The sequence below is a fragment of the Nyctereutes procyonoides genome, unplaced genomic scaffold, assembly GCF_905146905.1.
Source record: "Nyctereutes procyonoides isolate TBG_1078 unplaced genomic scaffold, NYPRO_anot_genome, whole genome shotgun sequence".
NCBI lineage: Eukaryota > Metazoa > Chordata > Mammalia > Carnivora > Canidae > Nyctereutes > Nyctereutes procyonoides.
Window position 1 is genome coordinate 8,380,525 of NW_026575028.1, and position 72,089 is coordinate 8,452,613.

Consider the following 72,089-nt stretch of genomic DNA (forward strand, 5'->3'; position numbering starts at 1 on the left):
AGGTCGAATTTGTAAAGTGTTCAGAATGTTTTGAAAGTTATCTAGGTAAGTTGGTGAGGCCAGGTGAGTTGAGGACCCCTACTCTTCCACCATCTTGCTAGTTTTTTTGAGGATTTTTGCATCTATCATTCATTCATTTTGCATTCATCAGATATTGGCCTGTAGTTGTGTGTGTGTGTGTGTGTGTGTGTGATTTCTTTACATGGCTTTGATGTCAGAATACTGCTAGCCTCAAAGAATGATTTTGGAAATTTTTCCTTTATCCTATATTTTTTGGAAAAGTTTTAGAAGGATAGGTATTAATTCTTCTTTAAACATTTGGTAAAATTCACCTGTGAAAGTATATGGCCCTGGACTTTTGTTTGTTGGGAGTTTTTTGATTACTGATTCAGTGTAATTGCTGGCAATTGGTCTGTTCAAATTTTTTATTTCTTCTTGATTAGTTTTGGGAGGTTATATGTTTTTAGGAATTGGTCCATTTCTTCTAAGTTGTGCAGTTGGTTGGAATATAATTTTTCATAATCTCATAATATTTTGTATTTCTGTGGCATCAGTCATTATTTCTTCCCTTTCAGTTCTGATTTTATTGAGTCCTCTGTGTGTGTGTGTGTGTGTGTGTGTGTGTGTGTGTGTGTGTGTAAGGATGAGTCTGGCTAAAAGTTTATCAATTTTGTTGATTTTTTCAAAGAACCAGGTTTCATTGATCTGTTCCATTTTTTTTTAAGATTTTTCATTTATTTATTCAGAGAGAGAGAGGCAGAGACACAGGCAGAGGGAGAAGCAAGCTCTATGCAGGGAGCCCCACGTGGGACTCAATCCCAGGGTCTCCGGGATCAGGAGTGGCACTAAACCACTGCACCACCGGGGCTGCCCCTGTTCCATTCTTTTTTATTTTTTAAAGTTTCCATTTCATTCTTTCCGCTCTGATCTTTATTTTTTCTTTCTTCTACTGGTTAGTCCTTTTTCTAGCTCAGTTAAGTATAAAGTTAGGTTTTTTATTTGAGATTTTTCTTGCTTCTTGAAGTAAGGTTGTACTGCCATAAATTTTCCTTTTCAAACAGCTTTTGCTATGCCCCAAAGATTTTAAACTGTTGTATTTTCATTTTTATTTATCTCCATGTACTTTTTAAATTTTCCTCTTTGATTTCTTGGTTTATCCACTCTTTGTTTAATGGCATGTTGTAAACCTCCATGTATTTGTGTTCTTTTTCAGATTTTTTTTCTTGTGGTTGATTACTAGTTCCATGCATGGCATTGTGGCCAGAAAAGATGCATAATATGACTTCAACTTTTTGAACTTGTTGAGACATGTTTTGTGGCCTAATACTTGATCTATTCTAGAGAATGTTCCATGTACACTTGAAAAGAATATTATTCTGCTGTTTTGGGGATAAAATGTTGTGAAGATAACTGTTAGATCCATTTGGTCCAATGTGTTATTCAAAGCCACTGTTTACTTGTTGATTTTCTGTTTGGATGATCTACTCATTAACAGACATTTTCATTAACAAAATCCCCTACTATTATTGAATTACTATCAATTACTTCCTCTGTGCTTGTTATTAGCTGCTTTATTATTTCAGTGCTCTCATGTCGAGCATAAATATTTACAATTGTTATATCTTCCTGTCCCTCTTTGTCTCTTGTTAAGTGTTTTAAAGACTGTTTTGTTCAATATAAGTATTCCTACCCCAGCTTTCTTTTCACTTCCATTTGCATGATAAATGCTTTTCCATCATGTCACTTTCAGTCTGCCTGTGTTTTTAGGTCTTTAGATCTGAAATGAGTCTCGTGTAGGCAGGATATAGATTTTTTTTTAAATCCATTTCATCACTCTACGTCTTTTGATTGGAGCATTTTGTCCATTGTATTCAAACTAATTATTGATAGGTATGTACTTACTGTCATTTGTTACTTGTTTTGTGGTTGTTTTTGTAGTTCTCTGTTTCTCCTGCTCTCTTCTCTCATGGTTTGCTAGTTTTCTTTAGTGATAGATTTGGATTCCTTTCTCTTTATTCTTTGCATATCTATTACTTGCTTTTTTAAAGATTTTATTTATTTATTCATGAAAGACACAGAGAGCGGGGCGGGGGGGCGGGGGTCAGAGACACAGGCAGAGGGAGAAGCAGGCTCCATGCAGGGACTCCATCCTGGGACTCCAGGATCATGCCCTGGGCCAAAGGTAGATGCTACACCACTGAGCCACCCAGGGACTCCCCTATTACTGGTTTTGATTTGTGGTTACCATCCAGTTTGTATATAACATCTTCTGCATCATGCAGTCTATGTTTAGTTGAGGGTCATTTTTACTCCTCTCCCCACCATGTTTCAGGTATTTGATGCCATACTTTTTACATCGTTTTATTTTGTGAATCTCTTCACTGACTTTTATAGGTATACTTAAATTTTTTTTACTACTTTTGTGCTTCCTGATTTTCTTCCTACTACTTGTGGTCTTTCTTTACCACCTAAAGGATCCCCTTGAACATTTCTTGTAGGGCTAGATTAGTGGTGATGAATTCCTTTAGCTTTTGTTTGTCTGGGAAACTCTTTATCTCTCCTTCTATTGTGAATGATAACCTCGCTGGATGTGGTATTTTTAGCTATAGATGTTTTCCTTTCAGTACTTTGAATATAACATGCCACTCCTTTCTGGCCTGCAAAGTTTGTGCTGAAAATCAGCTGATAGACTTATGGGGTTTCTGTTTTATATAATTGCTTTCTTTTCTCTTGCTGCTTTTAAAATTCAGAGAACATTATTTTTTAACCACGTGATTTAAGTGGCCAAGTAATACTGACATGAAAAATGAGAGCATTTGAGCATCTTGAGAAAGTTAGACTTGGAACAGAGAAACATAGGCAAAAGATGAAAGGACAATTTTGCTAATACAGATTTGGTCCTTTTTTCTGTGGTTGTGGCCCATACTCTAATCTTGGCCTATTTCATCAGAGCAAACAGGTTCTCTACAAATAGTAACAGCATCACAAATTACACTTGAATGGGTATAAAAGAATGAAGTTTGGAAATGTCTTCACCCCATGAAAACTGAATTTCACTTCAAAAGTTGGCATATACCATACCATGGTTAAGAACATGGCCTCTAGAACCAGAGTATCCAGCCTCAGATTTCAGCGTTGTCACTTACTAGTTGCATGTTTTTAGGCAAGTTATTTAACTACTGTGTCCTTCAGTTTTTCCAAATCTAAAATGGGTATTAAACTCACAAATTACTGTGAGGATTTAGTTGTAAACTCATGTAAATCATTTAAAGTAGTTTCTGGTGTTAACACACGTTAACTATTATTACATGGAGTAGAATTTCACCATCCAGGGGACATGTTGAGCAACAGAAAGGGGAGGGTGCATTACTATTAATTTATGCATATAATAATTTCTCTCAAAAAATTGTGAAAATTCTGGAACTACCATCATAATTTTCATTTACCCCCCCATTTGTGTATTAATAACAAAGTGTTTTAACAATTAATGTCTCATACATAATTTTGGTAAAATAAATCTAAATATAGGTAGAAATTCTATTCATATTATATATTATTGTAAAGTATGCACATAAATATTTATGTTAATTATTACATAGGTGGGTTTCCTATAAGTGTATCCTATAATTTGATACCTATTATATATAATTATTTATTGTTGTAAATTCCAGACATATATTTGATGTAAATATATTAAATCATTTAATCATTCATGCTTTTTTTATTTTTTTTAAATTTTTTTTTAATTTTCATTTATTTATGATAGTCACACACACAGAGAGAGAGAGAAAGGCAGAGGGAGAAGCAGGCTCCATGCACCGGGAGCCCGACGTGGGATTCGATCCGGGGTCTCCAGGATCACGCCCTGGGCCAAAGGCAGGCGCCAAACCGCTGCGCCACCCAGGGATCCCTAATCATTCATGCTTTTATTCAACAACACTTACTAATAAGCACCTACTATTTGTCAGGTATTGCACATTAAATACTCAATTATATGTCATAAACTATTCCCCTAATTACAAGTCAGGTAATATATATTTGTGAGTAAATACATATATATATTAATATATTATTGAAAAGAGGAAGGAAATAAATGGCAAGTGAGCCAAATTTGATGGTTCCACAATATAGTAGCTTTGAAGTCCTGAGTGCCAGGAAAGAGTGTAGGCAATATCAGAATACTGAGTAAAGGCTACCAATCAATTTGCATCTAACACTGGGATATTTAACAAAAGACTCTGAGCTTAATGTTGAATTGGTATGTCTTTCTTTAAATATTATCTTCTGGGAAGGTTGGATGGCTCAGTCAGTTGAGTGCCTGCTTTTGGCTCAGGTCATGATCCAGAAGTCTCTGGATAAAGCCCCGTGTCAGTCTCCCGTTAGGGAAATCTGCTTTATCCTCTCCCCGTCCTCCCTCTCTCTCTTGCTCTCTCTCTCTCTCTCTCAAATAAATAAATAAATAAATAATTTTTAAAAAGTTATCTTCTATGCTAATATGTAATATGGATATATGATTTTTAGTAAAACATGAATTTTCATTATAACTTACATTTATATAGAAAAGACATAATTTACACATTCATTTCAGTTTTAGTTACAATGTCCTAAGGAACAAGGAAGTGACTCATTGAAGTCTTTGTACCTTTACCAGGTGTTGCTGTGCATATTTTGTTAGTGACCAGAATTACAATAACAAAAAACAATTAAGAACCAATGAGATTCATGCCTTGTAGAGGTAACAAATATTATTAACCTTCCAATAATCATTAACTGTCACTTTCTTAAAAAAACTAAGGAAAAACAAATTTGTTTTGATTTGGTAATAAGAAGAAAATTATTGCTTAAACCAAAATAGAAAACATATATTATATGCAGATGGAAACACTGTCAAATGAAAAGGCATCATGTTATATTTATGAAAGCCTTAAAAAAGTCAGAAAACCTACTCAGAGATTCATAAATCAAGAGCAAAATGTTGGGGCAGCCCGGGTGACTCAGCGGTTTAGGGCGCCGTCAGCCCAGGGTGTGATCCGGGAAACCAGGTATCAAGTCCCACGTCAGGCTCCCTGCATGGAGCCTGCTTCTCCCTCTGCCGGTGTCTCTGCCTCTCTGCCTCTCTGTCTCTCTGTCTCTCTGTCTCTCTCTCTGTGTCTCTGTGAATAAATAAATCTTAAAAAATAAAAAGAGCAAGATGTTAAGACAAATTCAAATCAGCAATATTCCTTTTTATTTAATCCCCTTGAAAGTCTTATAAACAACTTTTAATAGTCACATTCACCAATTTAATTTTCATAAATTCAGCAGCAGTCTTTGGGATACTGGGAGACAAAGGATTGTATTGTAATCTTCAGTGAACGAGTGAGTGGATTCTTGCTCCATTCCGTAGTTCGGGTTTTCATCAAGGGATCTTAAAGGCTGAAGAGAAACCATAAATAGAAAAACTGTTATTTTCTTCTTTACACATACTTGCACAGAAGAATTACATTGTAATATAATATGTTATATTACAACACACACACACACACACACACTCACATGTATTATAAAGCATACTACGTCCCTGAACAGAAAACTTAAATGCAATGCTTTGCAAACTTCAGCATGCATGAGTTATTTCTATTTCATAGAACTATGTTGACAGCTCAAAGTGCCATTTTTAAAAAGTATCCCCATGTGATTCTGAAGCAGTGATTCAGCAGTGATTTCTCTTTAAGGAAAACGTAGTTTAATCCTTATTCATTATAGAATAATATTCATATGTTCAAGGTTATAAATCAAAAGTCATTTGTAGTCCTAATCTAACAAAGCTGTTCAATTTTTTTTAGCTGTTCAATTTTTAATGTTCCTATATACATATATACACATATAATCTTATAGGTGTAAACATTTAATTATATTTGATATAATGGAATATAATGGAATGATACTGCATTTTTGTGGATTGTTTTTCCTTCTTCAGTTGGCCATACCATAATTTTTTAGTCACTGCCATTCATGCTGTTTCCAGCCTTTTGCCATTATTAACAATGCTATAAAAAGAAATCATTATATATAAGTTCTTACATACTAGTGGCTTAATCTGTACGGAAGAAACTCTCAGGGGTAGAATTTTGCATGAAAGGATCTGCGGAGCATTTTAAAAATGTTTCATAGTCGTTTCCAGATTGCTTTCTGCAAAGGCTACCACACCTCCCACTTCCAATTAGCAATGTTTCAAATTACGATTTTCTCTGTATTTCTACCAGCAATAAATATTGGTGCTGTTTTAAATTTTTGGTGCTCTGATTTACATAAAGTGACATCTCAGTGTTAATTGTAATTTGAATCGCCTGAACATTCTGGTGAATTTGAGCATTTATAAATATCTATTTGTCATTTGAAATTTATTCTGTGTGGACTGTCTTTTCATAGCTTTGCCCAGTGATGATCCATTAGAGGCTATTTTTTAACAATTGTTAAGATATATAGAGATATCTATATATATATATAGATAGATGCATATATATGTATGTTAAGATACATATATATTTATCATTTTCATGCTATATAGAATTTATTACCTTATATGTGTGTATGTGTATATATATGATTTAATACTTTACATTTATATACTTTTAAGAGTCCCAGCTTTAATCCTGTGTCTCAATTTGTATTTCCTATTTCCACAAAAAAAAAAAACATACTTTGGTAAATATCATTTCTAACTATACAGTCCTCCCAAATTGTTTCTTTTTTAAATAGAAACTATATCCACTACCTCATTTCACCATCTTTTCTTTTTGATGTATAACTTAACAGATTTCTTATCTATTCACTATTTTCTTCTGTTTTACTTTCTGCATGAGAGCAAATTATGAAATGTAAATCTGATTGTGTCCTGCCCCAGCTTAATTTTTCAAAGCCCATTGCCTCCCTCCCTAACAGTCCCTAAAATAAAATATGAATGTGAATATATAGCAGACAAGGCCATTCATTATAAGGCTCTATGCAGCTTGCCTTTCCAGCTTAGATTCTCACCACTTCCTTTCTTTGAGATTTACATTAAACAATCATGTCTTTGTCAATAGTATCTTTTATTTATGAACCTTCGGTGCTCAGAACACCACTTGTCACCATAAATATGTTCAATACATATTTTTAAAGATTTTTATTTTTAACTAATATCTATCTACACCCAGTGTGGGGCCCAAATTTACAACCTTGAGAGCAAAACCTGCATGCTCTACCAACTGAGGCAGCCAGGCACAGCAGCTCAATGCATATTTTTGAATTAAAAACTCCTTACTATTTCCCAACGATGTGGTTCTTTTCTATGCCTCCATACTTTGTACATGCTATGTCCTTGCACTAAAATTGTCTACCTTTCAATCATTTGATGTTTATTTACCTTGAATATCACATCTTCAGAATCTCCTCCAATTTCTTAGGAAAACTTTCTATCTTGTACTACCTTTACCATAACATGAATTATACAAGTGTTGATATGTCTTTTCTTTTTCCCAAAATGACCATTATAATATCTTGAAAAGATTTATTCATGTTAATGTACCCAGTTTCTCCTTAACTCCATGATGTACCATTGTTATTTCTTAGAATATATAAATAAGAGTTGAGGTGCCTGGATGGCACAGTTGGTTGTGCATCTGACTCTTGATTTCAGCTCAGGTCATGATCTCAGGGTTGTGGGATTGAGCCCTGAGTCAGGCTCCATGCTCAGCCGGGAATCTGCTTGGGATTCTCTCCCCCTCTCTCCCTCTGCCTCTCCCCTCACTCTCTCTCTCTGTCTCAAGTGAATAAATCTTTAAAAATAATAATATATAACTAAGAGTTGGATAACAGTCACATTTATAAAGAACTGTTATCTATTCTGAATATGCATATACATACATACATAAATATATATACAAATGTATGAAAGTATGTGTATACACATTCTTTTTGTTCTAATACCAAAGGAGTTCTCAATTTTCAAAAAAAAATGTACCTGTTTTGAACAACATAAATAAATTCTCCTCACTCACCTCCCTGGGTTAGAATTCTCATCTTCCTTTTCAGTGTACCTCAGAATGGTCTTCTTTTCATCCAGAAATAGGAAGAGATTTAGATACAGAAATTAGCCCAGCATCATTAAAATCATCTGACTCATTGGGATTTTCTGAAAGGAAGAAAATAATTACTGGGAAATAAATCAGACCTCCCCTCAAGGGCCTTAGAACCTCTTTGAACATTGAAATGCATTGCCCACAATTAAGAAGGCAAACAAGTGTGATTTATGGGGCATAGGAAGCCTTTTCCATGCCTTAAATATGTTTTCCTGACATAGTTGCAGCAAATAGCAAGCCTCTGGGATTGAAGAAGTGAGGCAGGCATTTTTAGAAGGTAAGGAATACTGAGAAAGTGTTGAGCCTTCATGAAGCAAGTGGGTATTGGACTATTTCTTTCAACTCAGCAGAATTAGTCTACACAGAGGCAGAATCAGCGCATTGGTGCTAAACAGAAATTGAAGCACAAAGAAAGCAGAATGACATAATGGGAAATAGTGACGGCTTCTATGGGATAAACATATAGGAAGGTTAAACTTTTAGATTTTTAGAGGAAAATATTCATAAATATCAAGTTAGAGAAAGGAAAGTAGCAGGACATAAGAATGGAAGGAATTGGGAAAGAGATGTGAAAAAGTGAAACCTTTTAGATTAATTTGTTTCAGTAAAATGAGGTCTAAGTCATAATATTCTACGTCCATGGTTCTTGTACCTCCACCAGTAATAATCACAAACCTGTAGGCCAGATTGTACGACTGCAGTTTTTATGTTCTCTAAGAGTCACTTGTAATTCATTCCTGCCTTTCTTCCCTATATGCAGCATGTTTCCAATTACATGTTTGAGATTTCTTTCCACTGCTAAAATAGAATGCCTCAGCTGCAACTGTAGCTGCCGGTCTGAACCCTAGGGCTGTAAGACCCTCAAAGAACCCACAGACCTGAGGAAGTCAGCACGTCCAGATCATCTGCTTTCAGGGAAGAATTCATTTCCCGGTATTGAATTTGGTGGACAGAATTCTCTCCTCTCAAGGAAACTGACAACAGAGGTCTTAGGTTAGGGATCAGCAGATCATAATAAAACTTATCCTCCCTCCTAGTGCTTTTACCCAGCAATGCAAACATACTCCATCTTGATTCACGCCCTCGTCTTGTTTCCATCCTTTCTACTACCAAGCTTTTTCCTTATAATGCCACAAACTCAAGTGCAGTAGGGAAAGGTGAAACCTCCCCTATTGCCATCATATTACACCCTAGTTTCACCCCCTGAGCAAGTGGCAGTCTTCTCTAATTCTTGGAGCTTTAAAAAATAAATCTCTCTGAAATCTATCCATTCTCTCTTCTCCATGCTCATTATCAAGTCCTTTCCATTTTTCATGTCAACTATTTCAAAATTCTACCTTGCCAATAATGTGGTCTTCCTTCAACCCTTCACAATCCTGTCATCAAATAGAACTTTCAAAAAAACAGCTTGACTATTTTACCCACCCCCAACATAATACTCTTTGACTATTAATCTTACTATGGGGTATGTGACTTCATACTTTTCTCCCCCCTCCTTCTGCAACCTTATAAGTAGCTTCTCTCCTTGAACTCAACTTTTACTTCCGCTCAAAATGACACATGCACCATCCTTGAAGCTTCGCTAGACTTGTACATGTTTTTCTCTTTCCCTGTAATGCACCTAATCGAGTTTTTTGAACTTGATTTTCAAAATGTCTCAAAAGCCTCCTAAAAGCCTCCAATTCTCCCTCCGCTCCCCCATTAATTACTGCCTTCTCTATGCCACTTTTGCTCCTTATACACATTAACATGCAATACTACATGACACTTTATTTGTTTGCATATATATCTCTTCCACTAGAAATTCCACAAAGACTGAAACATTTGACTATCAATGTCTGTATCTTTAGCCCAGTACATCGTTTAACAGAACAGTTAAATGAGTACTAAGTATATAGTAGGATCAAATAAATATTTGGGCAATAAAGGATTCCTCCTAAACCATATAAGCATATTCATTCTAAACTACCAATTCTATGATGTCCCAAGTAATACACAGATAGAATACAAGAATCCTCAACCAACCCAAACCCCTTTCTCCTCTGAAATCTTGTTTCCTCTTTTGGAGAAACTGTTTAAACCTCTTCTAGGTCCCATCCTTTTGGCTGTTTGATTATTGAGTCTAATATATGTACATTTGTGTTTTATATGTTTTATATGTTTTATATGTGTATACCAAGAACCTTCTTATCCCATAGAGACATTAGATAGACCATAACTTGGCTCAGACCTGTAAGCCGCTGTTGCTGTCTTCGCCTTTGAGTCCACAAGAGGAGAGCGATGAGAAAGGCCAGCAGAATGACACCAAAGATCCCCAGTGCAACAAGGGATGAGTGACCTAAGTGCAAGTAAGTATCACAGGAGATGATGTCTTAGCTAACAGACTGAGGTCCCTGGTCCCACCCTTCTCTTTGATATAGGATGGCTGAAGTAAGTTTCCCAATCCTCAGAATGACCTCTAACCCAAAGTCTCTTAACAAAAAGGATTGTAAATAATACAGACAATTGGACCCGTGGTCATAAATCGCATGATATACCTCTAGGATTTGATGATCTTTGGGCCATTGCAATTTCTGTAGGAGAAAAGAGAAGGAGACTCAATTTGGGGAGTAATGTGTAGAACAAATATTTCTATTTTTTTATATGAGCCTTTGGTGCCTCTCAACCAGGTCAACTACTCCTTCCCACCTAAAATGAGGATCCCCTTGTCTTTATGCCTTCTGTTTGGACATGCATAGAAGTTATGTGCTTTCCCTTGGTGAAGGCCAAGGTGTAACAACAGATGTTCTCATTGTTGTTCTCATTTCCAATTCCTTCGGATTGGAAAATCATCATTCTCTCCCCTCCACATCCCTGTGCACATGTGTCCAGTCTTTACACATTGCATGTCACTTCCCACCCCTTTTTTGCTGCCAGAGATGCCAGCTCACTCCAGGCTCCCAGCACTCACCTGAGCACCTCACAGCAGCATCTTCCTTGTGGCCACAGTCACTGTGCCCCCAGGGTCTAGCAGGACAATCCCACAAGGAAGACTCATTCCCTTTGCACTTCACGTCATTGAGCCATATAGGCCCAGTCCCCTGACCAAATGCTGCCTCTTTTAGTGCTTCTAATGCTGGGCCACAGCCCAGCTGTTGACACACCACTTGCGCATCTTCAAGGTCCCAGGAGTCATCGCACACTGTCCCCCAGGAACCTCCGTGCCAGAGCTCCACACGTCCAGAACAATTAGAGGTTCCTTCTTGAAGTCTTATCTTGTCTGAAAAAATCACAGACACCTAGATCATTTCTGAAGAATAAAAACTTCTAAAAGGTCACAGAGGGAATGAGAGATTGGAATTATATATCTCTTGCTCCTCATTTGTTCTCAGAGAAAACAATTGAATAAAACGTTCAAGAAGGCCATGGAGAGTGCAATGCTTCTTGGACAACTAATCCGTGATCGTGAATATCTATAAGCCAAATTAAATGAAACTAATTACACCATCTGGGTAGAATAGGTGGCAGAGTTTATTCATTCTTACTTAATGAGATCAGAAGATGATAGTGGAATTACAACATGGAATTCTCATACAGGCCACCAGATACTCACTGGCACATGTGATCCAGGTCTCCTCTGAAGAACTGGCCATTCTCTGTTTCCATGGAGAAGATGGGCACTGCCATAAGGTGTCAGGTCCTTTTGGACACTGGACATTGTCCACCCACATGTGCCTGGACATGGGCTTGTCTGAAGATGCAGGGTTGATGCTCCCCTTGTCTGCACAACCCAGTTGCCTGCATACCACCTCCACAGTGGTTGCAGACATATTACTCTTGCCAACGCTGCCCCAAGCTCCATTGTAAAAAACTTCAAGACGCCCTGCACAGATGTCTCTGCTGGTTTCATCAATCAGTCTCAGAGACATGAACTCTGGGGTGAAATACAGAGTTAGTAGTTTCACATCTTCTCTCTGAAGATTCACAGGACTCCCTCCCTTTATTCTATGATAATGGTTTTAAAAATAGGCACAATATGTCAATTGCTAGTAACTCTTTGGTAACTTTTGGATGATTTTCTACACTAAATATGGTAGAGTTCTGTAAATAGCTTACGGTTTTCTAGTATTGCGTTTTGTGCTTAGGGACCCATTTAGAAGGCCACCAATGATTCTAAATTGATTTCTAAATCTTAATCGAGCACTCAGAGCCTTTTACATCAAGTGCATAGTTTAGGTTTGTCTCACTAAATTACTGCAATTTTAGCCTCAAGAAACTTATCTCATTAATTTTCTTTGCAGCTTTCTTGACAGTTAAAACTTAGTAAGATACTCAGACACTAAAACCAACGAGGTGTATATTACCTTAAAACGAAATTTTTCCTTTTCTGACTCTTCACAGTTGTCTGCGTATGTCCTCCACCAGTTTATGTCATTAAATGTACATGATATCAAATTACTTCTGGCAGATAGAATTTTTCACTTCCCTAAGTAACCGAGTCATACTTCTGTTTTCCCCAGTCTGTTACCACTGAATATAGTTTTCTACTTCACAATAGTTTCCAAAGCTTGTCATGTATACAGAACAAAAGCAGTCACCTCTTAGCCTCTTATGATCATTTTTGCTCCTACAAAAAGTAAGTTTCATTTGCCTGTCATAAAAAAATTACTTGGGTATGGCAATTATCTTTTGCTTTGTAGAATGTAGTGCTGGATTTTTTTCTTCTTGTCCCTTTTCATTTACTTCTTTATACAGTGATATCAAGTGGTGCACTGAATGTAGCTCCATATATATTTATAAAAGATTTCTCTATCTTAGTTTTGTTGTCATGTTCATGATATGCAAGCCGATGTCTGTATTTTTCTCTCTCTGATTTTACCCTACCTTGCACATGGGATAGCATTAATCAATCAAATCCACACTTCCGGACCCTGACTCTAACAATAGTTCCCTCTAAACCTGCTTTCCAGGGAATTTTCTCAGGTTAATATCTTTCACTTCCTGGAGCCCCTTCTCAGTCCTTCTTGGGTAATTGTGACCAGAGATTATGTGCAGAACTCACCTGAGCAGATAACTCCTGCATCCTCCTTATGTCTGCAGTTGTGTTGCCCCCAGCCGTGTGAGCGGCATTGCCAAATATGAGATTCCTTTCCATTACAGTTCACCTCATCCAGCCAGATGGGCCCTGTTCCTTCCCCAAAATGAGCAGAGTCAGTGGCATTAATGGCCACTCCACAGCCCAGCTGTCTGCACACTACATGGGCATCACTCAGGCCCCAGCTGTCATCACAGATGGTGCCCCAGGATCCCTCATGGTAGACCTCTATTCTCCCAGCACAGCGACCACCTCCATTTACCAGGCGAAGTTGCCCACTCGCTGGAAAGAGAAAATAAAATATTAATATTGCAATATTAATAAAATGCACTCTTAAGGATTAAGATCATTTTTATAGATTGGCCACTGATTCTCACCAATACAAGCAACAGCACTTTCTTCCGAAGTGGTAGATCTCGTTGGGTCCAGAGATGTTGAATTGCATGGGGATAGCGTCTGGCTCTGATTTCCTGCAAACACCAAATTGCTCAGTCATACAAGATACAGCAAAGTTAGGGTGAGGAAGGGAGAACCAATACAGCGTCAGACAGATGAGTTGAGAACAAACAGCTTCAGAGGGAGGGGAAGATGGTGGGTCAACCCGGCTAGGAATAAATCAGGTGCTTTGAGAAGGGCCAGTACATGGTAAGCACCAGGTAGGTAATTATGAGGTTTGTGAAAATTAAGTTTACTTTCCTTCTAAAAAGACACGTGAGGTTGATATCCTAGCATGCTCATGATCCCTTAAAATAGATCATGCCCTTTGGCTTCTGTCCTTCATCCCTATAGATACACCTGCTCTAAAGGCATGCCACCATGAGAAAGGCTCATCATTGGCTGTCCTTCAGCCGCTTACCTGAGCAGATTACAGAGGCCACTTGCCCAGCAGAACACAGCGTCGCGCCCAGAGCAGTTACAGGGCAATCTCCCATGTGCTGCTCAGTCCCAGTGCAGTGAAACATGTGCCTCCAGATCTGACCACTTCCTTTCCCAAAATGTGCTCCTCCCGGGATAGAAAGGGCAACTCCACATTTGAGCTGCTGACAGAAAACGTGGGCATCTTCCATGTCCCAGTGAGAGTTGCAGAGGGATCCCCAGTTCCCAAGTATCTTGAGCTCCACTCTTCCCTCACACGGGGACTGGCCATTCACCAAGCGGATTTCCGTGTATCCTGGAAGGAGATGGGGCTTTTAAAAAGATGTCTGTGATTACCTAACCCCACCCTCCTCGTCGTATGGGAACAAATTGAACAAGTTCTCTGGGTCTCACTTGAGCAGACGACTCCAACATCCCTGCTGTGGCTACAGGTCCCATCTGGGCGAGAGGCTACTGAACAGAGTGAAAGATGGGACTCCTGCCCCTCACACTGGAATTCTTCAGCCCAGATCTGTCCATTTCCTTCTCCAAAGTGAGCTCCCCCTAGGATGGAGATGACTGTGCCACACTGTAACTCTCTGCACAGCACACTGGCAGCTTCCAAAGAGAAGTCAGAATCACAGACGGTGCCCCATGTGTCGCCATGTTTCACTTCAACACGACCAGAGCAGGGAATATCTCCTCCAACTAGTCTGGGTTCCCTGTGGGCTTTTTTGAAAAAATAATAATATTTCAGTGAGAAATGCCATGATTCCCAGACTTACCTTCGTGATGGGACTGGAAAGGGGAGGCCGGGATGTCTGATGATTTTCCATACTTGTTCCCCTTGGCTTTTCTGCTTAGAGTTGGGCATAGCAAATTCTAGATCTCCCCATTCCTTACTGGACCAATTCATCTGAGAGAATTTTAGAACCTTGCTTCTTGGCATCAACCATTCCCAGAAGCATGATAACTCTTTCCTTTTAATATTTGTGTACATTATTCCTAAAACCATAAATTATATCTTCTCTTTTTAGCTCTATATTCCACTCTGTACCCATCGCAGTCTGGTGTTGGCCCCAGCCTTTCTGAATGGTTTTATATAAAGTGTTGCAATATACTTCCTGTTTTCAAATTGAACCTGGGATTTCTTCTTCCTTTTGATATATGTTACACTTGATACATGAGATACTCCTGTTTTCTCCTCCTTCCTGTCTAAACCTGCTTTACCAGAACCTTTCGTGTATTTCCTGACCAAAATTCTATCCTCAACTCCCTCACCTTCTCTTAACTGCCAATAAATATGTTTTCATATATATGTTTTAAATTTCATAAACATACCTACTTGGACATCAGAACATAAGGTGTTCAAAATTGAAGGAATTATTTTACTGACATGGCCACATCTTCTTTACTCAATTAATGATATCCAGACCAAATTAGAATCACTTAAAATTGAACCACTTCTTTATCTCACTTCTTTATCTCATAATTAATGGTAATGATAATGACAGTAGTGAACATTAAATGAGCACTTATTTTATCTATGGCACTTTATTAAATGTCAAACAAACATAATTTCACTTAATCTTTACAATCTCCTCAGGGGATAATTATTAACATCATTCCAATTTTACAGACAAGGAAACTGAAACAGAGAGGTGTAGTAATTTGCTTTGATCATATAGAGAGTTACAAAAGGAGCAGAATTTAAAGGTCTACAGTATGTTCCAGAGCCTAGAATCCTGACCCTCACAATACACTGCTCATGTCAAAAATCACCAAGGTTGTCAGTCCTCCAGGATATTTCTCCTCCTTATTTGTTGCTACTATTTTTTTTTAAATTTTTTTTATTTATTTATGATAGTCACAGAGAGAGAGAGAGGCAGAGACACAGGCAGAGGGAGAAGCAGGCTCCAGCACCGGGAGCCCGACATGGGATTCGATCCCGGTTCTCCAGGATCGCGCCCTGGGCCAAAGGCAGGCGCCAAACCGCTGCGCCACCCAGGGATCCCTGTTGCTACTATTTTTTAAGACATTTATTTATTTGAGAGACAGAGAGAGAAGAGAGTGAGCGGAGGAGGAGCAGAGGGATAATGAGAGAGAGAATCTCAAGCTGACTCCCCACTGAGTGTGGAGCCGGACTTGGGGCTCCATCTCATCACCCTGAGATCAAAATCTGAGCCAAAACCAAGAGTAAGATGCTTAAATGACTGAGCCACCCAGGAACCCCTGTTGCTACTGCTTTAATGTAATTTGTCATCATATGTCTTGTAAACCTTTGCAAGTCTAAGTAATCTTATTTCTAAGCCCTCTTTCTAATATATCTTTGGCATGACCACAGATATGTTATTACATTTCAAGTATTTTCACATGATTTCTTTGTGTTTGGGGCAGACTATTCAATGCTTCTTTGCTATTTATGCAATAATTTATCCTTTCAGCAAATAGTTTTAAGGACCTACAATATTAGGTGGGCTAAAAAGTATGTCACATTTCAGTCCATCAGTGAAAATAGATACTATTTCTACTACTAATAATAATTGTAACCATAGCAGTTAACAGGTATTGGTCACTTGCTGTGTAATTCCTGTGAAGCAGGCATTATTATACTACCATTTTTCTTTTGAGGAAATTGAAGCACAGAGAGCTTTGGTAGATTCTCCAATGTCACCCATCTATTAAAATTAAAGAGATATGATAAATACTAAATCTTAACATTCTTTAAAATACTTTATGATGTCACCTTTAAAGCTTTCATGTCTATTACTTTATCAATTGTACCTGATGCTCCAGCCTTAAAGAATCCTGGTCATGCTATTCTTCAGTGCTTCTGCAGAAACTTACTCTCCATTTATAATGTTTTTCCCAACCTATGTACCTGGGGGGAAAGCTACTTCTTTTCAAGGCTGCTCAATTTCTTATTGATCACCCTTGCCCTCAAGAACACAGGGGAGCATAAGACATACATGTTCAAATAATGATGAGCCCAGGGGCACCTGGGTGGCTCAATTGGTTAAGTGTCTGCTTTCGGCTCAGGTCATGATCTCAGGGCCATAAGACAGCCCTATGATGGGCTCTGGGTGTATAGCCTACTAAGATTGTCTCTCTCCTTCTGCCCCTCCCTTGCTCTCCCTCTTTAAAAAAGAAATAAAATTAAATTAAAATAAAGGATATAGTCATGAAATAGCATGGTGTAATTGAGGAATTATAAATAATTTAGTATGGATGGGATTTAAAACGTAAAGACACCAGAAATAAAGCTAAAGAAATGGAGCTCAGATTTTAAGACACTCTGTCAAATTGAGGAATACAATCATCAAGGTAAGTAAGAGTTTCTTTTAACATACTCAGAGATAATTCAAATTATTTGGGAACTACAAACTATTTCCTTTAATTTTTTAAAGAAAGAAAGTGCATTTGAAGGACCTTCTAAAGGGCATCCATCTTTTAGAAATGCCTACTGTCAAACATCACTAATTCCCTTGACATTACTCTCAGCATGACACAGATATCCTATCAGTACTTGCCACTTTCCAAAATTGTTTCAGATCTGACTATATTCTGTATTGTAGCAGTATAAAATACCCCAGCATGTCAAAATTTCACCACTTACCCATTTAATATGTAAAAGCAAGTTTCTATCCAAAAGTGAGTTGAAGAACATACTTTCTAAACACAGCTCCAAGTTTAAAGCATATAATGCCCCTACCCCACAAATAATGAAAAATTCTTGAGTTGAGTCCTTAATTTCTTCTTGTTATATCATTATTTAAGCATGAAATTCCTCTAAGATATCATTAGCTAGTATTGATCTGATCCGATTCCACTTTGGGAGAGATTTAAATTTTTTATTTTAAATAAAGGCAGTTTCTTAGACTGAGCCCAAGTCACCTTTCTTGTAACTTCTTGCTCTCTCATCTGGATCAAAATAAAACACAGCCTGTGTGAAAACAAACCAAAAAATTAAACCAAACTAAATAATTTTCTCTCTCATGGTGAAAATGTGTTAAGCACTTGAAAACAGGTCCTACTATAAAGATCCTCTTGCTTCCTTTTTCCTAAAATGTTTGAATCCTGGGCAAAGGGAAATTCTTCCATGGAGAAATGACTTTAAGATTCCATTCTAGCTTTTTTTTCTTCATAAATCTGTTAGTAATACATTAATCTACACCATGAGTTGACTTCTTTATATCATTTACTCTGTGTACATCATTAGAATATTCAAAATTTACTCCTTTAAGAGATTTCTTTCCTGCTAAACCTGTGACTGCATTTTTATTATAAAAGCCATTAATTTGATTTTTGTACCTGTATTTAGCTTCTTTGATCAATAACTTAAACTTCCCCCTGGCATAAGTAACTGAATTTGTATTTCCTTCTTTCTCTAGAATTAAATAAATGAAGACATGAAGACAAACATGAGAAAGAATTCATTAGAATTACTTCCTTTTGTTTAGTAATAGATAAAATACACAGTATGATTTAAATAAGCATTAACACATTTTTATCATTTATTCCTTTCTAGACTATGAAGAAGTCTAAATCATTTTAGTATCAAAATAATTTCTCAAACCTTAGTAAATACAGCACAACTCATATGAACTGTTTAAGTTCTGATGGTCTCTATGACCCATGCACAGCCATCACAAACAAAATGTCTGGGATTCAAAGTAATTTTGTAGCAAATTTCCTTAGCCTGTTTGTGGCTGTTTGTAGAAACTGCACATCAGAGATAAAATGTTGCTTTATCCTTCTAGGCTTCCTGCTTTATTGAGTTTTTGGTCCTTTTCAGCCCTAAAGCCCTGTGCTCCACAAAACTAAGAACTTTAAGAATCTAAACAGATAATGGAATTTGTAGTTTGAACTTCACAGGCACAGAGATAGTATTCCATGATTTCCCCCACTGGAAATCTTCTGAAAGAATCAAGAAATAAAATTATAGGTGGGGGCTGGGTGGCTCAGTTAAATGACCAACTCTTGTTTTTTTGGCTCGGGTCATGATCTCATGGGTCATGGGATGGAGTTCCACCTCCTGCTCCCCACTCAGTGGGAAGTCTGCTTGGGATTCTCTCCCCCGGCCCCTCCCCCATCCTCTCTCATAAATTAAATCTTTAAAAAAAGAAACAAAATTACACATTCTATTTCTAGCAAAACAAGAAGAGTGCTAAAACCTATGTACCCATGTAAGTAGAAGAGCTTCTAAAAACTACACAAATATACAAAATATATACACAATACACAATATAACAAAATAGTTTACAAAAGAAGGCAAAGAGTACACATGGCACTTAGCAAAAAAAATATATATGTGTGTGTATACACACACACACACACATATAGTTCTGTAAACAAAAGGGCTCCCCTATAGCTGCAAATTTACACTACTTGGGATTTTTATTATATGTAGTAGAATAAAATCTTAAATAATTCAGAATATGTTACCAAAACTAAAGTGCTCAAGTAATAAAACCTAAATTTTAGATGTGGTTGAATGGAATGGATGGATAAAATATATAATAACTCAGATATTATAGTCTGGAAAGCTAATGCCTTGTTATTCATGGTAAGATATTGGACAAATGTCACCTTGAAAAGAAAACCATGTACTCATTGAAGTTGAAAAATCAGGGAACATAATCACAGAAGAAAAAATTGAAAAAAAAAATCAGAATGTTAGCATGACATAAATCCTCCTTGCCATTTCAGCACTTCTAAGAGAGATGAACTCAGATTTGAAGTAGCCACACTGCAAGAAAAAAATGGAAGGAAAAATACCAATTTCATAAGGGAAGTATGCTCTGCCAGCAGCTGCTATACATAACTAATTGAGAGACCTATAATTTGGAACTTGCAGAATTGAAAAAAAAATAGAACCCTAAGTATACCATCCCCCAAACTGAGGTGGTAATAAAACTGTAGGCTTAGCAGAAAATAGAATTCACACTCCACATACAAAGAATGAGCCTCCCAGCAAAGACAGGAGTCAGGTCTTGTTTTTCCTCCCAAACCCCTGGTTGCAAATGACCTTAGGGAGTGGCCAATAAATTAAGAGGAAACTGGTCACAGCATAGGTCAACACTTATACATATATTCCTTGATTGTGGTTATTTTCAGATGGCATTAGATGAAAGAAAATCAACTAGAAGTGGGCTGTTTGGAGAGAACTGTTTCACTACTTTGAGGACAGCTGACAGCAGCCAATGGTAACTCAACCTGTAAAGCAATCCAGGGGTCCCTGAACCAATGTCAGCAGAGAGTGAGCTGTGAAAGGTGTGCAGCCCCCAAATTGCACTCAGCTATGGCTCTGGAGAGCATGCAATAGAAGGAACTGGCCTGAGAATAGCATCTGGGCCTATGAAGGACAAGGAACAGAGGACAGCTTCTCAGACAGCAGAACCTGGTCTACCAGATGGGCTCACCAGGAAACTCACTCAGTTTTAGGACAACTTATAATTCCTGACCAATAGGATTTGCTAATTGCCACAGAAAAACAATTCTAGGTACTTCTTGGTGACCATAGAACCACCCAAACAGCCTTAAACTGCTTACCTATTTCATTTGTTTTAGTGAGAAAGGAGTAAACTTTTTCTTTATCCACTCTTATTTGGATTTCTTTTGGATGCTGCTGGACTCAATACTAACTAATATAAAATACAATTAATAGGAAAATAATTAGAAAAAATGATCAGACATACAATTATGCTTACGCATGCCCAAACACAAGTGAAGTCCCCCCAAAAAGTTGTGTAGAGAAATATAGTTCATAGTTAGTTGTAGCATAATACATGGGTTCTTTTTAAAATAAATCTGAATTCTATGATGAATACAAGTGATGCACCTAGAACAAATGATTCATAAAGGTTGAAAATAAGAGAATAGAAAGTAAATGAAGCAAAAATTGTGATATTAATATCAGATGAGTTTGATTCAGAACAAAAATCATTCAACCATAGAAAAAGGGGAAACTTTATAATACCAAAAAAGAACAATTCACAATGACCACATAACAACTGTAGGTAGATCTATGTCCCAGATTCACAGAGCATCAGTTCATCAATTATATGATAGAGTCACTGGTATACCCAGTAGAAAACCTGTAATGTATTTATATTAATAACTAGGAAAGAATCAACATTAACTAGGCACTGAACTCAAGAAGTTAAATCAGTAGGAAATCAGAAAGGAATTAATAGATAGAGAAACAAATTTTAATGAATTAGGAAATGAAAACAGCATTAATCTTAAAAAATCCAAATGTTGGTTCATTTAAAAAAAAAAAGCAAAGCAAAGCTAATTTTACCTAATGAAAGAAATTAAAAATATAAATAAAGTCACAGTAATAAATGATAAGAAGAGAAATGTATAGATAGAGCAGTCATTTCAGAAAGGTCTTTAAATATTGATATGAAATTATGGTTAGGATATTTTACTAAGTAGATACTAAGGTACAGAACAGTTAGAGCACTTGGGTGGCTCAGTGGTGAGTGTCTGCCTTGGCTCAGGTTGTGATCCTGGGGTGCTGGGATCCATTTCCCACAGGGAGCCTGCTTCTCCCTCTGTCTAAGCCTCTGTCTCTCTCTGTGTCTCTCATGAATAAAAAAATAAAATCTTTAAAAATTAAAGAACAGTTTACATAATATGCCACGATTTGAGCAACAAAATGAACTGAAACTTATATATAGATTTGTTTGTATTTAAATAAAGTATCTCATAAAGAACATATGAATACCCCAGCCATGTAAGTTGTCTGTGAAGAGTAGAATCAGACGCTGGGGATATCTCTCAGGAAGAGCTTCTTACACTTTCAGAGTGTGAACCATAAAACAACAACAAGAACAAGAACAAAATGGACACATGACAACACACAAACACAAAAAACCCTCAGAATGTGAATATACTGCTTAATCAAGAAATCTCTTTTAAAAAAGAAAGAAAAGGGACGCCTGGGTGGCTCAGTTGTTGAGCGCCTGCCTTTGGATCAGGGTGTGATCCTGGAGACGTGGGATCGAGTCCCGCGTTGGGCTCCCTGCATGGAGCCTGCTTCTCTCTCTGCCTCTCTTTCTCTGTGTCTCTTGTGAATGAATGAATGAATGAATGAATAAATAAATAAATACAAATAAAAAAGGAAAGAAGAATGGTTGAAAAGCAGATACGTATATTCTAATTTGTATCTTAAAAGATTATCTTTTTCCAGTCAGAGGATCATTTCTACGTAACTAGAAGAGACATAATTTATAACAACAGAGAAAGCACCTAGGAGCACATCTAAGGTTAGAATGTATCTAGGGTAAAGCCATTGGTTAGTGGACATACAGCATCATAGGACTACATCTCTACATGTTTAATGGTTTTACTTATATGTTGCTTTCCCTAAAGTCTTTCTTTTACCATATTAATAATAGTTATGTCAATATGTTACCTTACAATTGTTGAAAAGGCATCACTTTTCAACAACATTAGCATTTGTATAAATGTGATTAGCATAAAATACAAGAGATTATCTGTAAACTGGGCCAACTCACAGCTCACCTTGGAACTTCTAAAAGAGGTTGCAGTGAAATACACAAAAACATTCAGAAAGAAGAAATTCTTACATAAAAAGCCTAAGGTTCAGTCATGCCAGTTTATCCAACATACTTTTAAAATCTTTCGGTAACATTCCCATGGAAGACATATTTAAGTTCTACCTTCAAAATTTTAATCCTTCTTTAACCTTTCATACTTCCATGGATTTAAGAATGACTCAACTGTTTTGTTTTGTTTCTTAACAAACCAGCATAGGGAAAAGAAGAGAGAGAAAGGTAAACCAAGAAACAGATTCTGAACTACAGAGAACAAACTAATGGTTACCAGAGAGGGGGATGGGGCAGATGGGATTAAAGAGGGCACTTGTGAAGAGCACTGGGTATTGAATGTAAGTGTTAAATAGTTAATTGTACATCAGAAATTAATAATACACGGTTATGTTAACTAACTTTTAAAAAAACATATTTTATTTAAATTCAATTTGCCAACATATAGTATAACACCCAGTGCTCATCCCATCAAGTGCCCTCCTTAGTGCCCGTCACCCAGCCACCCCACCCTCCCACTCCCTCCCCCTCCACACTAACTTACTTTTTAAAAAGATTTTATTTATTTATTTAGAGAGACCATGCAAGCAAGCTGGGGGAGAGGCAAAGAAAGAGGGAGAGAGAATCCCAAGCAGACTCCACCCCAAGCACAACGCAGGGCCTGTCTCATGAACCTGAGATCATGACCTAAGCTGAAATCAAGAGTTGGATCCTCAGCCAATTAAGTCATCCAGGCGCTCCCTTAACTGTTATTTAAATAAAAAACAAAAACAAGGGCAGGGCACCTGGGTAATGCAGTCAGTGAAGCATCCAACTCAGTTTCAGCTCAGGTCATGATCTCAGGGTCATGGGATTGAGCTCCATGCTCCAGGGGGAGTCTGATTGGGATTGTCTCTCCCTCTCCCTCTGCCCCTCCCTCCACATGCTCTGTCTCTCTCAAATAAATATATAATCTTTAAAAGAAAAAAAAAACACAAAAGCTAAAGTGAACAAAAACAAAACAAGTCAGACCTGTGACCAAGGCACAAAATGAATTATAATTCGACATAAACTCCCATGATGGAATAGGTATTTTCTGATTTCTCAAGTGAGATCTAGTCATAAGGACCAATGTTTCTTACCAGTTTCAAGGATCTTACTGGAAACTTATATTCTTGGAATTCAGTTTCTTAACATGTTCATTGAAAGTCTTACCTGAGGGGAGCCTGGATGGCACAGTGGCTGAGCATCTGCCTTCAGCTCAGGTCATGATCCCAGGTCCTGGGGTCAAGTCCCACATGGGGCTCCCCACAAGGAGCTGCTTCTCCCTCTGCCTATGTCTCTGCCTCTCTCTCTGTGTCTCTCATGAATAAAGACATAAAATCTTAAAAAAGAAAATAAAGTCTTACCTGAGCAGGTAACTTTAGCTTCTTCATAGTGATCACAGCTCAGTCCACCCCACTGCCAGTTCTTGCAGTCCCAAAGGGAAGTTTCATTGCCACTACAGTGGCTTAAAAACAGCCATGTGTTTGTTGCCTTAACTTTGGAATAACGCTGATAGGACGTTTTGAGAGCAGATCCACATCCCAACTGCTTGCAAACCACATCGGCTTCTTTCAGTCCCCAGCCTCTATCACACACTTTCCCTAGCAGTTTCTGAATTTCAACCTCCACTGTCCCAGCACAGCGGCTGCCTCCACCGACAAGTCTCAGCTCCAGGTCTGATCCATCTGCAAATGAAACATAAACTTAGTTTACAGATGCATCTGGAAGTTAGCTCCCAAAGGATGTATTTTTTATCTTGCTCCTTCCCAGATACTGAGGCATTGGAAATCATGGCTTATCCATCTCCTGGCTTTTTAAACAGCCACTATGGGCCATGAATTTGGTCAGAAACAGGATTATAGTTTCAAGGGTTAATAAAAATTGTCAATGGCAGAGAAATATGAGCAAGACAGAGATTTCTCTAAAAAGACATAACATTTTGTGTCTCAGAGCTCCAGGTAGACTTAGAATCTGAAATGTGGTTCCTAACAGCAGCCTGAATAATTACTGCAGGAAATAGACAACCCTCCAAACTAGTCAAATAAAGAATGAGGATGCTGGATGGTTCGGTTCCTCAAGTGTCCAACTCTTGGTTTTGGTTCAGGTTGTGTTCTTGGAGTCCTGATCTCAAGGTTGTGAGATCAAGCTCCATGTTGGTTTCTGTGCTCAGTGTAGTCTGCTTGAGGATTCTCCTTCCCCCTCCCCACCAACACCTGTGCTCAATCTCTCTCTCTCCTTCTCTCTAGAGAGATAGATAAAATCTGTTTAAAAAGAATGCGTTTAAGATTCCTTACAACAAGGAAATTATTAGATATTACTATCTCTCACATCTCATATTCATCCTTACTCCTAAAGAACACAGGTCTTTCCTTCACTGTTTTTCTTTTCACTTACCAGAACATGTCACACCAGCATCTTCATTATGATTGCAATAATGCTTTCCCCATTCATGGTGTCTACACTGCCAGAGAGCAGATTCGTCTCCTTGGCAGGAAAGATTGTCAAGCCAAATGTGTCCACTTCCCTCACTGGCATTAACTCGACCAATGGCGGTGACAGCAGTTGGGCATCCCAGTTGTTTACATACCACAGCAGCATCATTACTATCCCAGCCATCATCACACACTGTCCCCCATTCCCCTTGGAATTTTACTTCTAATCTTCCTGAACATTCAGTGACTCCATCTACCAGTCTCAGGCTCAGATCTGCTCCATCTGTAAGAGGGACACAAAACAAATCAGTGATAAAAAACAAGAATAAGGGGGAATATAAGCAGACACAGAGAAAACAGTGATATAATACCACTGAAAATCATTAAAGGTGGAGAAAGGATGGCTTAGGCAAGAAGACAGTACTTTTCAGACTGGCTAGTATCAAAAAGATAAGAAATAAGTCTTGGTGAGAAAGGGGAATCCTCTTGCACTGTTGGTGGGAATGCAAACTGGTGCAGCCATCTTGGAAAACAGTATGGAGGTTCCTCAAAAAATTACAAATAGAACTACCTTATGATCCACGACTTCCACTAAGGATATTTACCTAAAAAATACAAAAGCACGATTTGAAGGGATGTACACATCCCTATGTTTATAGCAGTATTATTTACAATAGCCAAATTATGGAAGCAACCCAAGTGCCTGTTGAAAGATGAGTAGACAAAGAAGGTGTGGTATATTATATTATAATATTATTATTCAGTCATAAAAAATGAAATCTTGCCATTTGCAGTAACATGGATGGAGTTAGGATAATGCTAAGTAAAATAAGTCAGTCAGAGAAAGACAAATACCACATGATTTCATTTATATGTGGAATTTAAGAAACAAAACAAATAAGCAAAGGAAAAAAAGAGAGAGGTAGAGAGAGAGAGAAACCAAGAAGCCAACTCTTTTTTTTTTTTATTAGAAAACTGTAGGTAACTTTAATAAAATAACTTCAAGAATATAATTTGGTTGTAAAACCAATACAATGAGCTCTAAAAATTTTTCTATTCAGTTAATAAAGTCATCTGTAAATCCTGTAATATGTTCATATTCACAAAATCTGAATGAAAAGCAAACACAACTTTCCATTTTACCATGTTAGCACGGTAATTCAAAGTTCACTTTGAAGAGACCCAAGAAGTCAACTCTTAACTATAGAGAACAAGTTAGCGGTTGCTGGAGGGGAAGAGGGTGGGGGGATGGGCGAAAGAGGTGTAGGAGTTAAGAGCACACTTATAATGATGAGCCCAGAGTAATATATAGAATTGCTGAATCACTAATTTGTACACTTGAAACTAATATAACACTGTACGTTAACTATACTGCAATTAAAATTAAAAACAATAAAAATACTAAAAATAGAAATACCATATGATCCAGTAATTCCACTATTGGCTATTCATCCAAAGAAAATGAAAATGCTAATTTGAAAACAATATATGTACTTCTATGTTTATTGCAGCATTATTTACAATAGTTGGGATATGGAAGCAGCCCAAGTATCCATCAATAGATGAAATGGATAAAGAAGAAAAGAAGATGTGGTATATGTATGTGTGTGTTTGTGTGTGTGTGTGTGTGTGTGTGTGTGTGTGTGTATAATGGAATATTACTCAGCCATAAAAAAGAATGAGATCTTGCTATTTGTAACATGGATGGACCTACAGGGTATAATGTTAAGTGAAATAAGTCAGACAAAGAAAGGCAAATATCATATGATTTCATTTATATGTGGAGTCTAAAGAACAAAACAAATGAAAGGACTCTTAACTATAGAGAACAAACTGGTGGTTGCCAGGGGTGAGGTGGGCAAGGGGATGGGTGAAATAGATAAAGGGGATCAAGAGGTACACATTACTAGTTTTAAAATAAATAAGTCAGAGAGATGAAAAGTATAGCATAAGGAATATAGTCAATAACACTGTAATAACTTGTATGGCAACAGATGGTGACTACACTTATTGTGGTGAATGGCAAGTAATTTATAGAATTATTGAAGCAATATGTTGTACACCTGAAACCAATATAACATTTATGTTAACGATGCTTCAATAATAATTTTTTAAAGGGAATTTTCAGGACAGAGAACATGTACCATAAAAAGAGTTTCTGGGGCACCTGGGTGGCCCAGTTGATTAAGCATCTGACCTTGGCTCAGGTCATGTCTCAGCATCCCCACTCAACAGTCTGCTTCTTCCTCTCCCTTTGCCCCGCTCCCCTCAAATAAATAAAATCTTTAAAAAAAAGAAAAAGGTTCCTAACAAGAGATGCAGGGGCTCAATTTTATCTAGAGATTTGTTTGTTTTACTATCACAGAGTTTTTCTTAGAATTGTTTTTTCTAGTTAAATATACATTCACATGTGTAGGTGGTACTCACACACTCAGGCCCAGGACTCAACATTGACTTTTGCCTCTGACTGCATTACCTATCTATAACTACCTGGTTTGTGTTATATGCCTGGTCCCTTTGTGACCAGTTCCTTAGTCAAAAAGCTAACAAAGAGAAAGGGGACCTAATCACTACCACTTTCACCTTCCCCCAATCTATATTCCTCAAAGAACAGAGCTTGATCCTGAGCAATATCTTACAATAAATAAGTTGCTCCTTTCCACTGGCAGTTTTAGTTTTTGCTGCTACAATACTGTCTATTGTGAGTCCTCAGCATTGAGAAGAAATGTGCTGATTGGGGACCTAGAAAGCTTTTGGTGGATAAATGGGAATGGAAGGCAATTCCTCTGCTTTTTTCTATCCCAAATCCCTTTTGCTTTCTTCAGCTAACAAAACCCATCTTTTTTGTAGGAATCCCATTCTTTATGGTTCAAACAATAGATGGTCATATTGTCCAGCAACAACAAAAGGCCAATTTAAGAAATAGTAAAAGGACCAGAACCCCCATGACATTGTTTCAATGTTTGAATCCAGCTATGTATGAAGCCAACTGTACCCCCTGGATGTCCCAGTTTTCTGAGTCAATATTCTCTTCCCTTAAAGTTAATTTGAATTGAGTTTTCTTCATTTGAAAAAAAAAAGATATCTGATGAATGCAGGGACATTTTTACTCTATTTTATTTTTCTGAATGTTCTCTGGGGTTCAGGACATGCTGGATCTGCTTCAAACTAAGAACTCAAGTGAAAAAAGGAGTGTCACCCCTTCCCATATAAATCCACTGTCCCTGTGCCCTGAGCAAGCATGGTGCATGAAAGTCTCTAGACACAGAGTCTGTTCATACCATAGCACTAGCATAATTGAGGTTTTAAAAGAAAACCAAACTACTTTTTAACATTTGATTCTGTGAATTTGAACTAATATTTTGGGAAGGGGCAGGTTAAACTCTGCAGATAGAGGCTAATAAAGGCTGTGATTTGTTTTTAAAACTCATCCCCAAAGCACAACTTGCTAGTTAAGCTATTTTTTTCTTTTTCTTTTTCTTCTCTTTTTCTGGGGGGAGTGGGGGAGGAGGGAGGATTGGATTATTCTCTGAACGCCTCCTTCTATCCTCATGACTTGGGTCTTGATTTCACTGTTCATCCTTCCTCCCTAACCTAGTTATTTTCATTTCAGTTAAAGAAAAATCTCCACAGGTATCAGATGGGGAACCTGAAATTAGGTCACAATAAGGTGATCGAGGAAGCAGGCTTCATTATGTTGGGAAGAGTTCAGGCTTTTAAGAACATTTCCCCCCTTCTTTTGTCCTCTCAGGAAGCACCGAATGAACCCAGATCAGTCCTTACCCAAGCAAATCACTCCAACATCCTCAGCGTGATCACAGTTATGCTTTCCCCATCCTTCATGCTTGCAGTTCCAGAGAGCTGACTCATTTCCACTGCACACAAGATCATCAAACCAGATTGGCCCAGAACCTTCTCCAAAATTAGCTGAACCAGAGAAACTGACAGCACTTCCACATTCGAGCTGTTTACAAACCACAGAAGCATGATCTATGTTGAAGTTGTCATCACACACTGTTCCCCACTGTCCCTGGAACTTGACTTCTATTCTGCCAGAACACTGGTTTCCGCCGTTCATTAACCTCATCTCCAAACTGGATCCATCTAGAGTGGGGTAAAGACCGGAAGTCAGAAGTGACATTCTTTCAGAAGTGATTTTTAAAAACAAGATTCCTCTGGACACTTGAGATTTGATGCTGTCCTTAAAAATGATGCCCCATTTTGGAAGCTTCCCATCTGTACATACTGGGGAATTTTCATCTTTTAAAGACCAGCTAGAAATTAAGGCTTTCATCTATGTCTACTTACCAAGGAAAGAAAATGTTTTACAGATTAAATTTGCTTTCTGTTTTGTTTTATTTCCTTCCATTATTAAGACAAATCAAGCACTCTTTTATGTAGAAATCGACAAATTTGTCTCAAAGCACTTACTTTAAAAAACTAGAAAAAATAAAATTAGTCCATCCAACAAAGTAGCAAAAATGGCAAACATTAAAAACATTTAAAAAAGTCATTTGCCAAACATTAAAAACCTTTATTTTAATCTTTCTTTATCACAAACAGTCAGAGCATGAAGAATTGTCTGAAGTTGAGTGTAAAATTAGAAAACAATAAAAAGGGAAAAATAAAAATGCCTGAGCATGGACAACTGTTTGCAAAAGCATCCTGTACTATACCAAATTAATAAAAATTGAGGAAAAAATATCAAGAGAATTCATTTCTCACCAATCTCCTCTTTGAATCAAAGCTTCCCCCCACCTCCAAAGCATCTGGTACAATTTTTAGCAAAGAACAGCTTTTTTCATAAAGGAAATTCCCTCTATACATGTTTCCCTAGATTTTCTATAAGGACTAATATATCTGAAAAAAAATTTGGGATGAAATCTGGGGACACGTGAAAAACAAGAACTGCTTATGCTTGAGCAAGTGTTTAGAGGCTCTTTTTTTGAGAGAGGAATTTACTTTTAAAAGCTCTACATACCAGGCAAAGACCTCTACTTAACAGGATTTTTTATTCTGGACAATTAATAACCATAAAAATAATAGTTTACAATTAAATATGTGTCTGGTGTTCCGAGTGTATCACATATGCTATTAGTCTTCACAACATTAAGCATTATGTATTCTTTCCATTATCCCTACTCCACAGATAAGCATTCTCAGTTTCCATAATTGTCATAGGATCATACACCTAGAAAATCACAGAGCCAGGATGTGAAAAGAAAAAGCAGTCTAACACTAGTGTTTATTCTCCTGACTATTATACTGTGTTGTCCCTGTGTGTGTGATAATAGTAAAATCTCCCAAGAGGCAGAGGCTCTGAGGATTGAACATCAGTCAGGGTGGGGAAAATACAGCCTCTGAAACCTCACGAGACTAAGGAGTCCTTGAGTGGCTACATATACACCAATTGGAGCATTAGCTGTATAAATTTCAAAAAACAAATTTGATTAATTCTATCCTTAAGTATGAAAAAAAAACAGAAAACAAGAGTTAAAAGTGTTACACTGATGTCTTAGCTTAAACAGTGAGTTCTGTAGGTTGCAATGATTTTAGTAAGAGCCTGGCAAGATTTTATTTATTTATGTATTTGAAAGAGAGAGAGAGAGAGAGAGAGAGGAGGAGGAGGAGGAGCAGAGGGAGAGGGACAAGCAGACTCCCCACTGAGCCTGGAGCTCGCCCTAGGGCTCTATTCCACCACCCTGAGATCATGACCTGAGCCAAAAGCAAGTCTGATGCTCAATGGACTGAGTCACCCAGGTGCCCCCAAGCCTGGCAAGATTTATTATGATTTTTAACTTTACCGTAGATGTGTGACATAGATGTTACTATTGTTATTCCTATCTTCCCCTTGTAATGATTAACAATAAAAAACAAGAGGAGTAGGAGCAGGAGGAAGTGGAGGAGTTGGAAGGGGGAGGATGGAAGAAAGAAGGAAAAAGAAGAGCTCTAATGTATTAAAACACTGAGTTTTCAGAACCTGAAGTTCAGAAAAATTTAACAACTTGCTCAAAATAACATTCATAAGGTGCTGAACTGGAATTTAGTTCCGCATCTTTCTAGACACTAGCCTGTATTGTACCCAGTACACCACAATACGGGGGAGAGATTAGTCCTTTCTAAAATCTCCTCCCTGGAGGAGATGGCCTCTAAGAAAGAGGAAAGTCAGTGAAAGGAAAAAGGAGAAATGGGAAGTCCAGGAATTTGAATTGGGTCTTAACTATGACCTCATGATTTACAGCAAAAAGGTGTGACACAAAGCTTTCAGAGTTACTGTAAGGTCAATGGAGATAAAGTTCATGAAATTTTTTCTAAATTAAAACCACCATGGGGCACCTGGGTGGTTCAGTCAGTTAGGCATTTGACTCTTGGTTTCAGCTCAGGTCATGATCTCAGGGTCTTGGGATGGAACCTATGTTGAGCTCCGTGCTCAGCAGAGAGTCTGCTTGAGCATTATATTTACTTTCTCTCCCTCTCCTTCTGCCCTTCCCCCTGCTTGCTCACTCTCTTTAAAATAAAATAAATAAATAATTTTTAATAGTCTTTTTTTTTGTATAAATTTTTATTTATTTATGATAGTCAGAGACACAGGCAGAGGGAGAAGCAAGCTCCATGCACCGGGAGCCCGACGTGGGACTCGATCCCGAATCTCCAGGATCGCGCCCTGGGCCAAAGGCAGGCGCCAAACCGCTGCGTCACCCAGGGATCCCAATAATTTTCTTTTTAAACCCAGAACAAACCACCATGTAAATGAAATGAACAGCACTGTACACTGGAAAAAAGCAATTCTACTCTGCAAAACATCCTTCCTGCAGCAAAAGATTAGTGCTAGGAATATTTATTTCTTGATTCATTAAATTGATTATCAGTTAAGGGACAAAAAGGTTAATGCATAAAAGCAGCATGTTACTGAGAAGGAAGACAAAGAATTGACTTAGATATGATATTTTTACGTGGGAGTAGAAACTGACGGTGGGATTACTGGCTCTCAAATTGAAGCTGGTCACTCCTGGACTACAATATTCAGAATCTCCTTTTTTTTCCTAATGGGATGTGTCATGCATTGTCTGGTCTTTTAGCAATAGATTGGGTGATTTTATATATGAACTAGGAAACTCACAGAAAAGTGGCTCCTTTTCGTTTTTAGGCCATCTACATATTTTTCCCCCCACAAAGCATTTGACTTCTGCAAGTCCTACCTGAACAGGTTACTCCAGCATCCTGTTGATGACTGCAGTTGTGCTTTCCCCATCCATCATGTTTGCAGTCCCAGAGAGCAGATTCATTCCCTCGACAAGATACATGATCCATCCAGATTCGTCCAGAGCCTGCCCTGGAATTGGCCCATCCAGCGGCTTTGATAGCAGTGGGACATCCCAGCTGCCTGCAAATCACAGAGACTTCATCCATGCCCCAGCCATTATTACACACCGTTCCCCACTCCTCCTGGACTTTCACTTCCACTCTCCCGGAGCAATTGTCTTCACCATCCGTTAGCCTCATCTCTTTATCTGCTCTCCCTGCAGCAACAGGTGAAGGCAGCAATTGGTCAGGATCCAAAGAGCAAGCAGGGGATTATTATTCCTTGGATTACTTATTTATTTTTCCAAGATGAATGTCAGAAACATCCCCAGACTCATTAATGGTACGAGAGGAGAATGCTATTTTGTAGGAACAAAAATCAGCATCACAGGCTTCAGATAAAACAAGGATGCAAAATCGGTAAAGCTAAGTAACACAGTTCTGAGATTTTTTTATAAAGTCGATTTATATAATCTCCATAGAGTTTACTATGTAAATAATATATTACAAAATTTTATAGATAGGAGCGATGTAAGTTTCTCCAAATTCCTAAGAGCCATAAAAAGAAGGTTCACGATGAAGATGAAAAGACCAGTCTTAAGGAATTTAACACCCATTACACACATATATGAAAAACACCATGAATTTTTAAAATACTAGTTGAAATCTGGCTGAAAGTTGTCTACTTTATTAAATGGGAGTTGAGATGGAGATATTTTCCTATTTTTTCCTACCATAAAATAATCCCTCGTCCCTCCTTCCCCCCAGACTCCAAATGTCTCAGCTCTCACCCTCTGATTACTTTAACCAACAGGAAACTGTGGTCTCTCTGATAAATAGCTGGCTTCCCTCAATACATCTTAAGGTAAAATTTGGCATTTGAATTTTTAAAAGTTGTTCCTAAAATTCCACTTTATCCCAATAATTCTGAGCTTTTCCCTCTGTTTTGTTTCCTATGTTTTAGGTAGGCATTATTCAAATTTAGGCAAATGTACTTTTTTTTTTCCTGTGAAAGTTTATTTTATCTTGGAGGAAACCATGCCTCTAGTTCATATTTTGATGTTGCATGGTTAGGACCTCATTTTGTGCTTTTAATATCTGATCCTTTGAAATCATGAAGCATGTTTTCAGATGCTGTTGAGCCTTCAGAATTATTTGCATTTGACCAAGCACTCACCAAGAGAATTGGTCATCAAACAGGTACTGAGAATGGAGACCACAGCCACAGCAGAGGGACACAAGAGGGCAAAACATCTTCTAAAGTCTGTGAAAAAAGAAACAAAAAAAAAGAACAAAAGTATTGCCTTCCCCAAAAGCAACTTTGGAGAAGACAGATGGTTTCAAAGTTTTGAGATTAACAAGGAAAGTCGAATGAAGACAAGGAATTCTTCTTTCTAAATGGCAAGGTGGACAGGAAACACACATACCTGGGATCACATAGTCTCAGTGAAATAGCTCTGGAAATGTTTGTGGTTAGAGGCGACTCAGCAGTGAGGAATTAAGAGCAAATTGGGGACAGAAAAGAATTTCAAGAGCAGAGCTAAAAACCTAGAAAATTGAGAAAGCATCCATGAAGCTTAGCAGGGGCAGGTCCCCCTTCCAGGCCAAAACAATATTCAACTACTGATGTCCCCGACTCCAAGCCCACTGGATCCAGACAGTTAGGTGGTAAATTTCACAAGGGAATGGATTCTATCAGGCTCAGCACTGTTTCGCCAGTACCTGGCACAGTGCATGCTAAATAGTAGCTGAACATCGGTGGAATGAAGTGGGAAGGTTTATATTTGAAAAAAAAAAAAAAATACTGGATCTTATCCCCAGATATAGCATAAAACTCTAAAGCTTTCATTACTCTCTCTTCTTATTCTTACCTTAACCCAACACTCATGCAACAGTAAGAATGCTTTGGTAGCCACATAGGAACATGCGCTTTGGTATAAGTCACTAAAGTGTGGCCTTAGGACTTGTGCTTTCGTGTGGCATGCTATACTGCCATAAGAAAGCTTTGAGGGATGCCTGACTGGCTCAGTGGCTGAGCATCTGTCTTCAGTTCAGGTCATGATCCTGGGTCCTAGGATCAAGTTCCGCATCAGGGTCCCCATAGAGCTTGCTTCTCCTCTGCCTGTGTCTCTGCCTCTCTCTCTGTGTCTGTCATGAATAAATAAATAAAATCTCTAAAAATAAATAAATAAAATAAAAATTTTAAAGATTAAAAAGCTTTGAAAAAATTTAAAATGCTAAATGAGTTTAACATATCCATGTAAATTGTGAAGTAGATTTCAGCCCTCAGGGATGTTATTTTAAATTCCCCTGCGTGATCAACTTTCAGTCAATATTCCTTCCCATATGGTCAATCTTTTCTAAGAATTATTGTCGTACTCAATAAAATTCAGTTCATTTCAGCTCCTTAACTTCACCTCAGCAGTTTTACAAACCTGATGCCATATCTAATCTTTCTTTTTTTTTCCTAATGCCAAATCTAATCTTTATCTCCTATCTTCAATTGTGAATCTATAGCAGACACAAGTCACTGCCACCAAAGCTTAATGCCCATTTTCCACTCTTTACTCTCTTGATGCCAATTACTATTAAATAAGATCCATTGACTATTAACTTTTTACTGCATTAAAAGGTATAATAAATGAGAAATGTTTACCAGCATATCCAGAGTTTCCATGTGGGACCATTCTGAGTTTGTCCAGTCCAGAGTTTTAATGATTTCTAAATCTTCTTGTATTATTCCTTAGAAATGTTCTGCTAAAGAGGACCACTAAGAATTCTAAAAATCATCTCACTTCCACAAGACAAAGCAAAGCAAAACACAACAAAAAACCCCAGAAAGGCTACATAATGGAGGTGGAGTCAATCAACGAAAAAAGGGAAGTCATTCACAAACTGAGGTTCCCTTTCATACTCATGCTTTCTTCAATTTGGGACATGAAACAACCAAAAGAAATTGAGAAACACTACAGATTTACAAAAATTAAGGGGAAATACTAATGCATGTTCCGTTGCTATTGAAATGAATATTTAGATTTCCATGCTTTGTTTTGGACTAATATATTAGAAATAAAAATGACTATCACTGTGCAGTTATGTCAAAAACTAAAGTGAAATAAGCAAAACATAATTAAATAATGTTCTATCAGTTTTATCACTTTTAATACTATTACCATAATCAAATGAGCTGAATGAATAATTTTGTGTAGACCATCTACAGAGGGCATTTGCTTTCTCTTTTCTAATGAGATGAAGAGTAACAATAAAATTAGCCATGACCATTACAGTTTCTACAAATGGTGCAATAAAAATTTACAAGACATAATTTTAGCTCTGAATAACTCAAATTCAGTGAAAGAAACACATACGTGAGCAATAATCCACAGCGATTCAAAGCACAGAGTGAAAAATAAAGAAAAACAGGATCATATCAACTGGGAGACAGAAATGAATAGTCAGAAAACTCTTTTCTGTGAGAAGATGCTTAAATTGTGTCCTAAATAATGAGAAGGACTTTTCCCCAAAGAAAAAAGATAAAAATATTTAAAGCATAAGAAACGACATATACCAAACAATACAGGCATGTAAAAACATGGAAATTCGATGGTCCCTGATGGGATAAACATTCTCTGGTAATAGTGGTGCGCCAGAAGGGGGAGTTTAAGAAGCATCTCAAGTCTTGCAAGGAGACACTCACTACAATCCAGTGAAAAAGGTCACGCTGGCTTCCTTCCATTCCTTGGACACGACTAACCTCTTACACACATTGTTCCTTCTGTGTGTACTACTTTCTGCCACTGTCCTTCCTGAGCTCTTAGTCTTCTGTCTTTTATGTCTTTGGTTAAACACGACTTCACTAGGTAAAATAACTTGAACCTTGAATTATTCCAGAAACTGTGCACTCATGGCAACCTGTACATTGAGGATTATAACAACTCACACTTTTTATAATTATTTATTGGTCATCTTACTTGCTAGTTCTAAAACACAAAGGATAGGAAACATTTCTTCTTTTTCAACAAGACATTCACCAGCCCTTGCGGATAGCACTTGATAATACCTGTTCTCTGTTACTGTGACAAATGTTGTTGATAATGCTGTTACTGTTGCAGAGGTAAACAAAGGTTATATGAAGAAGGGCATCATGTACCAGACTAGAGAATTTGAATTTTATATTATAAAAGCCTATTCCTTGGCGTGGAAACTCTCTCAATGCAGTAAACTAAAGCAATCATGGGACTTAACTTGTTAGTTTCTCATCTTTTATGGATCACTGTCCTTTGTTGCCTGATATTCAGTGTCTAATAAATTGTCATTTCGGGACACCTGCATGGCTCAGTGGTTAAGCGTCTCCCACGGTCCTGGGATTGAGTCCCACATCGGGCTTCCCGCAGGGAGCCTGCTTTTCCCTCTGCCTATGTCTCTGCCTCTCTCTGTGCCTCTCATGAATCAATAAATAAAATCTTAAAAAAACAAAAAGAAAATTGTCATTTCACCTATTTTGTCCGTTTTCCAGTTGTTTCAGGTGGGAGAATAAATGCACTTCCTTTTCCTTCATCTTTAATGCAAGCAGAAATTTTTTGCTCACTAAGATTTTTGTCTTTTGAAGTTTGCACTGGTCTATTCTTTCCATTCCTCTACTATTTATTTCAATTGGGCTCTTCTTATACTCTTAGTAGATTTAAAAAATAGAATTCTACTGTCACTGCATTGTACTCTTGCTCTCATTTCTATTACCACTCCTGCTTCCAATCATCCTCAATATTGCTTCCGAGATTAAACGTAAAACACAAAGCATCTTGGGGTGCCTGGGTGGTGCAGTCAGCTAAGCGTCTGACCCTTGGTTTTGGCTCAGGTCATTATCTTAGGGTCATGAGATATAGCTCCGAGTTGGGCTCTGCACTCAGCAGAGAGTCTTCTTGAGACTCTCTCCCTCTGCCCTTCCCCCAACTTGCTTTCTCTCTCTAAAAGAACTTAATTAATTAAAAAAACACACACACACAAAAAAACATTTTTTGATACTCCAATTTTGAAAACCACTTACTGTCATTATTAGTCTATCATATAATTTGTACTTTGAAAATTGTAATGCATACTTTATATAATTATTGTTCATCTTACTTGCTAGTTTTAAGATACCAAGGATAGGAAGAGTGTCTTCTTTTTCAATAAGTTGAACATATGACTCCTCTCTTTGTTATTTCTTGTCACTTTCATTTTTTTTCCTTTGTCCTTCAACAAAGGACAAAGGATGCTGCCTGTACCCTTTTTTCTTCCCAGCCCTTGTAATGGACCAGCACTCCAATATATTTGAGGAAGATTCTCAAATATGCATACATGCAGCCTTGTAAAATGAGTTTTGCCTGCTTGTGTTTTTAAATTACCTAAATGACATGTTGTAATTAAAAAATAAGAAAGACACCTGGGTGGCTTAGTCAGTTTAGCATCTGAGATGTCAGCTCAGGGCATAATCTCAAGATCCTGAGATCAAGCCCTGCATCCAATGTGGAAACTGCTTAAGATTCTCTTTCTCCCTCTCCCTCTGATCCTCCCTCCACCCCTCTCTCTAAAAAAAAGGGGGGGGGGATGCACAGTCAGTTAAGTATCCGATTCTTAATTGTGGCAAAAGTCATGATCTCAGGGGCTTGGGATCAGCTCTGCATTGGGCCCCCCTCTCAGTGGGGAGTCTGCTTGTATCCCTCTCTCTCTGCCCCTCTCCCCACCCCCCAACCCTGGATCTCACTCTCTGTCTCTAAAATAAATAAATCTTTTAAAAATACCCAATGGACTGAAATTAGAAATCAATAACAAAAGTATCTCTGGAAAACTTTGAATACCTGAAAACTAAATAGCTCACTTTTAATAATCCAATGGTCAAAGAAGAAACCAAAAGGGAATTAAGGGCAGCCCGGGTGGCTCAGCGGTTTAGTGTCACCTTCAGCCCAGGGCGTGATCCTGGAGTCCCGGGATCGAGTCCCATGTCGGTCTCCCTGCATGGAGCCTGCTTCTCCCTCTGCCTCTCTCTCTGTGTGTCTCTCGTGAATGAGTGAATGAATGAATAAATAACTCTTTTTAAAAAGGGAATTTAAAAATATTTAAGAATAAATAAAAATGCGTAGAAAACACATCAAACTTTGTAGGGTGTAACTAAAATTCTACATAAGGGGAAATTTATAGCACACGACTCCTAAATTAAGAAAGACATGGCAAATAAATGGCACCAACTGTCACCTTAAAAAAAGAAGAGAACTGGCATATCCCTCTCCAGCGGGTAACCCTTATGTGCCCTGGGTCAGCTTTTAGCTCGTGATAGTGTATCACCCCCAATGTGGAATATAGTTCTAATGTCTGGAGGCCAGCAGCTCAGCTGGGCACTTTATACCCTTTAGCTGGGTGAGCTGTTAAAACTGCATGCCTACCTCTCTCAGTCACCCCCATATCCTCCATTCCCCAGTGGTTTTGGAAAGGAAGATGAGGACCACCTCCCTCCTCTGTGACCCTGGCACTTCAGTCCCCTACGACACCTCCATCTACTTAACTCACCGTGGTGCTCACTTGCTTGGAAGCAGTGGTTGCCCTCCTGTACATGATTTCTCTAAACATAATAGGACAGGGCTCTGTATCAGTGAGGAAAGTCTCAGACTAATGGCAGAAATTTGCACTTTGCATATGTGAGTTTTAGGTTGTGAAACCTAAGATCCTCATTTATTAATGGAATGTCTGATTTCTTTTCTTTTCTTTGCTTTGTTTTGTTTTGGTTTTTTGTTTGTTTGTTTATTTGTGGTCTTCTTGCTCTATTTTGTGGTGCTGGAAGAAATTCAATTATTCTGACATGGGGTCCTTTCCATAAGAGGTACTTCTGAAGGTGGGATATAGGGTTGAAGAAACCTAACCACCCTCTAAAATCATAGCTCTCCAGTGACCTTTAAAGAAAGCTGGTCTTTAGGACTTAACAAAATCATTACAGTAGCCTAGTGCTTTTCTTGGAAGCCTTTTTAGGGAAGGATGCTAAAGGTTTTTCAGTAATTATACCCTTTAAGTTTTTAGAGCATTGAGGTTTAGGAATTTTGAGGGGATGAGAATGGCTGTTTGGGGACTGACTTGTAGATAAAAGATTTTCTTTTTATTTTGTCCTCATCATTTCTTTCCATGTAGCTTCCTACTGGCCGAACTTGGGCCCGGTGCTTTGTTTTTGGTTTTGCTTTGCTTTATCATTGGTTCATTCCACTCCCAATTAGTGAAGTAAGATGAATTTCAATCCTTACATAATATGATAAAAAAATTAACTCAGAATGGATCAGAAACATAAATTGAAGACCTAAAACCACAAAACTTTTCTAAGAAAATAGAGGAGAAAATCTCTGTAACCTTAGGTTCCATAAAGAGTTTCTTTCTTTCTTTTTTTTTAATTGTATTTATTTATTCATGAGAGACACAGAGAGAGAGGCAGAGACATAGGCAGAGGGAGAAGCAGGCTTCCCATGGGGAGTCTGATGGGGGACTCGATGTTGGGATCATGCCTGAGCTGTAGGCAGACACTCAACCACTGAGCCACCTAGATGCCCCTCTACAAAGATTTTCTAATACTAAAAGCATGAGTCATAAAACAACAATTTGATAAATTGGACAGCATCAAAATTTAAAAATTCTGCTCCTCAAAATCACAAAAGAATGAAAGCCAAGACACAGAGTAAGAGAGAAAATACTTGCAAATAATGTATTTGATAAAGGACTTATATTCAAAATTTTTCAAAATTTATAAAGAATTCTCAAAACTCAGTAATATGAAAACAACCATCCTTATTTTAAAGGAAAAACAAAAGTTTTGCACTTCACCAAGGAATGTACATGATGGTGAATAAGCACACGGAGTGATTCTCAGCATCATTAGTCCTTAAAGAAATGCAAATTGAGAAATCCACGATGAGACACAACTTATTTACCTATTTGAATGGCTAAAATTATAGAGACTGCTATGCCAAATGTTGTTGAGAATATTGAGGGAATGGGACTGTCCTATAGTCTTAAAGGGAATATGAATAATCTATCCACTTTAAAACAGTTTGACAGGGATCCCTGGGTGGCGCAGCGGTTTGGCGCCTGCCTTTGGCCCAGGGCACGATCCTGGAGACCCGGGATCGAATCCCACGTCGGGCTCCCGGTGCATGGAGCCTGCTTCTCCCTCTGCCTGTGTCTCTGCCTCTCTCTCTCTCTCTGTGACTATCATAACTAAATAAAAGTTTAAAAAAAACTAAAAAAAAAAAAAATAAAACAGTTTGACAGGCTTTATTTTTTTAAACATTAAACAAACTCTTGAGTTTTTACTTAAGAGAAATAGTAACAGGGAAGCCTGGGTGGCTTAATGGTTGAGTGTCTGCCTTTGGCTCAGGGCATGATCTGCGGAGGGAGGATTGAGTCCTGCATTGGGCTCCCTGCATGGAGCCTGCTTCTCCCTCTGCCTGTCTCTGCCTCTCTCTCTCTGAGTCTTTCATGAATAAATAAATAAAATCTTTAAAAAGGAGAGAGAGAGAAATGGTAACATATGTTCATTTAATGATTTACTCATGAATGTTTATGCCATATGGATGTTTTATTCATAATAGACAAAAACTAGAAACAAACCAATGTATTTTAACTGGTGAATGGGTTAACAAGCAGAAGAATGAACTACTGATGCATGCTACCACAAAAATGACTCACACTTTGTGATTCTACTTCTACAGAATTCTGGAAAGTGCAAACCAGTCCATTGTGACTGGAAGCAGTGGTTGCTTAGGGGTAGATTGGGAAGCAGGAATTACAATAGGGGATAATTATGATGAAACTTTTTGGGGCAAGTAATATGTTCATTGTCTTGACTGTGTTGATGGCTTTAGGTATACATCTATATCAAAGCTAAAAAATTGAGTAAGTCCATACAGCTTAGTGTATGTCAATTATACATCAATACAACTGTTTAGTAAATTTTAGTGAGCAATTATTAGTGGAAGATAAAGGAAAGGAAGAAGCCAGCCCCATCTTCCAGGTTTACAACTCATGGTGCAAGGCAAACCCTCCAGCGAGAGTCAAGTTTGGGGGAACTGGATATGTTAAAAAAATGTAGGTGGATCTGGATGTTAGAACAGAATTTGGTAAGGAAATCTGTGACATTTTTACACAACCCTGTGCATGACAGATAGAAGAAGGAAGACAAATAGAGAAGGAGGGTGGCACCAGATTTTGGAACTTCTTTTGAATTTTGAAACAGATTTGGGGCTTGTGAGTAAGGCCACTGTGCCGATATTCTCATTGTATCCCTTCTATAAATGAAGTCATTAGCTTCATCTACTGTCTTATGATGAAATAAGCTTTACTGTGGTGTTTTAAATCTCTACATATAAATTGCAGGTTTATAGTATGATTATGCAAGTTAGGAACAAATTCATGCATTTTCCTTAGTCTCCCACCACCCACCCATAGAGAATATCTGTGTTCTCTTCCTAAGGTGCCTTTTCTTTTCTTTAGGTTCTACCAATCATTGAATAAGCAATCACACTGATTATCTAGTCTTTGTTGCATTATGGAGAATGGCTATCTGCACTTGACTATCCTTTTTGATAGAGTAGTTTAAGATTTTTCAATTATTATTTTTTAGCCTTTCTGGAATGTTCTTCATCCCTTGCATCTGATTTTCTTTTCCCTTCAAAACCCCAGAGTGCAATGTCTTCTGACTCCTTTATGTTCTTGGCCCTCACTCAATTTTTTCACTTAATATTCCAGCATACTGAGCACAAATTTAAACTACATGTTTGCAAACTCATCATTTACATTGAACGTATAAATTGTGCATGTTGCATATGATTAGTCCACTGCAGACTGCTTATTGACTAATAGCTGGCTTTGATTCCATCATATTCTGATTTTTTTTTCCCCAGTCCTAGTAACTGAACTTCTGCTTTGCTCTAGCCTTGTGAAACCACTGTCATGTACCAATTCCAGGAATTTGTTTCAGATGCTCTATTTATGCTTCACTTACTATCTTGATTACCTCTCCAAATCAACGGGTTGCAAGATATTGTCTTCATACTGTTTTACTACCAACCAAAGATTGGATATCTTTCTCTTTAGTCTAACAGGTGCTATGGCTAAGCTATCTAATATCCCAGTTTTATGGTTTATAACTAGCTTATATTACTCCCCTATTGAGTCTAAATTATTTTTCTCTACAAAGTAACATGGTAAATGCCCCTATACATTTATAGCCTCCTGAAAACTATCAATTTCTTAGCCTTTATTTTGTTCATGAAGCTGGTCAAACATAACTGCACTCTATGTACCGAATATTTTTTGAATTACATGTTATGGATATTCCCACACTGATCTTTCTCCTTGTTCGCATTCTTTTCTTGCTCTTTCTCCACATCTCCTGTAATAGAAACCTTTTGCTCTAACCCTGGACTCTGACTTTATCCCTGGGAGCTTAGATTTCATGTTGTACTCAATACCCTCAGCATTTGATATTTGAGTTTCCCAGTGTTCCTCAGCATAGACTTGCAATTTCAAGATTTTCCCTTTTTTTATTTTTTTATTTTTTAAAAAGATTTTATTTATTTATTCATGAAAGACAGAGTGAGAGAGAGAGGCAGAGACATAGGCAGAGAGAAGAGCAGGCTCCATTCAGGAAGCCCGATGTGGGACCGGATCCCGGAACTCCGGGATCACGCCTTGATCCAAAGGCAGACGTTCAACCACTGAGCTACCCAGGTGTCCCTAAGCATTTCCTTTTTAGAATTTATTTGTAAAAACTAAAGCAGTTTATACTCACAATTTGCTTTCCTTTCATCCAACTGGATCCAGTTCAATATGGCTTCTACTCCATATTTTATACTTTTGCATTTAATAAACAATATATTTAAATGCTATTTGTATCAAGTATTCTGTTAGTTTCTTGGAATACATTAGAAATTAATTCATGCAAGGTTTCTAATCTCATTGAACATATAGCCTAGAAGGAATGATAGACATAAACATAAGCCAATAAATTGTTCTGTGTAAGAGAGGGCAGGAGCACAGCAAGGGGACTTAACATCCTGCAAACAATTCTAAAGGATTTGTATGACACTCAGGAAAATTTTCCTTTAAGTTGAGCTCTGAAGGATCAGTTAGACAGCTACAATGGAAAAGTAGAAGGTTTTCCAGGCACAAAGAAAAACATTTTTAAAGTCCAGGAGGGAGGTAAGAAAAGGACTGATGCACTGAAGGAACTAAAAATCCAGTATAATTGCAATAAAGAAACAGGATGAGATTGGCATTTGAGTACAGAGGCAGGGCAGAAACAGATCTCATAGAACATTAAGGCCATGTTTAGGAGTTTTTCATTAAGGGCATAAAGAAGATCCTGAGTGGTTGCAAACAGAGTAGTAATATGATCAGATTTTTGTTTCAACGATTATTCTGGCTACATTATAAAAAGAGCTTGCAAAAAGGCAAAAAGGTTAAAAAAAAAAGCTTGTAATAATGCTAAATAGGAGACTTACAGTGTTGAGTAAGAATGATATATGGTGTGGATGATGGGATGTGATAGTGGGTTCATCTGTATTTAATTATTCCTATAAATAAATGACTGACTAAATTAATAAATAAAGTATATATGTGTACCAATAATGACAGTGTTCCACAGCCCAAGGATTATCACTGATTCAACTGTATCTACTTGAGATCCAAAAATGGAGGGAGAAGAAAACAAGTGGATATGGGCAAAATACATGCTGGTAGTTTAAAAGATAAACTTAGATGGTTGATGATGAGAGGTGAGAGGATTCAGCATGATGTATTGAACAGCCAATAAGGTTGTCATTAACTATGGTAAGGAATGCTGGAGCAATATACATGCAATTAAGAACTATAGAGGAGCAAACTAGACTGGAGATGTAAATTTTGAAGGGTTTAGCTGCCAATAGAAGATGTAAAGATCAAAGGGATCACTTATCCCAAGAGCATGGGCAGTGTTGAACATCCAAGAAACTCCAACATGGAATGGTGAGACAGAGAAGAAACAGTTATCCAGAGAAACAGACAAGGGATGAAAATACTTTTGGAGAGTGAGGCCCTATAATCATGAAAAGAAAATATTAGGAACAAAAAAAGAGAACAATCCATGTGTCAAATGACTTGGCATATCAAATGAGGTGAAGACTGAAAAGACTCTTTTGGACTTGTGATGTCGAGGTGAATACTGATTTGATGTAGGATTTCAGTGAAGTAATTTTATTTTTGTGTCTGAAATAAACAAGTGACACAGCACAAATTGGGGGAGAGTAAGTGCATAACAAAACAGAAGGCCCAGATGAGGGCTGAGATTATTATTTAAAATTATTCCTGTCTATTCAATTTTTTTCCAGCGGTGATCACAGCCAGGGGAGGTAAATAAGACGAGCAATAGGAGCAGAGCAAAATCCAGCCTCAATGTCTCTCTGGGTCACCCACTCAGAACTTCCTCTTCATTGTGTAACAATTCATCATTATTACTAATTCCAGAAGCATTTACACTGCAATTCTACCAAGAAAAGGCTACTTCCCATTCTTTCCATCCCACCTTTTTTTTTAAGCAGACCATTGCATAAATAATTTCCAGTCCCTGTGAAAACATTCTAAAGAAACGCTAGAGATGACAAGTTCTTGTCTTACCCTTAACTGGTCACTGCAATTTCCAGGAACACACACAGTGTGGCTGAAAGGAGACTCAAAGGTTAGTGGTTTCAGGAAGGGGAATAATACGTGTCTTGAAGGAATGTAAAAAAAAGTTCAGCTTGTGTGGCCTCAGAAATTAAGAGAGGGAAGATTATTTTTAGCTTCTCAACAGACAAGTGAGGAGAAAAACCACCACCTGGAGCAGATGAAAAGCCCCACATAGTTGCACTGATTTGGTCCTAACACCATAGCATGGGTGGAACTCCAGTGGGACCTGTAGAAACAGGAAAGGATTTACAGATTTAAGCAATGCCCTGTGCTGAGATGTGAAGAGAATCACCATGAATAGGAGTTTAGAGGCACCTGGGGTGGCTCTGTGGGTTAAGCATTTGCCTTCAGCTCAGATCATGATACTGGGGTCCTGGGACTGAGCACCGCATGGGCTCCCTGCTCAGCAGGGAGTCTGCTTCTCCCTCTCACTCTGACCCTCCTCCTTGCTTGTGCTCTCTCTCTCTCTCTCTCTCTCTCTCTCTCTCTCTGTCTCAAATAAATAAATAGAATCTTTTAAAAGAATGACAGGAGTTTGAATTCTTGGACTGCTAGTTGAACTGGTAAGAAAAGGGGGGAGAAGCCTGAGTTCTGTTAATTTGCCACAGTACTGGAAGATCATTCAAGCTACCTGCATCCTTAAAAGACACCGTTGAAATCTGCATGCATATTTGAGGTTTATGCCAAGTTCCACAACACTCTAAATCTTACTTCTTAGTATGTGAGAAATACTATATTTTAGAATCTTTTGCCTGTTTACTATTTTTAATTTAGAAAAATAGTTCCATAGAAATTTTTTTATTTGCTTTTTCTCTTACTTGACCCCCATTCAAAAGTCTAATCAAACATGACTTTACCTTCTAGTCACTTTTTTACCAAACATTCCCTACAACTTACTTTGTGTTTATATATTTTTTTAAAAATCAATAATTTTTACTAGAACGGCTTGCAGATATTAAAAACTTCATCTTTGGGTGAGGAGATATTTATAACATTTAACCATATGGATAAAACAATTTTGAAATACATCAGATTTACCTTTTTAAACATAAGGCTAAAATATATAGTGTCTGAAGCAATTTTACCTAGGGAAAAACTTTATCCAAAGCAGAATATGTTACGGGGAAAAAAGGCATTGAGCTGATTCTTTTTTCTTTTTAAAGATTTTATTTATTTATTCATGAGAGACACAGACAAAGAGAGAGGCAGAGACACAGGCAGAGGGAAAGGCAGGCTCCATGCAGGGAGCCCGATGCGGAACTCGATCCCGGGACTCCAGGATCACGTCCTGGGCCGAAGGCAGGCGCCAAACCGCTGAACCACCCAGGGATCCCCAGAGCTGATTCTGAGATAAAAATATAAATATTATGTTGAGTAATAACATATAAATTCATTAGTATCTGTTAATAATCTAACAAAAATTTCTTTACCAAATAAATAGCTAATAGCAAGGGAAACTCTGGGAAGATAAAGAAAAGCTCAGTTCTAAAAAAGCCAAGATTTTGGAATAAAACACAGAAGGTAAGACTGTGTCACTAAGATGTGTAAGGAAGGGACGCTGGGGTGGCTTGGTGGTGAGAGTCTGCCTTTGTCTAAAGGCATGATCATGGAGTTCTGGGATTGAGTCCAGCATCCAGCTCCTCATAGGGAGCCTGTTTCTCTCTCTGCCTATGTCTCTGCCTCTCTCTGTGTGTCTCTCATGAATAAATAAATAAAATCTTTTAAAAAAACCTGTAAGGAAAATTGCTAAGGATAGAAAATATCAATAGACATGTAGGCTATAAATCCTAGAACAATAGGGTTGTAATTATAAAAGTTATAAAAAACAAAATTTAGTTTTACAAAATGAATCACAGGAGTTAAATGCCTCTCATATATCAGCAACTTTTTGAGCCTGGAAAATAATATTAAGCACTAAATGAAAATATGTTTACTGACTAAATGAATAAAAGAATATATTTTAGTTTCAAAGTATTTTATTTAAAACTTTTTTATACAATCTCTCATTTGGTCTTGTTCTAAGATAACATCTGAGTATACCATGGAGAAAATGTTCACTTAATAGATCTGTTAGAACATTCATTCTGTAACTTAGTTAATGTAACTTGGGCTATGCCAACAACTGTGGTAAGTGCAAGATATAAAATAAAAATGGTCCTTATCCTCAAAGAATTTACAATCTAATTTAGAGCATAGCCAATTACAATGTCCTAAGATGTATATACAAAATTATATGAGAGGATTTTTTATTTATTTTTTTTAAATGACTAAAGTTTTATTTATTTTATTTATTTATTTTTTAAAAGATTCTATTTATTTTTTTTATAAATTAATTTTTATTGGTGTTCAATTTACCAACATACAGAATAACACCCAGTGCTCATCCCGTCAAGTGTCCCCCTCCGTGCCCGTCACCCATTCACCCCCACCCCCCGCCCTCCTCCCCCTCCACCACCCCTAGTTCATTTCCCAGAGTTAGAAGTCTTTATGTTCTGTGAGGATTTTTTAAAGGGGAATCTATTAACTCTGCTCTTGGTACTTAAGGGTTCAAAACAAATTCTGGTTCAATAACTGAGAACTCTATTTTAAATGATGATATGAGTGAATTAGTAATAAAATGAAAGAAAACTAGAAAATATTTAAGAGTATTATTTTTTTTAAAGATTTTAAAAATGAGGGCACTTTCTTTGATTCATCAAAGTATGCTGATGCAAGAAAGTAGGATTGAGTGGGTTACAGGATAGGATATCCAGAAGAGAAAACAGACATTGCAGTAGTCTTTTTACTTCCTGGAAAATGATAAGGTCTGGAAAATGGGTATCAAAATTGGGAAGAATTAGACCTTTTCTTTCAAAATTAAGAAAAAGTTATGTTAATAATCAGATATAGAGGAGCACCTGGGTGACAGAGTTGTTTAAGTGGCTATTGTTTTCAGCTCCTAAGGGTGATTTTAGGGTCCTGAGATTGAGCCCTGGTGGGGCTGGGCACTCAGTGGGGAGTCTGCTTAGGATTCTCTTTCTCCCACTCCTTCTGCCCCTCTCACTCAAGCTTTTTTTCTCTCTCTCTAAAATAACTAAATATTTTTTAAAAATAAGATATTGAACATGAAGAAGCAAAACATTCCCAGGGACATAGGGGAATAGTAAGTCCTGAACTCTGACGTGTAATGAACAAAAGGAAGGAAACAAAGGCTTTAGTGAAAATCAAGCCAACCTTCTCTGCTAACAATTGCAGATGACCCATTCTTTACTCAGGTGATGTGTTGTACATTTGCAGGCAGGTTGCCTCATTTATTCTTGCCAACTACCTTGTGAAGAAATAATTTCTTCATCTTGCCTTAGAATACCAAGGCTTGGTTACTCTGTAAAAGAAAAAGGATGAAAACTCACATTTTGTCTTCAAGTCCATTTTCCTTTCCATTTCAACATCTCTTCATCGGAGTGAAAACACCTTTTGAACTCTTCATAAAAAGATCCCTAAGTTTTTCAGGCAAGGCAAAAGCAAATTGCACAATGACTTTCCATCCTGAAGAACACAATTCCAAAGACCAGAAACCTTCAATTAGGTTGAGAGAGTTGGATAGAAGGGAAAATCTACATTCCTAGCAAAACTTACATCCTTAAAAAAGTACCAGTACAAATGGGCAAATTTTAACTTGGTGGAGTTCTGAGGTATTTGTATTTTTTCTTATTGTAAGTACTCTTGGGATAAGGATGTTGTCACTTATTTTTGGTAAAATTAATCTTTTCTCTTATTTTCTCTAGAAAAAAAAGTAGCAATAAGTTAAGTGAGAACCAAACTTCATCTTCCTATTGAGTTTCAAAAGTAGTAAGTGGGCTCTATGTTCACCCTTGTACAATTGCCTTATATTTTGTCAGCATAGAATTGAATGTTTTCATAAGTGGATTTTTTAAGGAGTATAATGTTCTTCCCTTTTTGAAAGCAGCTGTTTGCAAAAACCAGGAACATCATACCCAGTTATTTGCTGAAAATCTCAGTCTTATATTCCATAATAAGAATTGGGTACAAAATGTACACAACACAGACTTTACCCCAACCATGTGTTCACTATTAAATCCTTAAGTCCAAGAAATTTAAGATTTCACTTAAAGATATAGATTTTAAAGAAGTAAATGGACAAATGTGCCAATTTAAATATTCAGAGTTATTTAGCATAATGAAAAATTTGAAAAAAATTTTATCTTCAAATTTAAATTTATTAAGACATTCAGATGTCTGTCAGTCTACATCCAAATTTGCTACTAAAAATAAAATAAAGTTACATCCCACATTAGGAATATCAAGTCTGAAAAACACTTTTTGAGCCAAGCCTATTGTATAAATAAATGACTAGTTTCTTTTCATATCAAAATTCCCATAAAAAATTATATTCCCCCCTCCCCAGTTCTACCTGTTGCCATGATGAATGTAAAAATTTAAATATGACACATCCTTGTCAAAGAAAAGGGTGAAAAGCCTATTAACAGCTTTAAAATTGGCATTTGTAGAGTGTGATCATACAGTTATGTACTCATTCCCAAAGTGCAAGTATTGCCATAATTTAACACTGTTTTGATTCAGTTGCAAGCATGTATCCAATAAGAAGAGAAAGTTGTCAGCAAAATTTAGGACATCTAGGTATGCCTGGGTGGCTCAGTCAGTTATGTGTCCAACTCTTGATTTTGACTCAGATCATGATCTCAGGATTGTGGGATTGAGCCCCGTGTTAGGCTCCCTACTGAGCATGGAGCCTGCTTGAGAGTCTCTCTCTCTCTCCCTCTGCCTTTAATCCCTGCTCACACTCTCTCTCTCTCTTAAAAAAAAAAGAGAAATTTAGAACATCCATTCAATGGAATACTATGCAGCTGTTAAAAAGAATAATAGCACATTTTTACGTATGGACTTGCAAAATCCATGCTATTTTATAAGTGAGAAAATCAGGATACAGAATATTATAGTATGATTACATTTTATAAATGTCTGCAAATCTTTGTACACATACTGTTATGCATATACTAAAAGTTCTGAAGTAATCAAACAAAAAATTGAGTTGTATTTATATTTATGACTGATATGCTACATATCTTATTTGTATATTAATGGTAAATGAGCACCTTTTTAAAATAGTATGTGGACCTCTAATTTCTTCATTTCTTCAATCACTTACTTAAGAAATATTTACTGATCATCCAGTAGATGCTAATCTCTGGGATAGATAATATGAATTCATAGATGAACAAAGGGCCATAAATGAGAAAATCAGCAACTACGAGTGTGGCGTAGATTTGGAGGGCAATGTATATGAGTACTTTAAGTATCTCATAGCATCAACAGGGTAAAGGAAGCTCTGTCCTCTGCTAAATCTGAAGCTGCATCAATAGTAGTCATGCAGATAAGGGAGGAAATATTCCAGGAATAGAGATAAGTAGTACAAAGGCTTTGAAGCTGTATTTTGAAGTTGTATGAATAAATTGTAAGCTATCTAAAGACACAGAAGGATTTAAATTTGGAAGTTAGGAACTAAAAAAACAAGCAAATAATCGTGACTTTGCATGGAAGATGAGAATGTTTATTAAAAAAAAATTTAGTCAGGGAAATAGGGTTGTATTTGAAAGATAGAAAAATAACTCAGAATGAAGAACAATATGGAAAACAGTATGCATAGCTCAAGTAAACACAAAATCTCCACACATCTAAAGTCAACTTTTAAAAAAAAATACTCAAGCATCTATAATTTGAGCGTTTACCTGTGATCATGCAAGGAATTTTAACCCCATGCCTAAAATTTCTGGAACTCTTCAGTGGATGTTTACATGTTTTAATGACTTCTCAATCTACCTCTCCTACCTTCTTTAGGATCACTTCTGTTCTTTTGTCATGTTTCTTCCCCATATTTCTGCTAATAACTCTCAATAAAGATTTAAAGAAATCACAGGAAAACAAAATAGAAACTTAAAATTGACTATCAGATCGTTCTTGCCCTTGTGTGCATTAACCCTGCCTGTTCATAGGGGCTCCCACAATATGCACTGCTTCTCAAACTTGGTTCTACTCAGACCAGAGGCATGTCTCTAACAATACTTCTTTACCAGGTCCCAGCACTCCTAAGAGCAAGAAAAAGAAAAACGATAATCCATAATCACTTTGCCAAATAGTAATCTTGACACCCATTGAAAAGGATTCTTTTGCTTTATTTGCAGAGCTTTTCCTAGGAATTTTAGCTAAGTGTCTTTAACTTTTGTAATCAGAGGGTAATGGGTTTTTCCAGATAAATGAACCCCAAAATGACTTGCACAATTCCTGGAATATTAAAGTAACCAGAGAGAGCTTTTAAACCAATAATTTTTTCTGTATTTGCCACACAAGTAATTCAAGAACAAATGATACTAAGGGAGAGCCTGGGTGGCTCAGTCAGTTAAGCATCCAACTCAATCTCAACTCAGGTCTTGATCTCAGGGTTGTGGGTTCAAGCCCTATCCAAGCCCAGCATGGAGTCTACTGAAAAAAAAAGAAGGAAGAAGAAGAAGAAGAAGAAGAAGAAGAAGAAGAAGAAGAAGAAGAAGAAGAAAAATGAGTATCTCTCCAAAAAGAGAAAGAGAGAGAGAAAGGAGGAAATACTAAGGGTGAATTAAAGTGGGGTGTGTATGTTGAGACAAAACTAACAGATATTAGAATAAAGGAAACAAACTAATGGAGTTGTGTGGAGGACTTCCAGCTTTTCTGCCAAACAACTGGGTTACAAAGGAAGGTTTGAGGATCTTCTATGTGACTGCAATTACTGATACATGAATTTCATTATATGTTTTAGAGCCCCATATGAGATTAAGATTATTCTGGGAAAGTTAAGTCCCCAGGAGTCTGGCATTATAGAGGGGATACTGAAAAAGAAAGTGAAAATTGTGAAAATACGGATAGAAGAATTATTCATATGATTCATGACCTATCAATCAGTTCAATTTACATATACACAAACAAGTGCCCAAACAGTAACTACCAAAGATTGATACCTTTGATTAAAAGGTTAAATAGGGGCACCTAGGTGGCTCAGGTGGTTAAATGTCTGACTCTTGATTTCAGCTCAGGTCATTATGTCAGAGTTGTGAGATAGAGCCCCACATCGGGCTCCCTGCTGAGATTGGAGCTTGCTTAAAGATTCGCTCTCCCTCTCTCTCTGCCCCTCCCCCATGTCACACACACATTCTCTCTCTCTCTCTCAAAACAAGTTGATAAAAAGTAAAAATGTGATGGATATATCATTTGCAGATATGTCAAATACAGTATTATTTCATTCATATGTGGAATTTAAGAAACAAAACAAAAAAGCAAAAGGAAAAAAAAAGAGAGGCAAACCAAGAAACAGACTCTTACCCATAAAGAACAAATTGATGGCTACCAGAGGGGAGGTGGATGAGAGGATGGGTGAAGTAGGTGATGGAGATTAAGGAAGGAAATTGTCGTTAGGAGCACTGGCTGTTTTATGGAAGTTTGGAATGAATATATTGAACACTTGAAACTAATATTACACTGTATGTTGACTAACTTGAATTTAAATAAAATTTCTTTTAGTAAAGAAAAAATGTGATGGAAATCTTAAAGAGGTGTTAAAGAGGTGGAACAAAAATAAATCATTGTAATTATTTTGTGACAGCTTTTCTGATTAAGATAAATGATATCCATTATGTTGACTACCGAATAAAGAATTTGACTTAGATGCTAGAAAAGAATTGTTAGGGAACCAGTATGAACCGCCACTTAGGAAATGCGCCAATGTACTGCTGTGAAGTCTGAATAGAATATTTCTTGGAGCTGGTTCTGATTCAGATTCAAACTCAGTTCCAATTTTTTATGCATAGCCCACTCCATAAAGGAAATTATTTTTTTTCATAAAGGAAATTAAAGGAGCAATCTGAAATAGGTATTATGATATTCCAGTGGAACACTCCTGATCTATTATTAGACATTACAGGATGTAAATAGGGGAAATCCATGGGTTACCAATACAGATCTTCGGTTTTCACTGTCATATGAAAGGCAGGCATGTTGATAGTAACACCACCAATTTTTGTTCTTTTGATCAAAAGTCTTGGAATCATCATTGATTCCTCTCTTTCTCCCACATTGCATATACAATTCTTTGAGAATTGTATCACTTTATCAATTGTATCACTTTAATTGTATCACTATTTGTATCACTTTATATTTTTTAAAAAGATTTATTTATTTATTTTAGAGAGAGAGTGTGTGCACAGATGAGCAGGGGGAGGGGCAGAGGGAGAGAATCTTCAAGCAGACTCCCAGCTGAGCAAAGAACCCAACATGGGACCTGATCCCACAACCCATGAAATCATGACCTGAGCCAAAACCAACTCAGATGCCTAACCAACTGAGCCACTCAGGTGTTTCTATTCGTATCACTTTAAAAATAGATATCTGTTACAATCACTCTGGTCAGAGTCCGCATCAACTCATGACTATCCTGCCGCATCCTAACTCCCTTTACCACTCCCAAGTATCTATTTTCAACTAGCTAACCAGGGTGAATCATTTAACTTTATGTCAGGTCATAACATTCATTTGTTCAAAATTCTCCAAATGTTCCCTATCTCACTTAGTAAGATCTTAACCACTTATAATGATCTATAGAGGACTAACCAGCTCCCACCACCACCACCACTCTCTTCATATCTCTGAATTGACTTTGACTCTTTCCCTACTCTTTCGTCTCCTGCCATACTATTGGCCTCCTATTGCCCCCCAAAGCACACCAAGTGTAGTCCTGCCTTGAGGCCATTGTGCCCAGTTGTTTCCTTTGTCTACAACATTAAATTCACTCACCCTCAAATCTCACTTGAATTTCTTAGTGAGTCTTTCCCATAATTATTTTTAAAAATAATTCCTTGGGGCAACTGGGTGGCTCAGTTAAGTGTCAGGTCATGATCTCAGGGTCCTGGGATCGAGCCCCACATCAGGTTCCATGCTCATGGGGAGCCTGCTTCTCCCTCTCTTCCCTGCTCATCCTCTCTACCTCTCTTTCCCTCAAGTAAATGAAATATTTTTAAAAAAATAAAATAAAAAATAATTCCTTATCACTGTCTCTGCTGCTGTATTTATTTTTCTTTTTGTCTACAAAATTTTTACATTCTTGCATACAATATAATTTATTTATTTATGTATTTATTTGTCCTATTTTTTTTCTTCTGGATATCAGCCTTTCCCCTTCCTGACTAGCCACATCTGAACATATATGATCCCTATGGGGAGGGAATTCATGCTCTGGTATATTCCAAGCACTTCGTAAACTACTTGGTACAATTTTTGAGACTAATAGGAGTCAATTATGACTTTTTCTTAATCAGCCAGTGCCAGATATTGCAATTAGTATAATTCATAACAGTCTGACCACTGCATTGAACAATGAATGCTATTCATTGATACTAACACTTGGTTGAGGGTGACAGAAAGAGCCGTATGGCACTGCACCTTAAACCACTTTATGGGACATCATTAGTTTAATTTTAAAATTAGTGACATTAATCATATCCCTTGGGACCCCTTTTCAAAAGTGTTTAAAGAACCATCATTAGTTCAGATATTTTAGCTCTCGCACCCTTATAGGAACTGTCCCTATGCAGTTAAATAAATATTTCATTAATGGATAGAATATGAATTAGTATGAATTAAGTGAAGAATTGTTTCTATAAAGATGGAGCATTTTGGGAAAATGAGTCACTAAAAAGATATTATTGGATTAAATACGAATCAAAATCTTTAAAGATTAGCAAAAATCCTAAAAATCTGGGCAGATTTCACATGCAAATTGTTTGAAAAAATATGTTTAAGCTCTGACTCTATTTGAAACAATCTTAAACTGGTTATCTTAAATAATGCTTTATAGATGTAAGATTATTCAAGAATAAGGAGGCAAAAAACAATAAAAAAGTAATAACCTTGGCCTTATCAAAGGACTGGAGAATGAATGTACATTTACATGTTTTTAGTTTTATATACTCTTTCATACAGATTTTATTTTCTCAACCATCTGAGAGTTAAGACATGATGTTCATTTTCTCCTAAATAGTTCCTTAAAACAGGCAAGTATTTCCTATTTCTTTATGTTTTCTAAAAATAATGACATTCTCTTTCATAACCACAGTACAATTATGAAAATCAGGAGAAATTTATAGAGTCAAGACATTAACATGGGAACAATACATTATTTAATCTGCAAACCTTAATCATATTTTGCTAATTTCCTCAATAATATCTTCTATAGCACAAGAAAATCCCATTTGCTTTCATCATTTGGTTAAGTGATGTCTACAAGTTTCTCCACTATATAAATTTATGATTTTTCCTTTTGTGCTCAAGTAATCTGTGGAAAGACACTTTGAGAATATGTAAATATTCTTCTTCCCCTACCCTCCCAACTACCACCTGGTCTACTTTCCAATATCATTTTATACAGTTACCATGTCTTTTTTTAAGATTTTATTTATTTATTCATGAGATACACACAGAGGGAAGCAGAGACATAGGCAGAGGGAGAAGCAAGCTTCTTGCAGGAAGCCTGATGCAGGACTCGATCCCAGGACACTGGGATCATGACCTGAGCTGAAGGCAGACACTCAACCACTGAACCACTGAACCACTGAGTTGCCCCTAGTTACCATGTCTTTTTGGTTTTCTTTAATCTGAAATAGTTCAGCAATGTTTCTTTGTCTTTGAATATATTAATAGTTTTGAAAAGTGCATGGCAATTATTTTATAAATATCTATCAGAAAAAAAAATATCTATCAGTTTGGGTTTTTTATATTTTATAATAATTAACACTCAGTTATGAATACATGTTATAACTTTTAAAATTTTATTTAAATTCAATTAGCCAACATATAGTACATCATTAGTTTCAGATGTAGAGTTCAGTAATTCATCAGTTGCATATAACACCCATGCCCATCATATCATGTGCCCTTCTTAATCCCCATCACTCAGTTATCATGGACATTTTTCACACAACTGGAACAAATAATCCCAAAATTTGTATGGAACTAGAAAAATCCCTGAATAGCCAGGGGCATGTTGAAAAAGAAAACCAAAGTTGGTGGCATCACAATTTCAGACTCTATTACAAAGCTGTGATCATCAAGACAGTATGGTATTGGCACAAAAACAGATATATAGATCAATGTGAAAGTAGAGAACCCAGAAGTGGACCCTCACCTCTAAGGTCAATTAATTTTTGACAAAGCAGGAAAGAATATTCAATGGAAAAAGACAGTCTCTTCTTCAACAAATGGTATTGAGAAAATTGAACAGCCACATGTACAAGAATGAAACTTACATCATATACAGAGATAAGCTCAAAATTGATGAAAGACCTAAACGTGAGACAAGAATCCATCAAAATCCTAGAGAACATAACCTCTTCAACTTTGGTCACAGCAACTTCTTGCTGTGGACACATCTCCAAAGCAAGGGAAACAAAAGCAAAAATGAACTGTTGGGACTTCATTAAGATAAAAAGCTTCTGCACAGCAAAGGAAGTAGTCAACAAAACTAAAAGACAACCTACAGAATAGGAGAAGATAAAGGGCTGGTATCCCAGATCTATAAAGAACTTATCAAATTCAACACCCCAAAACCCAATAATCAGTCAATAAATGGGCAGAAGACATGAATATTTCTCCAAAGAAGAATACAAATGCCGACATGTTATAATTTTTAAAGTCCAATCCATTTAACTGAGAGGCTTTTTCCAATAAAATTATACTCTTTGTGTTTAATAATTACTTACCAGGATTTTGTTATGATTATTTTATTTTATTTGTGCACACGAAAATTGTAATAACAATGACTTCAGAAGAATCAGAGTTAGGTATTTAAAAAATTCTCAGGGGGCACCTGGGTGGCTCAGTGGTTGAGCATCTGCCTTTGGCTAAGGGTGTAATCCCAGGGTCCTAGGATCGAGTCCCACATTGGGCTCCATGCAGGGAGCCTACTTCTCCCTCTGCCTATGCCTCTGCCTCTCTGAATCTCTCACGAATAAATAACTAAAAATATTTTTAAAAATTATAGTATGTATTCATAATTAATGTTATATGTTACTGTAATCTACAGGATTCAGCATAAATTTTTTTCATAATGTTTTATAGATCAAAGTACTGAAAAATTGGGATCCCTGGGTGGCGCAGCGGTTTGGTGCCTGCCTTTGGCCCAGGGCGCGATCCTGGAGACGCAGGATCGAATCCCACATCGGGATCCCGGTGCATGGAGCCTGCTTCTCCCTCTGCCTGTGTCTCTGCCTCTCTCTCTCTCTCTGTGTGTGTGACTATCATAAATAAATAAAACAAAACAAAACAAAACAAAAAACAAAGTACTGAAAAATTTCATTCAGATAAATATGGAAACAGAAATGGAGAAAGTTTTGTTACAGCAATGCCATTTGATTTGTTGTTCTCCTTTTCAGTTATGTACCAAAAATTATACAAGAAACTATCATCTATTATTATCGATACCCCTTCAATTTTATTGAAAGCAAAGAAATGGAAATATTCTAACTTTCAAATGTATTTGTCATCTATAAGTAGAGTAATCCCCTTTCTAAACATGCACCAATATTTCATTTAGTGTTAATTGACCCAATGGGTTTTACAACACCCAGGAAATAAACTCAAGAGAAAAAAAAAGATATATATATATATATCTTTCTTTTATAAAGAAAGGCAATTTTGATGGAGAAGTTTGGAAAAGAGAAATTTTAGGCAAGTACATATGAAATTGAAGATTTAGACAATGAATCCCTTTATGCTATCTCTGTCAGCCCAACCTTTGCAAACATCACCAAGATAACAGTACTCAAGTCTGAAAACGACTGAACTTAATCTTATAGAAGATCCTTATTAATTTCTAAACATTTTATGAAACATAAATTCCAGGAAATTTGGAACAGTGCAATTTTTGCCAACTACCGGTAAGCAAATCACTGGGGTTTGTTACAGTAGTAAAAAAGATTCATATGAGTAAATGAGGTAACAGGGCATTTCAACTTCTATTGTTGAAAAAGTTAGTAAATATTATTATTTTACACTTTAAAGGGAACGGTTTGGAAGCCTTCAAGAGATTTGAGCAAAGGGCCTGTGATGGATTTGACTAGGCACATAGTTAACAATGATGAATTATGAATTATTTGGATCTGGTCAAAATCATTGTAGATACCAAAGATTTTAAATTATAATCATTAGTGATTGGAAAATTTTAGCCATGTATATCCTTATTTTTTTTATAACTTGATTTAGTGCACATGAATTTAGACACAATAACACATGATTTTAAAATATTTCCTGGATAGGGATACCTGGGTGGCTTATTGGTTGAGCATCTGCCTTTGGCTCAGGGCATGATCTCAGGGTCCCAGGATTGAATCCTGCATCGGGCTTCCTGCAGGAAGCCTGCTTCTCTCTCTGCCTGTATCTCTGCCTCTCTCTGTGTGTCTCTCATGAATAAACGAAATCTTTGAAAAAACCAAACACTTTTGTTAAGATCCACACTTCAAGAGGCATCCATACTGGAAAGGAAGAAGTAAAACTTTTATGTCACTATTTGTGAATAACATAATACCCAAAATCAACAAAAAACTAGTAAAACTAATAAATGAACCCATTAAAGTCAGGATACAAATTAATACAGAGATATGTTCCCCACAGGAAGTCTGCTTCTCCCTCTGCCTATGTCTTTGCCTTTCTCTGTGTGTCTCCATGAATAAATAAAATATAATAAAATTTTCCTGGAGAAAGGTGATCAAGAGGTACAAACCTTCAGTTATAAAATAAATAAATATAAGGTATGTCATACATTTGTAACATGATGTCTGTAGCTCATTTTGCTGTACAATATATATGAAGGTTGTTAAGAGAGTAAATCCTAAGAGTTCTTGCCACAAAGAAAAACAATTTTAAAAATTTTCATTTTATTGTATCTATATGAGATAATGGATGCTAACTAAACTTATGATAATCAATTCACAATATATGTAATTCAAACCATTATGTTTTGCACCTTAAACTTATACAGTGATGCATTTCAATTATATTTTGACACAACTGGAAAATAATATGTAACATTAAAATATCTTCTGGATTATATTTAAGGGAAAATACTCATCTGCAAAAATATTTTATTATTTTTTGAATCCCTTGCATCTGATTTTCTTTTCCCTTCAAAACCCCAGAGTGCAATGTCTTCTAACTCCTTTATGTTCTTGGTCCTCACTCAATATTGCCCTTGTTTTCATATTTTTTTCACTTAATATTCTTTTGATTCCATTATACTCTGATTCCCTCTCCCCAATTCCAGTAATTTACTCCAGTTTTGTGAGTAATTTACTCCAGTTTTGTGTCAGGTGCCAATTCCAGTAATTTACTCCAGTTTACTCTAACTCCTTTATGTTCTTGGTCCTCACTCAATATTGCCCTTGTTTTCATATTTTTTTCACTTAATATTCTTTTGATTCCATTATACTCTGATTCCCTCTCCCCAATTCCAGTAATTTACTCCAGTTTTGTGAGTAATTTACTCCAGTTTTGTGTCAGGTGCCAATTCCAGTAATTTACTCCAGTTTTGTGTCAGGTGCCAATTCAAATAATTTGTTTCATATGCTCTACTTAGGCTTCACTTGTACTCTCTTGGTTACCTCTTCAAAGTGCTGAGTGCTTCAAGACTAGGGATCCTACTTTATAACCAATATGTAGGAGACAGAAGCATGATATTGTCTTCATACTGTTTTCTTTTTTTTTAAAAGACACATTTATTCAGCATCATGATCAGACTATTACATTTAGCAATCAACAGCATGGGTGCAAAAAAAAAATCTACATTAAAACCCTTTGTTGGAATGCTTTACACTTTCCACAGAACAGAAACTAAAATAATCTGTTATACAATTAGTCACAAATACAGTCCTCAAGTTTTTTGCCCATACACATGAGTATTGTCTAAAACATGTCTTCTTTGTAGCAGCTAGGCCCTGCCACCACTGTGCTTGGCTGAGTTCACAAATCTGTTGTAACCTATAGCTTCCTTGTCACTTCTCTGGCTCTCCTCTCCTGCTAAGCTTTGTTTCCTGGCATAATTAAAACCTCTGCCACTGCCATAGCTGCTGCTGCTGCAACCACCATAGCCATCTTGGTTTCGTGGTTTGGCAAAGCATTGGTCTCCACCACCATAGAGGCCAGAGCTTCTGCCTCCAAAATTTCCTCCTTTCATGGGTCCAGAATTTGAGGATTGATTGTTGTAACTGCCAAAATCGTTATAGCTTCCACCACCTCCAAAGTTACTTCCATCATCACCAAATCTGTTATAGCCATCCCCACTGCCACTGTATCCACCACCACCTCGACTGCCACCGAAGCCACCTCAACCACTGAAGTTCCCTCCATGACCAAAGTTGTCATTCCCCCCAAAACCACCTCCATGACCACCATCAAAGTTTCCAGAACTACTTCGGCCTCTTTGGCTGGACAAAGCACTAGCCATCTCTTGCTTTGATAGGGCTTTCCTTACTTCACATTTGTGGCCATTCACAGTATGGTATTTTTGAATGACAATCTTGTCTACAGAGTCACGGTCATCAAATGTCACAAAAGCAAAACCTCTCTTTTTGCCACTGCCTCGGTCAGTCATGATTTCAATCACTTCAATTTTCCCATACTGTTCAAAATAATATCTTAGATGATGTTCTTCAGTGTCTTCTTTAATGCCACCAACAAAAATCTTTTTCACAGTTAAGTGGGCACCAGGTCTTTGAGAATCTTCTTGTGAGACAGCCCTCTTTGGTTCCATAAATCTTCCATCCACCTTGTGTGGCCTTGCCTTCATGGCTGCATCCACCTCCTCCATGGTGGCATACATGACAAACCCAAAGCCTCTGGAGAGCTTGGTGTTGGGGTCTCTCATTGCCACACAGTCAGTGAGCATTCCCCATTGCTCAAAATGGCTCCTTAGAGTCTCATAGGTTGTTTTGAAGCTCAAACCACTGATGAAGAGATTCCACAGCTGCTCAGGCTCTTTGGGAAACTCTGACTTAGACATGACGGCAGTGGGAGGGGAGACTTTAACGATGCTTACTCGGTGTTGTCCAGGGGGAGAAAGTTCATACTGTTTTCCTACCAGCCAGAGACTGGATCTTTTTCTCTTTACTCCAACAATTGCCATGGCTAAGCTATCTAATATCACAGTTTTATGGTTTACAACTGGACTATATTACTCCCATATTGAGTCTAAATTATTTTTCTCAACCAAGTAATATTATAAATGCCCTTACATATTTATGACCCCCTGATAATTATGTTTAGCATTTTATTGGCTCCTTAAGCTAGTCAAACACAATCACACTCTATGTACACAACAGCTATTGAATTATGTGTTATAGATAATCCCACACTGACCTCTCTCCTCATTCTTGATCTCATTCTTTCTCCACATCTGTAACATAAACTCTTTACTCCAAGCCTGGACTGATTTCATCTCTGGTAGCTTATTCGTGTTGTACTTGATATCTTCAGCTTTTCATATTTGAGTTTCTCAATGTTCTTCAGCATAGACTTTCAACTCCTGCTTCTTTTTTTTAGAGTTCTTTGTGAGAAAGTAGTTTATACTCACAGTGTGCTTTCCTTTCATCCAACTGAACTTGATACAATATGCTTTCTTTCCCACATTTTATGTTTTCACCTTTATTTAATAACTTACCTGCTGATCTCTAGAAAGAACTAGAAAAAACATGTTTGAACACCATACATCCTTGGTATCAAGATATTAGAACTGCCTAGATCTATATAGTCCTTGTAAGTAAATTGCCAGTCCTACAACTTATCAAAAGGACATTAGAATAAAATTAAGAGTTTTGAACGATAAGTCCAAAAACAAACATATTGATTTGTGTAAGGGTCACATAATCAGTCTCCTCTTTTTTCTCTTAATGTTTCTGTTATTTGTCCTGGTGATGGAAGGTGAAATAAGCTGAAAATTAGGAAGACATTTTTTTTAAAATGTAGATACTGGCCAAAGGATTTTATTTATATAAATGTTTGTCAAGGGACACTTGGGTGGCTCAATGGTTGAGCATGATCTCAGGGTCCCGGGATTGAATCCTGCATAGGGTTTCCTGCAGGAAACCTGCCTCTCCCTCTGCCTGTGTCTCTGCCTCTCTGTGTGTGTCTCTCATGAATAAACGAAATCTTTGAAAAAACCAAACACGTTTGTTAAGATCCACACTTCAAGAGGCAGCCATACTGGAAAGGAAGAAGTAAAACTTTTATGTCACTATTTGTGACATTATTTTCACAATTTCAAATAATCTGACAATTATTTTCAATTAATTGAAACCCCTGCTGCTTCTTAACTTTCCTCTCTGACATAATACCCTAAATCAACAAAAAACTAGTAAAACTAATAAATGAACCCATTAAAGTCAGGATACAAATTAACACACAGATATGCAGAAATAAACCTGAGTGACACACATTTGTATCTCATATATTGAATGAACAAAAAAATCAGCTTTATGTTATGAAGGATTATTGGGCTAGACAAGGAGTATCAACAGAAGGAAAAGCAACTCCTGAGAAGTTAGATATTTTGTCATCCTCAGTAGGTTTTCAGATGTTGTGGCCTTTATGAGATATGAACAAACAAATATGGGAAGCATGACAACATCAAATGATAATAGAAAGAGTTGAATAGCTTGGTGAAGTTAACAAGGTTTGTAGAATGTTAAAACTGTTACGTTATAATTAAAATCTGTATGGCAAGAAGTAAAGATGGTAATAGATGGTAGAGAAAAATAAATTTATAGGAGAAAGCTAAATCTGAGAAACTCTGTTAGACAATTGAAGAGGACAAAAATGATCTATAGAGTATGAAGAGTAGAAATACAAGCTAGGAAATAGAAGTCTTTTCTAATAGATGGGATAAAAGAAAATATCTGTCAAATATGTAATTGGAGTAATAAAACATTTCTAAATAGAGAAAGGTAATGAAATATGTAGATTAAAATGGATCATTGTATTTTGGGAAATAAATTATAAAAAGAAAATCACACATATTAATTACTTCAGCAACATGTCTTGTCTTTACTACTAGGGGAAAAATAGGTAACCTATAAGCCAAAGGAACAAAACAACACTGACCTCAGGCAGCAAGTGACAATGGATATGCAGTAATACACTGTTAAAATGTTTATGACCCAATAGTTCCACTAAATCAACTCATCTGTCATGTGCAAGGACAACAGAATATTTTAGTTATTTAATGTTTTTAAAAATGTATACTCACACACAATTCCAATATTATTTCATAAAAGAAGAAACATAAATGACTAATCAAGAAAGATATGGGAAAGCAGAACAGGAGGAAAGCAAGGGAAGACAGAAGAATATGTGTGTCAGCAGGACTATGGGGTAAGTCCTTCTGGAATCAGCGAAACTAAGCGTGAGAGGAAATGCTGAGTTTATTACTTAGGAGAATTTGTGGTTGAATTTTTCACCTCTTGCCATGCTCTTCTTCCTTCCACAGCCCTCCTTCCCTGGCTACTGTCTCTAGGGTTAGCAAGGGAAGGAGAAAGTAAGCATGAAGAGGAAGTAAATTTGGAAGGAATGAGGAAATATAGTCAATGTGAGGACTATGACCTCTTCCTAAGCAGAGAAAGGAAGTAAAAGTGGGCAACTCTAAATTACAGAAATTAAAATGAAGGTTACAACGTGTTCACAAAGGCTCATGTGATTTGGAAGGCTCTGACTTTGGATTAAAAGACTGTTAATTTTCCATGTCAGTTTTTGCTCTTATGACTATACTGTGGAACACTATTCAATTGACCTGACTTGAACATTACTGGTCCTTACACAGATGCAGTGGGCAGAAAAGGGGTTGTTAGCAAGAGTTGTGTAGGACAGGGGGCCAAGATTAAGCCCTTCAGACTGTTCCAAGATCTGAATATATTATGGTGCTATTTCATATACATACTTCAAAATAAGAATATGTTAAACATTTAAACACGAGTAAGGAAGCCCAATAAGATTCTAGATTATTTCCCAACAATTACTCCTTCAATGGTTTGTTTCATATTTAGAATATGAAAAATTTCCCCCAATTGCATTAATTTGGCTATACCCTCAGCACGTTTAGTCTGTTACATAAGCCTCTATTGGGATTCTACTCTAAATACTTTGCGTGTTGTCTAAATGTGAGCACACACCTGTGTCTCTCTTCCTTGATTCCTATCAGTGAAATTCACACATCCTTATTTAGAAAACCCCTGCTGCTTCTTAACTTTCCTCTCTGTAGGATTTCCTTGTTCTTTCCTAGGTCCTCATTTACGTTACTCATTTATGTTCCCATTTGATGTGCCCTGTCCTCTTATGTAGTTCCCACCATCTCTCACTTTCAAATAGGTCAAATTCTGTTAGTTCATAACAAATCTTGTATTTAATTTATTCAGCTTGCTTACCTCTTTCTTTACTCTTCTAAACCTACAAAAAAACTTGATTTACCAGAAAGGGTAACTTGTTTCCTTCCTCCTCCTCTCTCTACCCTTAGACTGTTCCATAACTGTGTCCCAATGAGAGGGGCAACAATGAGTTGACCTTATCCTATTTTGATGCCCCTCTTGCCTCATAAAAATGTTGTTGTTAACTAAGGCAATTATGATAAAGTGCTTACCACACTGAGACAAATCACACAAACATTAAAGTGTAGATCTGTTGTGTGTGCCCTGGAATGAGCTGGGAAAGATTGAATATGAGCATTTTATGCCATTGATACTCAACCCAATTTTGTTTTATGCCCACTATATACATTGGGTTTAAGGCCCTATTATCAGATTGTAAAAAAGGAAAGTGTAAAAAAGGAAGGGTTTAATACTCATTTTTGCAACATCAATAATGAAAAAATAAATAGTCCAAATATTTTAAAACTTTGAATATTTTGCTTCCTCTCTTTCCTCTTTACCTTTTTGCACATTTGGCATCTATAAAAAAAGATTCTATTGGGATGCCTGGGTGGTGCAGTGGTTAAGCATCTGCCTTCAGTCCAGGGTGTGATCCTGGGGACCCAGGATCGAGTCCTGCATCAGGCTCCCTCATTGGAGCCTGCTTCTCCTTCTGCCTCTACCTGTGTCTCTGCCTCTCTCTGTGTGTCTCACATTAATAAATAAATAATCTTTTTTTAAAAAAGAGTGTCAAACAGGTAAAGTGTAATTATGAAATTATGAACATAGAACATGTAAACTGCACATTCAAGTTTCATATTTATCTTTAAAAATATATAGATAACTTTCCAATTTATTGTCTGGTATGTAAGAAGATTAGAAGATATCATTCTTGTCCTTACAATGAGAAAAGGGCAGAAAATCAACAACTCTTCTGAAGTCCTCAGAGAATTGAAGTCACATTGAAGTTGTCCCCAAAACTAGAGAGTCTGACAGGTAACAGAGAATCACAGCTTCCCAGAATCAGAAGTCCAGAATCAAAAGCCAGCAGTTGAAGCCAATATTCATAGAAACACTTTAAACTGTAATCGATGAAAGGCTCAAAGCTCAGTATAGACTAGCTTGAGAATCAAAAAAAAAAAATCTGAGAATCATCAGTTTTAAAGGAGCTTTCTTGAATTTAAACATAAGAAGCCCTGTTGGAATCCTACTTTAAAAATCAAAGAAAAATTATCCTGTACACACAGCAGGGAGAGGGGGAAAGTAAACCATTTTGAAATATGCACAGAGCTTTCTTTTGTCCTTAACAAAGTCTGTGCTTTAAGGGAAGCGATTTTACTCAAGCCTAATCTACTAGACTTTTATTAAAGCCCAAGTAAACTAAGGGGAAAAAAGAGTCAACTCTAGATCTCTTTGCCTTCCATGCTGGAGAAGGGAAATACCAACTCAAGCTCACTAAAAGACTAAAACCTAGTCATAGGACATAGAATGCTTCCCTTCTTGCCACACCTCACCAATACATCAGGAGGGCTCCTGGGGATTATAGCTAAAACAATTCCAAGCCTTAGGAGCCTGGATAGCATAGTTGGTTTAGTGAACTCTTGGTTTCAATCAGGTCAAAATCTCAGGGTCATGAGATTGAGCCCCACATCAGGCTCCATGCTCAGTGCAGAGTCTCCCTAAGACTCTCCCTCTCTCTTTGCCCCTCCCCACAACTCTTTCTCTAAAAATAAATGAATATATCTTTTTAAAATAACAAACGCCTGCAGGCCTCTGACCCTAGTTTAAAAGTCTCTAAGAAAACTCAAAAGCAACAGGAAGACATTAATAAAGACACTAGGAGAAATCTTAGCTTCCAACACTGCACTACAGGAAACAGGAAACATGGTATAACTCCTAGCCAGATAAACTTAACATTTTACACTAAAAGCCTATCTACTTCATTTCCTTTTATGTGATACAACATGTCAAGCTCTCAACAACAAAAATTACAAGTCATGTTAAAAAGCAAAAATCAAGTCTCAAGCCAAAGTGAGCTATGGCAGAAATTTTAGAATTATTAGACTGGCAAATAAAAATAACTGGAAAAAATATGCAAGGACTGTAATGAAAAAGTGTAAAACATGCAAGATAGATATGTAATGTAAGATATGAAAAAAATAATGTAACACAAGATGGAAATTCTAAGAAAAACTCAAAAGGAACTGTTAAAAACAAAAAACACTGTAACAAATGAAAAATGCCCTTGGTCAATTTACACATTTAATGCAATCCCTATCAAAATACCATGGACTTTCTCAGAGACTTAGAACAAATTATTTTAAGATTTGTGTGGAATCAGAAAAGACCCCGAATAGCCAGGGGAATTTTAAAAAAGAAAACCATAGCTGGGGGCATCACAATGCCAGATTTCAGGTTGTACTACAAAGCTGTGGTCATCAAGACAGTGTGGTACTGGCACAAAAACAGACACATAGATCAATGGAACAGAATAGAGTACCCAGAAGTGGACCCTGAACTTTATGGTCAACTAATATTCGATAAAGGAGGAAAGACGATCCATTGGAAGAAAGACAGTCTCTTCAATAAATGGTGCTGGGAAAATTGGACATCCACATGCAGAAGAATGAAACTAGACCACTCTCTTGCACCATACACAAAGATAAACTCAAAATGTATGAAAGATCTAAATGTGAGACAAGATTCCATCAAAATCCTGGAGGAGAACACAGGCAACACCCTTTTTGAACTTGGCCACAGTAACTTCTTGCAAGATACATCCATGAAAGCAAAAGAAACAAAAGCAGAAATGAACTATTGGGACTTCATCAAGATAAGAAGCTTTTGCACAGCAAAGGATACAGTCAACAAAACTCAAAGACAACCTACAGAATGGGAGAAGATATTTGCAAATGACGTATCAGATAAAGGGCTAGTTTCCAAGACCTATAAAGAACATATTAAACTCAACACCAAAGAAACAAACAATCCAATCATGAAATGGGCAAAAGACATGAAGAGAAATCTCACAGAGGAAGACATAGACATGGCCAACATGCACATGAGAAAATGCTCTGCATCACTTGCCATCAGGGAAATACAAATCAAAACCACAATGAGATACCACCTCACACCAGTGAGAATGGGGAAAATTAACAAGGCAGGAAACAACAAATGTTGGAGAGGATGCGGAGAAAAGGGAACCCTCTTACACTGTTGGTGGGAATGTGAACTGGTGCAGCCACTCTGGAAAACTGTGTGGAGGTTCCTCAAAGAGTTAAAAATAGACCTGCCCTACGACCCAGCAATTGCACTGTTAGGGATTTACCCCAAAGATTCAGATGCAATGAAACGCCGGGACACCTGCACCCCGATGTTTCTAGCAGCCATGTCCACAATAGCCAAAATGTGGAAGGAGCCTCGGTGCCCATCGAAAGATGAATGGATAAAGAAGATGTGGTTTATGTATACAATGGAATATTACTCAGCCATTAGAAAAGACAAATACCCACCATTTGCTTCAACGTGGATGGAACTGGAGGGTATTATGCTGAGTGAAGTAAGTCAATCGGAGAAGGACAAACAGTATATGTTCTCATTCATTTGGGGAATATGAATAATAGTGAAAGGGAATATAAGGGAAGGGAGAAGAAATGTGTGGGAAATATCAGAAAGGGAGACAGAACATAAAGACTTCTAACTCTGGGAAATGAACTAGGGGTGGTGGAGGGGGAGGAGGGCGGGGGGTGGGGGTGAATGGGTGACGGGCACTGAGGGGGACACTTGACGGGATGAGCACTGGGTGTTATTCTGTATGTTGGTAAATTGAACACCAATAAAAAATTAATTTATTAAAAAAAAGAAAAGAAAAATGCCCTTGGTGGGTTCATCAGTCCTAAATATGGCAAAGAACGAATCATTGAGCTTGAAAATATGTCAATAAGAACTTTTAAAACTGAAAAAAAGAGAAATATGGAACAAAAGTTTTAAAATATCTAAATGAATGGAAATATATGTCGTGTCCATGGATTGGAAAACTCAGTATTATTAAGAGATTGGCTCTTCCAAAATTGATCTATAGATTCAATGCAATCCCAAGTGTCATCCCAGCAAGTTACTTTGCAGATACTGACAAACTGGTTCTATAGTTTATATGAAGAAACAAAAGATCCAGAATGGTCAACACAATAGTGAAGAAGAACAAAGTCGGGGGATCCCTGGGTGGCACAGCGGTTTGGCGCCTGCCTTTGGCCCAGGGCACGATCCTGGAGACCCAGGATCGAATCCCACGTCAGGTTCCCGGTGCATGGAGCCTGCTTCTCCCTCTGCGTGTCTCTGCCTCTCTCTCTCTCTCTCTCTCTGTATGACTATCATAAATAAAAATAAAAGAATTAAAAAAAAAAGAACAAAGTCGGAAATGTACAACCTACCAAGACTGAATTAAGAAGAAATAGACGACTTGAAAGATCAATAACAAATGCAAAGATTGAATCAGTAATCAAAAACCTCTCAATAACAACAAAAGCCAAGGACAAAAAGCAGAAGTTTCACAGGTGAATCTTACTAAATATTTAAAGAATTCATACAACTATGTCATAAACCATGCAAACTTCCAAACTCGTTTTATAAGGCCAGCATCACCTTAATACAGACAAAGAAACTACAACAAAAGAAAAGCACAGGGTAATATTCATAATGAACATATATAAAAACTCTCAACAAAATACTAGCAAAAGAAATTTGACAACACATTGAAAGGATCATACACCATGACCTAGTAGAATTTATCCATAGGTTGCAAGGATGGTTCAACATATGCACACCAATCAATGAGTTACACCACAGTAACAGATAAAGCGTCACCTGGGTGGCTCAGCAGTTGAGCATCTGCCTTTGGCTCAGGGTGTGATTCCAGTCCCAGGATCGAGTCCCACATTGGGGTCCCTGTGAAAAGCCTGCTTCTCCCTCTATGTCTCTGCCTCTCTCTGTGTGTATCTCATGAATAAACAAATAAAATCTTAAAAAAAAAAACAATAACAGAATAAAGGATAAATATCACATGATCATCCTGGCAGATGCCAAAAAAGCATTTGACAAAATTTAACACCTTTTTGAGATAAAAACTCCCAACAAATTAGATACAGAAAGAACTTACCTAAAACAATAAAGCCCATATGTAAAAAGCCCATATCCAACATCATAGAAAATGATGAAAAGCTAAAAGCTATTAAGATATGGAATAAAGCAAGGATAATCATTCTCACCACTTCAAATCAACATACAAAAATCAGTAGAATTTTTTATTCATTAACAAAGAAATTTTTTTAAAAATCTAATTTACACTAATCTCAAAAAGAATAAGATGCTTGGGAATAAATTTAACAAAGGTGGTGAAAGACATGTACACCTAAAGCTATAAAACTTTGATAAAAACAATTCTAAAATGTACAAAGAAATGGAAAGCATCTTTTGTTCATGAATTGGAAGAATAAATATAATTAAAGTCCATACTGCCCAAAGTCATCTACAAATTCAATGCAACCCCTATCAAAATTCCAATGGCAATTTCTACAGAAATGTCAACAGAATCCTAAAATTAATTTGGAACTAAAAGGACTCCAAGTAGCCAAACCAATCTTGAAAAAGAACAAAGCTGAAGGCATCATTCTTCTTGATTTCAAAATATGTTACAAAGGTACAATAATCAAAATGGTATGACATTGGCATAAAAATAGATACACAGAGCCATATAACAGAATAAAGAACACAAAAGTGAATCAACACATTTACAGTCAACTGATCTTTGACAAGGATGCCAAGAATACACATGGAAAAAGGATAGCCTCTTCAATTCATAGTATTAGGAAAACTAGACATTCACATGCAAAAGAAAGAACATCTATCTTACATCACTCTCAAAAATTAACTCAAAATGAATGAAAGAAATATAAGGCCAAACCATAAAAAGCCCTGGAAGAAAGCAGAGGAAAAAATCTTCCTGACTTTGGCCTTGGCAATATGATCCAAAACACAGACAACAAAGCAAAAATGGACATGTGGGATTATATCTAACTAAAAAAGTTTCTGCAGAAAATGAAAAGGCAATCTACAGAGTGAGGGAAAAAATTACATATCTCTGATAAAGAGTTATATTCAAAACATATAAGGAATTCCTACAACTCAAATGATTTAAAATAGACAAAGGAACTGAATAGAAATTTTTCCAAAAAAGATATATAAGTGACTGAGAGGTACATGAAAAGGTTCTCAACACTATTTATTATCAGAAAAATGCAAATGAAAACCACAATGATCAATTCACACCTGTTAGAGTAGCTATTATCAAAAACCAAAAGATAAGTGTTGATATGGAGGAAATGGAACACTTAAGCACTGCTGGTGGGAATATAAATTGGTGCAGCCACTATAGAAAACAATATAAAGTTTTCTCAAATCTTACTTCTGGAAACATACCCAAAAGACATGAAGCAACCTAAACATCCATTGACAAATGAATGGATAAAGAAAATGTAATATATTCATACAGTGGAATATTATTGTTCAGCCTTAAAGGAAATTCAGTAGTAAATAATATTGTGTTATATACTTGAAAATTTGCTAAAGGTAGATGTTAAGTATTCTTATCACAAGAAAATATGAATAATAATAAAGAAGACAAAGCAAAATTTTTAGAGAGAATGGATATATTAATAGCCTAGATTGTAGCCTAGATTTATAAGTAGATGGTATGGCACTTTTATGGGTATGGACTCATTAAGTTGTATACAGGAAATATGTACAACTTTTTGTATGTCAGTTATACCTCAATGAAATTATTTTTAAAAAGAAAAACAATAGATAAAATTAAAGAAACAAAAATTTGGTTCCTTAAGAATATCAACAAAGTTAACAAGTTGTTTAGCTAGACTAAAAGAAAAAGAGAGGACTCAAATTACTAAAATTAGAAATGAAAGCAAGACTATTACTAATAACCTGATAGAAATAAAAATAATTAAAGTAAAATGCTATGAACAACTGTACTTTAGCACATTATATAACCCAGAAGAAATAGACAAAATTCTAGAAACTTACGACTTATGAGTTTGCATATTGTATGAATCCACTTCTATGACATTCTGGAAAACATAAAAACATAGGGATAGAAAACAGAAGGCATGGCAGAAGAGAAGCTAATTACAAAGGAGCATAAGGGCATTTTTGTTCTGATGAACCAGTTCTGATCTTGATTTGGGTGGGGGTTATACAACTCTATGCTTTTGTAAACACTCACAGAACTATCCACTAAAAAAGGAAGAATTTTACTGTATTTTATCTTAGTATGAGGATTTTTTAAAAAGGTAAAACAATAAAGTTTTCGGTAGAAAACAGAGCATTTTCAAGATATCAGAGTAAGTTGTTTCTTAAATAGGACACACACACCACTAACTTGAAAGGAAATAAAAGTTTTAACAACATTCAGATGAAAAGCTTCTGTGCATTAAATGATACTATTAAGAGAATGGAAAGGC

At 36.9% G+C, this 72,089-nt stretch overlaps 1 protein-coding gene across 3 annotated transcripts; it reads right to left on the reverse strand.

Annotated features, from left to right (window-relative positions):
• Positions 1-5,204: 5,204 nt before the first annotated feature.
• Positions 5,205-35,193, reverse strand: CD163 (CD163 molecule). 3 transcript variants are annotated; one of them, XM_055315580.1, is made up of 17 exons: positions 35,022-35,193; positions 33,543-33,629; positions 32,263-32,583; positions 28,847-29,167; positions 25,026-25,346; positions 23,996-24,316; positions 14,446-14,760; positions 14,033-14,347; positions 13,554-13,646; positions 13,144-13,458; positions 11,695-12,015; positions 11,053-11,361; positions 10,640-10,675; positions 10,333-10,440; positions 8,981-9,076; positions 8,022-8,071; positions 5,205-5,415 (listed from the first exon to the last, which is right to left on the reverse strand). In XM_055315580.1, the coding sequence occupies exons 1-16, from the start codon at positions 35,050-35,052 to the stop codon at positions 8,052-8,054; spliced, it is 3,330 nt and encodes a 1,109-aa protein (XP_055171555.1). In that variant the 5' UTR covers positions 35,053-35,193; the 3' UTR covers positions 5,205-5,415; positions 8,022-8,051. The 3 variants fall into 3 exon arrangements, with proteins under 3 accessions (XP_055171555.1, XP_055171553.1, XP_055171554.1); XM_055315578.1 differs by having other exon boundaries at positions 8,022-8,155; XM_055315579.1 differs by having other exon boundaries at positions 8,022-8,074; positions 35,022-35,192.
• Between the last annotated feature and the right edge of the window lie 36,896 nt (positions 35,194-72,089).

Coding starts and splice junctions, on each gene's coding strand:
- CD163 (XM_055315578.1), bottom strand. CDS start 35,052: ATGGTCCCACATGGAAACTCTGGATATGCTG. Junction 13,647..14,032: donor GGCCTCTGTAATCTGCTCAG/GTAAGCGGCTGA, acceptor TGGTGTTTGCAG/GAAATCAGAGCCAGACGCTA. Junction 10,441..10,639: donor AAGATCATCAAATCCTAGAG/GTATATCATGCG, acceptor ACTTGCACTTAG/GTCACTCATCCCTTGTTGCA.